Below are 72089 nucleotides of genomic sequence, written 5' to 3'. Positions count from 1 at the left end.
GATCACAACATAATCGAGGTTCAGACATGTATGTGTGGAGCCACAGACCGACAAAATGAGATCAGTCACGAAGGAGCCTTCACCAAATTCAACTTCAATAACAAGAACATAAAGTGGGACCAAGTAAATCAAGTCCCAGACGATATAAGCTGGGAAGATAGACTAAGCAACACAGACCCCAACTTATGCCTAGAACAGATTAACTCGGTGGCACTCTATGTATGCTCAAGGCTTGTTCCTTTAATTAAAGAAGTAGATGTAAAATAGAAAGAGGCAGGCGCTCCATTTAGAGGCGACAGAAAATAATAACAGAGCGGCTAAAAGAGGCCAATATATCTGAAATGCGTAGGGAGACATTGGTCAGAGAAATAGCAAACATCGAACTTAAGCTAAAGGAATCTTATAGGAGTCAGGAATCGCAGGAAGAACTAGAAGCAATAAATGAAATCGAAAGAAACCCAAAGTATTTCTTTTCTTATGCCAAATCAAAGTAGAGAACAATGTCCAGTATTGGGCCCCTACTTAAACAAGATGGGTCCTACACAGATGACAGCAAGGAAATGAGTGAGCTACTAAAGCCCCAATATGACTCAGTTTTTAGCAAGCTGCTAACCAGACTGAGAGTCGAAGATCAAAATTATTTTTTTATGAGAGAGCCACAGAATTTGGTTAACACAAGCCTATCTGATATTATCCTGATGCCAAATGACTTCAAACAGGGGATAAATGCCCATGCACTCTGCCCCAGGGCCAGACTCATGGAACTCTGTGTTCATCAACAACTGCAAGAAGCCCCTATCATGAGCTTTTACTATCCTATTGAGAGGGAGCATTGACATGGGGGTCATCCCACAGTTACTAAAAACAACAGACATAGCCCCACTCCACAAAGGTGGCAGTAAAGCAATAGCAAAGAAATACAGACCGATAGCACTAACATCCCATATCATAAAATATCTTTGAAAGGGTCCTAAAAAGCAAGATCGCCACCCATCTAGATACCCATCAATTACACAGCCCAGGGCAACATGGGTTTAGATCAGGTCGCTCCTGTCTGACTAGGCTACTGGATCACTACGACAAGGTCCTAGATGCACTAGAAGACAAAAAGAATGCAATGTAATATATACAGACTTTGCCAAAGTGCCAAAGCCTTCAACAAGTGTGACCATGGCTTAATAATGCACAAAATGCGTGCTAAAGGACTAACAGGAAAAGTTGGTAGATGGATCTATAATTTCATTATAAACAGAACACAAAGAGTAGTAGTCAACAGACTAAAGTCCGAGGCAGCTACAGTGAAAAACTCTGTTCCACAAGGCACAGTACTTGCTCCCATCTTGTTTCTCATCCTCACTTCTGACATAGACAAGGATGTCAGCCACAGCACCGTGTCTTCCTTTGCAAATGACACCCTGTTGCGGCCCCCTGCCAAACTAGCGGTTAAATAGTTAACCTGCCGGCCGGCAGTACCACTGGGTACGTCATCAAACCCAATGTGGGGACTGCTGAGCCGGCCTTAGATCAGTAAGTTTCTGAGTGCCTCACGGTGCACCTAAGCAGTAGGTACCTGACCACCTAAGGGTACAGTCTACTGGCTTTAGTAACAGTATGTACCTGAGTGCCTCAGGATACGCACCTATGCAGTAGGTACCTGAACACCTAAGGGTACAGTCTACTGGCTTTAGAAACATTAAGTACCTGAACTCCTCAGGGTACACATCTACGCAGTAGGTACCTGACCACCTAATCATACCTATCTACTGGCGTTAGAAGAACCGCTCACCGCAGCTCACTGAGTCTGTTGGCCTCAGTTACTTGACGGCCACATTCAGTGAGCTTGCAGCATGGTGTTCGGCTAGCGGTGTGTCAACCGGCTTTGGAGAGGATTTACTGGACTACCGGTGATGTCTGTGGACTCACCGTCTACGCTGATCAACTGTGGGCCGGAGTCATCGGATGCTGTTTAGTGGGACATTACATGAAGACAAGGTTGGAGTGTTACACTGAACTGGGCCAGGACCGTAGTGTGACACTTAGGGACGTATGATGGAGTGGAACACTGAGATATGCACAGGACCGTAGTGGAACACTGAGATGAAAAGGGTGTCGTGGGACACTGAAGATGGCCTGGTTGTAGTGTACACTGAATAGTGTCATGTGACTGGCTCGACCGGATAAGTGTCGTGAGAAGCAGTTGATTGTAATTTATTATTATACAAATGTTATTTATAATTTATTATTTTAGCATAGATATATATATATATATATATATATAGTGACACAGTAGTGTCAAGAAAGTTGTACCCTGTGTAGGGTTATGAATTATTTATTATTTTAGTAAATTGCTAATTATAATTTATTATAGTAACATGTACATATTATCATATGTTAGTTCCAATACCTCTAGACCAAAGATAGTTGATTTTTATAGATTAAAGATTAATTTATTTTAATGTGTGTATTTATGTATCCCGAACTCTTTATTACAAAAGGAATAAATCTTACCATTTATATTTAAAAATTACTTTTTTGTAATATATGGGGGCCTGTCCAGGAGGATAATGATTATCAAGAATGATTTCTGGATGATCATATCCGGGATGACGGTTCGGGATACATATTACATTGATCTTTGTGTGTCGGTCCTTTTGTGGTGGGGGTGTTGCGGCCCCCTGCCAAACTAGCGGTTAAATAGGTAACCTGCCGGCCGGCAGTACCACTGGTTACGTCATCAAACCCAATGTGGGGACTGCTGAGCCGGCCTTAGATCAGTAAGTTCCTGAGAGCCTCACAGTGCACCTAAGCAGTAGGTACCTGACCACCTAAGGGTACAGTCTACTGGCTTTAGTAACAGTATGTACCTGAGCGCCTCAGGATACGCACCTAAGCAGTAGGTACCTGAACACCTAAGGGTACAGTCTACTGGCTTTAGAAACATTAAGTACCTGAACTCCTCAGGGTACACATCTACGCAGTAGGTACCTGACCACCTAATCGTACCTATCTACTGGCGTTAGAAGAACCACTCACCGCAGCTCACCGAGTCTGTTGGCCTCAGTTACTTGACGGCTGCATTCAGTGAGCTTGCAGCATGGTGTTCGGCTAGCGGTGTGTCAACCGGCTTTGGAGAGGATTTACTGGACTACCGGTGATGTCTGTGGACTCACCGTCTACGCTGATCAACTGTGGGCCGGAGTCATCGGATGCTGTTTAGTGGGACATTACATGAAGACAAGGTTGGAGTGTTACACTGAACTGGGCCAGGACCGTAGTGTGACACTTAGGGACGTATGATGGAGTGGAACACTGAGATATGCACAGGACCGTAGTGGAACACTGAGATGAAAAGGGTGTCGTGGGACACTGAAGATGGCCTGGTTGTAGTGTACACTGAATAGTGTCATGTGACTGGCTCGACCGGATAAGTGTCGTGAGAAGCAGTTGATTGTAATTTATTATTATACAAATGTTATTTATAATTTATTATTTTAGCATAGATATATATATATACATATATAGTGACACAGTAGTGTCAAGAAAGTTGTACCCTGTGTAGGGTTATGAATTATTTATTATTTTAGTAAATTGCTAATTGTAATTTATTATAGTAACATGTACATATTATCATATGTTAGTTCCAATACCTCTAGACCAAAGATAGTTGATTTTTATAGATTAAAGATTAATTTATTTTAATGTGTGTATTTATGTATCCCGAACTCTTTATTACAAAAGGAGTAAATCTTACCATTTATATTTAAAAATTACTTTTTTGTAATACACCCGAACCTGCATGACAGTGTCTTCCATTGCAGACACTGCAAGGCTCCAGGTGGACATCAACCAAATCTTTCAGTGGGCTGCAGAAAACAATATGAAGTTCAACGATGAGAAATTTTAATTACTCAGATATGGTAAACATGAGGAAATTAAAACTTCATCAGAGTACAAAACAAATTCCTTTCACAAAATAGAGCAAAAAACAAACATCAAAGACCTGGGAGTGATCATGTCGGAGGATCTCACCTTAAAGGGCCATAACATTGTGGCAATCGCATCTGCTAGAAAAATGACAGGATGGATAATGAGAACCTTCAAAACTAGGGATGCAAAGCCCATTATGATACTCTTCAGGTCGCTTGTTCTATCTAGGCTGGAATATTGCTGCACACTAACAGCACCTTTCAAGGCAGTTGAAATTGCTGACCTAGAAAATGCACAGAGAACCTTCATGGCACGCATAACGGAGATAAAACACCTCAATTACTGGGAGTGCTTGAAGTTCCTGAACCTGTACTCCCTGGAATGCCGGCGGGAGTGATACATGATTATATACACCTGGAAAATACTAGAGAGACTAGTACTGAACTTGCACACAAAAATCACTCACAACGAAACCTAAAGACTCGGCAGGCGATGCAACATCCCCCCAATGAAAAGCAGGGGTGTCACTAGCACGTTAAGAGACAATACAGTAAGTGTCAGGGGCCCGAGACTGTTCAACTGCCTCCCAGCATACATAAGGGGGATTACCAATAGACCCCTGGTTGTCTTCAAGCTGGCACTGGACAAGCACCTAAAGTCGGTACCTGACCAGCAGGGCTGTGGCTCGTACTTTGGATTGCATGCAGCCAGCAGTAACAGCCTGGTTGATCAGGCTCTGATCCACCAGGAGGCCTGGTCACAGACTGGGCCCCGGGGCGTTGACCCCTGGAACTCTCTCCAGGTAAACTCCAGGTAAGACAAAGTAAATATTCTAAAGCTAAAATATAGCACCTGAATTATTTTAACAAATGTAAATATATGAACTAAGGTAGTTCTTTACAGCTAAAATAAAGGAGACAATATAAACGTGACTAAAATAATTTGTGGTAAACAAATAAAGTGATGATCAAATAAAGGAGCTAGGGAATATAATGTAATAGTGAACTTAATACAATTTAGCACCTGAGAATAACACCTTGATTATTTTAACAATTGTGAATATATGAACTAAGGTAGTTTTATAAAGCTAAAATAAAGGAGAAAATATATAAGGGACTAAATTAAGTAATGGTAAACAAAGTTAAATGGACAGATAGTCACTACGACATAATATTGATTTGAGAGTAAGATATGATTTGCAATATATAATAAGTTGAGCAATTAATTGCACTATAAAAAGTAAAATAAAATATGAGGTAGTTGGTACTAACTAGCAAAAGATAGTTTTGGGACTCACACAATAATATAATTGGAATATATGCTAATTGCACACACTTACTCTTTGTGTTCTTTTTATCAGGAAGTTGTAGATCCATCTACCAACTTTTCCCGTTATTCCTTTATCCCGCATTTTGTGTGCTATTACACCATGGTCACACTTGTCCAAAGCTTTTACAAAGTCTTTGTATACTACATCTATATTTTGTTTATCCTCTACAGCATCCAGGACCTTGTCATAGTGGTCCAGTAGCTGGGACAGGCAGGAGCGACCTGCTCTAAACCCATGTTGTCTTGGGTTGTGTAACTGATGGGTATCTAGGTGGTTGACGATCTTGCTTCTTAGAACCCTCTCAATGATTTTTATATGGGATGTTAATGCTATCGGTCTGTAGTTTTTGCAGTTGCTTTACTGCTACCTTTGTGGAGTGGGGCTATGTCGGTTGTTTTTAGTGTGTGTGGGATGACCCCTGTGTCCATGCTCCCTCTCCATAAAATGCTGAAGGCACGTGATAGGGACTTCTTGCAGTTCTTGATGAACACGGAGTTCCACGAGTCTGGGCCTGGGGCAGAGTGCATGGACATGTCATTAACTGCCTCTTCAAAATCTTGTGGAGTTATAATAATATCCGAGAGTTTTGGGATGACAAAATTTTGGGTTTTGTTCATAAAAAATTCATTTGGATTGTCGACCCTTAGAGTGGGCAGTGGATCGCTGAACACTGAGTCATATTGGGACTTTAGTATCTCACTCATTTCCTGGCTATCATCTGTGTATGTCCCATCCTGCCTAAGGGCCCAAAACTGGATGTTGTTTTTCCCTTAGATTTGGCATAAGAAAAGAAATATTTATTTTTTTCAATTTCTTTTATGGCTTTCAGTTCTTCCTGTGATTCTTGTCTCTTATAAGACTCCTTCAGCTTAATTTTGATATTTGCATTTTCATTGACTAGTGCTTCCCTTCATATTTCAAATATATTAACCCCAATCAGCAGCTCTGTGACTCTTCGCCTTCATCTCTATAGGGAACATTTCCTTCTAGTTTACATCTTCTCTTTCTTTTTCTCAATGGATGTGTCCTGAGCAGATCTCAATTATTATTATTATTATTATGATAAAAAAGAAGCACTAAGCCACAAGGGCTATAGAGTGCTGCAGGGTAGGGAAGGAAGCGAGGGTATCGGGCGGCAGAAGGGGGAGGGATGATTAGTAGGTTACAGAAAACAGCGGGGCAGGGAATAGTGCAGGGATAGAGGGTAGCAAGAAATTGAGGTAGAAAGGGCTGAAGGTATCATCAGAGTTTGTGGAGTAAGTCAGTTGTTGTCAAAAAGTCAATGAGAGAGTCGGGATGAAAGGTTGGTCCATCAGCAAGAAGGGAAGGTAAAGAGAGAGCAGCAGAGCGAAGATGACGTTGGAGGTAAATTCTGCGTGCTCGTTGATAAAGTGGGCAGTCTAACAGAATGTAGATGACCGATAATTGAACCTGATAATTCTCAGTGAGAGGAGCAGGGCGCCTCTCCATAAGATATCCATGAGCAAGACGAGCATGGCCAATGCGAAGGTGGGAGAGATTAGTCTCCCAACCTCGACACTGGTGACAAGAAGATGGCCAATAACCTATACTCGGTTTAATCGAACAAAGTTTGTTAGTGAGCAGAGCAGACAACATTGTTGCCAACGGGTGTGAAGGTGGGTAGCTATTACAGCAAAATAGTCCGGAAATGGAACACCTCTATATGAAATTGGTAGGTCATGTACTGCTGACCATGCAGCAGTGTCTGCCTGTTCATTGCCCTGTATGTCAACATGACCAGGGACCCAACAAAAAACAATATCTTTATGCCTGGTAGAGATACGGCATAGCCAAAGTTGGATATGGAGAACTAGAGGGTGAGGTGTATCAAATTTCTGTATAGCCTGTAGAGCACTAAGGAAGTCTGAGACAACCACAAATGATGACACAGGCATAGATGCAGTACGAACAAGTGCTGCAAGAATGGCATACAATTCAGCAGTAAAAATGCTAGCCGAAGATAGTAAATGCCTTCGCACGACACTGTCCGGAAACACTGCTGTGAATCCGATGCCATCAGAAGATTTAGAGCCATCTGTGTACATGGCAATGGCATGAGAATAAGAGTGGAAGTGGTCAAGAAAAAGAGAGCGAGAAGCCACTGTAGGCAGTTGGGCTTTCCAGCAAGGAGTGAGAAAGAACAGATCTGAACAGCTGGAACTTCCCAGGGAGGTAGGGAAAAGTGAGATGCAACATGAACATATAAAGGCGGTAATTGAAGGGAAGACAAGAGCGAATGTAGGCGAAGAGAAGAGAGATGGAGCAAACAGGGGTGGCAAACAAATAATGTCTACTAATATCAGTGACCATTCTATAAATTGAAGGATTGTGGAGATCATGACAGCGCATGTAGTAGCGAAGGCAATGGGCATCATGGCGATCAGACAAGGATGGAACATTCGCTTTTGCATAGAGGCTCTCAAAGGGGCAAGAGCAAAAAGCACCAAGGCATAAATGTAATCCTTGGTGATGGATGAGGTTAAGGCTAGAGAGAGTAGCAGGAGAAGCCGCTGAATAGATCTGGTCACCATAATCAAGTTTCGATAAAATGAGGGCTGAATGTAGGCGAAGGAGAGTTAGACAATCAGCTCCCCATGAAAGATGAGCAAGGGTTTTAAGAAGGTTCAGCCGGCTGAGACAAGTTGCCTTTAGAGAGGTAATGTGGGGTTTCCAGGATAACCTACAGTCAAAGAGAAGGCCTAGAAACCTGGCTGTATCAAGTTCAGGGATACGAGAGCCATAGAGGTACAAAGGATGATCGGAGATGACAGAGCATCTAGTGAAAGTAATTTGGCGAGTTTTGGTACTGGAAAATTTAAACCAATGCATGGTGGCCCAATTGGAAACACGGACAACTGCATGCTGGAGAGAAACAGTAATGAGGTGACAGTGCCTGCACAAGCAATAGCGAAGTTATCTACATAGAGTGATGACCAAATATTGGATGGAAGAACAGAAGCCAAATCATTTATAGCAAGGAGAAAAAGTGTTGTGCTCAGAACACATCCCTGAGGGACACCTTCAGCTTGGACAAAGTCCGGGGAGAGCATATTATTGACTCGAACACAGAAATGTCTGTCAGTTAAAAAGTTCTTAAGGAAAGATGGAAGATTGCCTCGGAGGCCTAAGGAGTGGGCTTGGGCCAAAATATTATACCTCCAAGTTGTGTCATATGGCTTCTCAAGGTCAAAAGATATGGCAATACCTGAGTGATTATTCGCAAAGGCATTACGAACATACGTATCCATGCATAGTAAGAGGTCTATGGTAGAACGGCCCTTACGAAAGCCATATTGACTAGTGGAGAGACTGTTGTGTGTCTCTAAATACCACATTAAACGTCGATTTACCAGATGTTCCATCACTTTGCAAACTGCACTGGTAAGAGCAATGGGACGATAGTGGGAGGCATCATGTCTCGTAGTACCCGGCTTGTGGAAAGGGAGAACAATGGCAGATTTCCACAGCTGGGAAGAACTCCTTGTGCCCAAATAAGATTGAAGAGGTGTAAGAGGACTATAAGGGCTGACTGATGTAAATGTAATATACGAATATGAATGTCGTCAGGCCCAGCTGCCGATGATCGGCAAGCTGAGTGTGTTGCCTCCAGTTCCTGAAGTGTAAAAGGCACATTATACTGTTCTTCTCTGAGAGAAGAAAAGTCCAAGGGTACTAACTCTGGCAGACTTTGAGGAAAGAAACGAGGGGCATAGATGGGGCCCCTGGAAAATATGGACCAGATGAGTGCCAATTTCAATGGCAATGTCAAGAGGGTTTGTTACATCAATACCGGCGACCCGTAGAACAGGAGCCGGGTCAGGAGAGTATATACCACTCAATTTCCTCACTTTTTTCCAGACTGCACTCATAAAGGAAGCAGAGGTGATGGTAGAAACATAATCTCACCAGCAAGTGCGTTTAGCGTCACGGATGACACGGCGAGCGATCGCATGCTTCTGCTTAAAATCAAGAAGTCTCTCATCGGTTCTATTGTACCAGTACCTGCCCCATGCAGCACGTTTCAAACATACTGCAGGAGCACAAGTTGGAGACCACCAAGGCATGCATTTCTGAGAATGCCTGCCTGAGGTTTGGGGTATAGAATGAGAAGCTGCGGTGAAAACTGATGTCGAGAAGAGGTGTAGGAGCTCATCAATGGAGGATGAAGAAGGAACCTCACTAAAAGCAGTGAGTTGTGAGCAAAGGTACCAATTTGCCCAATCAAATTGCCAGCGAGGGCTACAGAAAGGTGGTGAATGTGAAGAAGTAAGAATCATTGGAAAATGATCGCTGTCATGTAAGTCCGGTAGAACAGACCAGGTGAAGTCTTGTGCAGTGGAGGAAGAGCAGACTGATAGATCGATGCAAGAGAGAGTATGACTACGAGGATCAAAATGGGTGGGAGTACCCGTATTTAAAACATAGAGGGGGTGAGAGGCAAGAAAAGCCTCGCGTTTAGCTTCACGGATGACACGGCGAGCGATCGCACGCTTCTCCTTAAAATCAAGAAGTCTCTCAGCAGTTCTATTGTACCGGTACCTGCCCCATGCAGTGCGTTTCAAACATACTGCACGAGCACAAGCAGGAGACCACCAAGGCACTCAGTTCTGAGAATGCCTGCCTGAGGTTTGGGGTATAGAATGAGAAGCTGTGGTATAAACTGACGTCGAGAAGAGGTTTAGGAGCTCATCAATGGAGGATGAAGAAGGAACCTCACTAAAAGCAGTGAGTTGCGAGTAAAGATCCCAATTTGCCCGATAAAATTGCCAGCGAGGGCTACGGAAAGGTGGTGAATAGGAAGGAGAAGTAAGAATGATTGGAAAATGATCGCTGTCATGTAAGTCCGGTAGAACAGACCAGGTGAAGCCTAGTGCAGTGGAGGAAGAGCAGACTGATAGATCGATGCAAGAGAGTATGAGTACGAGGACCAAAATGGGTGGGAGTACCCGCATTTAAAACATGGAGGGGGTGAGAGGTGAGAAAAGCCTCCAACTGGATGCCACGTGAGTCACAATGAGACCCCCCCCCCCAGAGGAAATGGTGGGCGTTAAAATCACCAAGTAACAGAAGTGGTGGTGGTAAGGATGAAACAAGAAAGGCAAAGTCTGGGATAGAAAATGCTCGAGAAGGAGAGAGATATAAAGAACATATTGTAAACCACTTATTCAAGTGGATACAGGCTGCAGTGTAATGCAGCGAGGTATGGACAAATAGTTGACAGTACGGAATATCATTGCGTAGAAGAAGGGCACTTTCATTAAAGGTCCCATCTGAGAAAAGATCCAAATTATTATTATTATTATAATCAAAAAGAAGCGCTAAGCCACAAGGGCTATACAGCGCTGCAGGGTAGGGAAGGAAGCAAGGGAATTGGATGGCAGGAGGGAGGGGGGATGATCAGCAGGTTACAGAAAACAGCGGGGCAGGGGATAGTACGGGGGTAGAGGGTAGCAAGAGATACAAGTAGAAAGGGCTGAAAGTATCAGAATTTGTGAAGTAAGTCAGTCGTTGTCAAAAAGTCAATAAGAGAGTCCGGATGAAAGGTGGGTCCATCAGCGAGAAGGGAAGGTAAAGAGAGAGCAGCGGGGCGAAGACGACGACAGAGGTAAATTCTGCGTGCTCGTTGATAAAGTGGGCAGTCCAACAGAATGTGGCTGACTGATAATGGAGCTTGGCAATTCTCACAGAGAGGAGCAAGACGCCTCTCCATGAGATATCCATGAGTAAGACGAGTATGGCCAATGCGAAGACGGGAGAGAGTAGTCTCCCAACCTCGACACTGGTGATAAGAAGACGGCCAGTAACCTATACTCGGTTTAATAGACTGAAGTTTGTTGCCGAGCATAGTAGACCAACGTTGTTGCCAACGGGTGTGAAGGTGGGAAGATATTACAGCAAAATAGTCCGTACATGGAATACCTCTGTAAGAAACTGGTAGGTCATGTACTGCTGACCGCGCAGCAGTGTCTGCCTGTTCATTGCCCTGTACGTCAACATGACCAGGGACCCAACAAAAAACAATATCTTTATGCTTAGTAAAGATGCGGCGTAGCCAAAGTTGGATACGGAGGACTAAGGGGTGAGGTGTATCAAATTTTTGTATAGCCTGTAAAGCACTAAGGGAGTCTGAGACAACCACAAATGATGACACAGGCATAGATGCAATACGGATAAGTGCTGTAAGGATGGCATATAATTCAGCAGTAAAAATACTAGCTGAAGATAGTAAATGCCCTTGTACGACGCTGTCCGGAAACACTGCTGCGAATCCTACGCCGTCAGAAGACTTAGAGCCATCTGTGTACACAGCAATGGCATGAGAATGAGAGTGAAAGTGGTCAAGAAAAAGAGAGCGGGAAGCGACCGTAGACAGTTGGGCTTTCGAGCAAGGGAGGGAGAAAGAACAGACTCGAACAGCTGGGACCTCCCAGGGGGGTAGGGAAAAGTGAGATGCTACATGTACATAGAAAGGTGGTAGTTGAAGAGAAGACAAGAGCGAATGAAGGCGAAGAGAGAAGGGACGGAGTAAGCAGGGGCGGCGAACAAATAAAGAATGTCTACTAATATCAGTGACCATTCTATAAATGGAAGGATTGCGGAGATCATGAGAGCGTACATAGTAGCGCAGGCAATGGGCATCACGGCGATCGGATAAGGATGGAACGTTCGCTTCTGCATAGAGGCTTTCGACAGGGGAAGAGCGAAAAGCACCAAGGCATAAACGTAATCCTTGGTGATGAATGGGGTTAAGGCTAGAGAGAGTAGCAGGAGATGCCGCTGAATAGATCTGGTCACCATAATCAAGTTTCGATAAAATAAGGGTGGAATGTAGGTGAAGGAGGGTTCGACGATCAGCTCCCCACGAAAGATGAGCAAGGGTTTTAAGAAGGTTCAGCCGGCTGTGACAAGTTGCCTTCAGAGAGGTAATGTGAGGTTTCCAGGATAACCTACGATCAAAGAGGAGGCCCAGAAACTTGACTGTATCACGTTCAGGGATACGTGAGCCATAGAGGTACAAAGGATGATCAGAGATGACAGAGCGTCTAGTGAAAGTGATTTGGTGGGTTTTAGTGCTGGAAAATTTAAACCCATGTGTGGTGGCCCAATTGGAAACACGGTCGACTGCATGCTGGAGAGAAACTGTAAGGAGGTGACAGTCAGCGCCTGCACAGGCAATAGCGAAGTCATCAACATAGAGTGATGACCAAATATTTGATGGAAGACTAGAGGCCAAATCATTAATAGCAAGGAGAAAAAGTGTTGTGCTCAGAACACATCCCTGGGGGACACCTTCAGCTTGGACAAAGTCCGGGGAGAGCACATTATTAACCCGAACACGGAAATGCCTGTCAGTTAAAAAGTTCTTAAGGAAGGATGGTAGATTGCCTCGAAGGCCTAAGGAGTGGGCTTGGGCTAAAATATTATACCTCCAAGTTGTGTCATATGCCTTCTCAAGGTCAAAAAATATGGCAATAACTGAGTGGTTATTCGCAAAGGCATTACGAACATACGTATCCAAGCGCAGTAAGGGGTCTATGGTAGAACGTCCCTTACGAAAGCCATATTGACGAGTGGAGAGACTGTTGTGTGTCTCTAAATACCACACTAAACGTCTATTTACTAGACGTTCCATTACTTTACAAACTGCACTGGTAAGAGCAATGGGACGATAGTGGGAGGTTTCATGTCCCGTAGTGCCTGGTTTGCGGAAAGGGAGAACAATGGCGGATTTCCACAGCTGTGGAAGAACTCCTTGTGACCAAATAAGATTGTAAAGGTGTAATAGGACTGCAAGGGCTGACTGATGTAAATGTTGTAGCATACGAATATGAATGTCGTCGGGCCCAGCTGCCGATGATCGACAAGCTGAGAGTGTTGCCTCCAGTTCTTGAAGTGTAAAAGGCACATTATACTGTTCTTCTCTGAGAGAAGAAAAGTCCAAGGGTGCTAACTCTCTGGCAGACTTTGAGGAAAGAAATGAGGGGCATAGATGGAGTCCCTGAGAAATACGGACCAGATGATTGCCAATTTCATTGGCAACATCTAGTGGGTTTGCTATATCAACACCGGCAACCCGCAGAACAGGAGCCGGGTCAGGAGAATATTTACCACTCAGTTTTCGTACTTTTTTCCAGACTGCACTCATAGAGGAAGCAGAGGTGATGGTGGAGACATAATCTCGCCAGCAAGTGCGTTTAGCGTCACGGATGACACGGCGAGCGATCGCACGCTTCTGTTTAAAATCAAGGAGTCGCTCTGTGGTTCTATTGTACCGGTACCTGCCCCATGCAGCGCGTTTCAAACGTACTGCACGAGCACAAGCAGGAGACCACCAAGGCACGCATTTCTGAGAATGCCTGCCCGAAGTTTGGGGTATAGAATGAGAAGCTGCGGTGAAAACGGAGGACGAGAAGAGGTGTAAAAGCTCATCGATGGAGGACGAAGAAGGAACCTCTTTAAAAACAGTCAGGTGTGAGTAAAGGTTCCAATTTGCCCGATTAAATTGCCAGCGTGGGGTGCGAAGAGGTGGCGAATATGAAGGGGAAGTAAGAATGATTGGGAAATGATCACTGTCATGTAAGTCCGGGAGAACAGACCAAGTAAAGTCTAATGCGGCGGAGGAAGAGCAAACTGAGAGATCGATGCAAGAGAGAGTATGAGTCCGAGGATCAAAATGGGTGTGAGTACCTGTATTTAAAACATGGAGGGGGTGGGTGGCAAGAAAAGCCTCTAACTGAATTCCACGGGAATCACAGTGAGACCCTCCCCAGAGGAAATGGTGGGCATTAAAATCACCAAGTAACAGAATCGGTGGCGGTAATGACGAAACAAGGAAGGCAAAATCCGGAATAGATAATGCCCGAGAAGGAGAGAGATATAAAGAACAGAGCGTATACCACCTATGTAAGTGGATACGGGCTGCTGTGTAATGCAGCGAAGTATGAACAAATAGCTGATGGTACGGAATATCAGTGCGGAGAAGAAGGGCACTTTCATTAAAGGTCCCATCAGGAAAAGGATCTGAAGAATACAATAAATTATAGCCTGAGATGTGAGAAATAACAGCAGAGTGTAATTTTGGTTCCTGTAAGCAAACACCAACAGGGGCAAACTGGGAGAGTAACATCTGAAGCTCACCCCGATTACCCCTGAGGCCGCGTATATTCCACTGTAAAAAGGCCATGATTGGCAATGATAAAGATACTTGAAATCCGCAGGTAAGGGTTCCTACGGACTAGAAGGGTTAGAAAAGTCCACATGCGGAGGCAGTGGAAAATGTTCAAGCAGCGAAGGAACGGTGCGTTGTGAAGAAATTAGTTGCGCAGATGGAGCAGAGGAGAGAGGAAGAGCGGAAGGTGGATCAGTGTCCATTGATGGTTTGGTCTCTGCAATATATTCAGAGATTGCTTCAAGTGTTTCGGAATTCAGAGATGTCGTATGGGAGACAATATTGGGAATGGTAGGGGGAGGATGAGTAAAGATTGGAACTGTATTGGACTGTACCAAGGTAGGGGGGGGCGAAAGGGTGGAGGGAACTGGAGAAGCGTGGCAGGGGACAGAAGAGACAGGAACCTGGGAGGTGGCAGAAGAGGAAGAAACTTGGGAGGGAACAGGGGAGGAAGGTACATTACGAGGAGGAGGGTGAACCTCTGCACTTGTAACTGAGCCAGTGAGAGGGGAAGAACTAGGGACAGAGACAGGGAGGGTAAAATGAGGAGGTGGAAGATGGGTAGGAGGTGTTACCGGACCTTTTTTTGACTTTTGAGAAGTAGAGGGACGATTGGGAAGAGGTGTCGTACGAGGTCTCGTCGATACTGAGGCTTGTAAGAGAGAACTCGAAGAAGCGAGATTAGACTGAGGCGTTGAAGTAGGGACGTCTGAGCCGAGGACAGCAAAAGGATTAGATACAGGAGTGATTATGGGAGAGGTAACCACAGAGGTGGGTGTAGAAGATGGGATACCAGAAGTGGGGGGACGTTTTGAAACACGGGAATAAGAAACACGTGGGAGTCTCCCTTGGAGGCGGAGATGAGAAACTGCCATGGCATAAGGGAGACCTTCTGTCTCTTTGAGGTAACGGATTTCCCGCTCGTTTAAATAGACCTGACAACGGCGAGAGTACGAAGGGTGAGCCTCATGACAGTTAAGGCAAGAGGGAGATCGATTGCAAGACGTATTAGAATGGTCACCGGCACCACAGACTGGGCATTCGGCGATAGATCTGCAATATTTCGCTGGATGGCCAAATCGCCAGCAATTTCTACACTGTTGTGGTGTAGGGATCACCTTTCGAACTTGTAACCGATGTCCTGCTATATAAACGGAGGATGGGAGTTCTCGGCTGTCAAAAGTTAAACGAGCCACATTGCTAGGGTATCGTCTCCGCCCACGGGCAGGAAGAATGTAAGTGTCTACCTTGAGGATTGGGAGATCTTGGAGTTCCAGCTGTTCTAGAATGTCGGTGCCACATGTCTGGAAATTTTGTTGAACTATGGTATGGGGCAGAATAACGGTACCACTACAAGAATTGAGGGAATGATGTTTTTCAAGGGTGACAGGAACAGTATCTATATGGGTAAGACGAGAGAGCTCACGAGCCTGGGTAGCATTCTGTACGGTAATGATGCGCGTACCGCTCTTAAGAGCATGAAAAGAAATATCTTTACCAACATGGCGTAGGAGTGCCTTGCCAATACTATGGTCAGAAAGATAGGCAGTAGAGGAAGTTGGTCGTAAAGTGAAGAATTTAGTCCACTGTTCAGTCTGAAACTGAGCGTGGAAAGGTAGTGAAGGACGTGTCGATCGTTTCTGAGAAGAACGAGAAGGTGAAGGTGGAGAAGTATCATCAGCAGGTAATTGTCGTTGACGTTTAGGCGTGGGACCAGAGTTGGTCCGACGTGGAACGGGTCGGCGATTTGAAAATTGCCGCACCGTAGAGGGAGAGGCCGGAAGCATAGTCAGAGGAGAGCGAAGGTCTGATAAATCGAAGGAGTCAGTCGAGGCCTCAGTACCTGAAGCGGGTGAGGAAACAGCACCGGCAATAGGTACAGAGGCATGAGGAATGTCTGAAGAGTGGTCCAAAGACGAGGCGGGGTCAGAACGGGGTGCGGTATCAAGAAGGGGCCCGGGGGTACCAGGTTCATGGACTAGGGCTGCCATGGTTAGGTTACTTCTTTCTTTTTGTTTTTAAGAAAAAAAAAGAAAGAAAAGAAAATAAAAATAAAAAAAAGAAAAAAAAAGGGGGGACCGGGGAGGGATAGTTCCTAGGAGGGATGAAAGGGCCAGAAATCTCCCTCCGCGCCCAAGAGGACTCGACACCGCTAGTAGCGCAGATGCAGCATGGAACCCGTGCCATACCCTACCCTTCATGCCAGTAAACCAGCAATCTGGGATAGCAACCTCACATCTGCCGAGCTACCTCGGTGGACAAAAGAGAGGGCGGCCGGATATCCGCCACAAAGCATACCTCCTTCAGCCACCACCCCCGGAATCCGAAAGGTGGCTTCCAGAGCTACACCCGTCGCCCAAAAGACACCCAAAGCTACTCCGGGATACCGGAGAGGGATCGGGACATCCCTAGGCAATCCAGATTCCACGGCAAACTACGCCACCGCCAAGAAACCTCAACGGAATGGGATGGACCCCGGTGTCCTTTCTCCTACCTAGGAACTAGCGCGCCTGTGGGAGAAATCCCAAAGGACAAAAAGAGGAAGGGCAAAAGGGAGGAGTGGGGAGGAGGAGGAGGAAAGGAAAAAGGGGAGGATGGGGAGGATGGGATAGGGGAGGGGAGATTGGGGGGTAATTAGGTTCGGTCTGAGGAAGAAGACCGATAGGTCTAATTCCTCAGACCAAGAGCCTCTTCACCACGCCAAGGAGCCCCCCTTGAAGAGGGAAAAGATCCAAAGAATACAATAAATTATAGCCTGAGATAGGTTGGAAAACAGCCGAGTGTAATTTTGGTTCTTGTAAGCAAGCACCAACAGGGGAAAACCCGGAAAGCAACATCTGAAGCTCACCCCGATTACCCCTGAGGCGGCGGATATTCCACTGTAAATAGGCCATGATTGGCGATGAAGAAAATACCAGGAATCCGTAGGGAAAGGCACCTACGGACTAGAGGGGTTAGAAAAGTCAACGTGTGGTGGCATTGGAAGACGTTCAAGCAGCGAAGGAACGGAGCGTTGCGAAGAATGGGGTTGTGAAGATGGAGGAGAGGGAAGAGAAGGAACAGGAAGTGAATCAGTGTCCATTGAAGGTTTAGTCTCTGCAATATATTCTGAAATGGCTTCAAGTGTTCCTGAATTCAAAGATGTATGGGAGACCATATTGGAGATAGAAGGGGGAGGGTGAGTAAAGATTGGGACAGTAATGGACTGTACCAAAGTAGAGGGGGAGGAAAGAGTGTAAGGGACTGGAGATGAAGTGTGGGGGGGACAGAAGAGGCAGAAACCTGGGAGGTGGCAGAAGAGGGAGAAACTTGGGAGGGGACTGGGGTGGAAGGCATAGTACGAGGGGGAGGGTGAATCTCCACACTTGTAATAGAGCCAGAGAGAGGGGAAGAACTAGGCCCAGAGACTGGAAAGGTAAAGTGTGGAGGTGGAAGAAGGGAAGGAAGGGGCAAAGAAGATTTGAGCAATGTGGATTTTTTGGACTTCTGAGAGGTAGAGGGGCGATTGGTATTAGGTGTCGCACGAGGTCTTGTCGATACTGGGGCTTGTGAGGAAGGACACAAAGATGTGAGAACAGACTGAGTTGTAGTCGGGACGTCAGAGCCAAGGACAGCAAAAGGATTAGATGCCGGAGTGGCTATGGGAGGGGTAACAACAGTGGAGGCTGCAGAAAATGGGACCCCAGAAGTGGGGGGTATGTTTTGAAACACGAGAATAAGAAACACGGGGTAGTCTCCCTTGGAGGCGGAGATGAGTAACTGCCATAGCATAAGGGAGACCTTCTGCCTCTTTGAGGCAACGGATTTCACATTCATTTAAGTAGACCTGGCAAAGGCGGGAGTACGAAGGGCGAGCTTCATTACAATTAAGGCAAGATGGAGGTTGACTGCAAGATGTATTAGAATGGTCGTCGGCACCACAGACTGGGCATTCGGCCATAGATCTGCAATATTTCGCTGGGTGACCAAAACGCCAGCAATTTTTACACTGTTGCGGTGTAGTTATCACCTTTCGAACTTGTAACCGATGTCCCGCGACATATACAGAGGACGGGAGTTCTCGGCTGTCAAAAGTTAAACGAGCTACATTGCAAGGGTAACGTCTCCGCCCATGGGCAGGAAGGACATAAGTGTCTACTGTGAGGATTGGGAGATCCTGGAGTTCCAGCTGTTCAAGAATGTCATTGCCACATGACTGGAAATTCTGTTGGACTATGGTATGGGGCAGAATGACAGTACCACTACAAGAATTGAGAGAAAGATGTTTTTCAATAGTGATAGGAGTAGTATCTATATGCGAAAGGAGAGAAAGATCATGAGCTTGGGTAGCATTCTGGACAGTGACGATGCGCGTACCGCTCTTGAGAGCATGAAATGAAATATCTCTACCAACATGACGCAGGAGCGCTTTGCCAATACTATGGTCAGAAAGGTAGGCAGAAGAAGTCGGTCTTAAAGTAAAGAATTTAGTCCATTGTGTGGTCCGAAACTGAGCGTGGAGAGGGAGTGCATGACGTGTCGGTCTTTTCCGAGTAGAATGGGAAGGTAATGAAGGAGCATCATCAGGAGATTGACGTTGGCATTTAGGAGTAGGATCGGGGTTGGTCCAGCGTGAAATGGGCGGGCGATTCGAAAATTGCCGTACCGTAGAGGGAGAAGCCGGAAGCATAGTCAAAAGAGAGCGGAGTTCAGACAAATCAAAGGAGTCAGTCGAAGTCCCGGTACCTGAAGCGGATGAGGAAACAGCACCAGCAAGAGGTACAGGGGGATGAGGAGTGTCCGAAGAGTGGTCTAAAAACAAGGCAGGGTCAGAATGGGGTGCGGTATCAAGAAGGGGCCCAGGGGTAGTGGGTTCATGGATTGGGTTCTCCATGGTTAGGTTACTCCTTTGCTTTTTGTTTTTAAGAAAAAAAAAGAAAGAAGAAAAGAAAAGAAAAAAAAAAGGGGGGGGGGAGCAGGGAGGAATAGTTCCCAGGAGGAATGAAAGGGCCGGAAATCTCCCTCTGCTCCCAAGAGGACCTCAGCACCGCTAGTAGCGCAGATGCAGCATGGAACCTGTGCCATACCCTACCCTTCATGCCAGTAAACCAGCAATCCGGGATAGCAACCTCACATCTGCCGAGCTACCTTGGTGGACAAAAGAGAGGGCGGCCGGATATCCGCCACAAAGCATACCTCCTTTGGCCACCATCCCCAGAATCTGAAAGGTGGCATCCAGAGATACACCCGTCACCCGAAAGACACCCAAAGCCACACTTCGGGATACCGGAGAGGAATCGGGACATCCCCAGGCGATGCAGATTCCACGGCAAGCTATGCCACCACCGAGAACCTCAACGGAATGGGATGGACCCCGATACCCTTTCCCCTACTTAGAGCCATCTGTGTACACAGCAATGGCATGAGAATGAGAGTGAAAGTGGTCAAGGAAATGAGAGCGGGAAGCGACCGTAGACAGTTAGGCTTTCGAGCAAGGGAGAGAGAAAGAACAGACTCGAACAGCTGGAACTTCCCAGGGGGGTAGAGAAAAGTGAGATGCTACATGTACATAGAAAGGTGGTAACTGAAGAGAAGACAAGAGCGAATGAACGCGAAGAGAGAAGGGACAGAGTAAACAGGGGCGGCGAACAAATAAAGAATGTCTACTAATATCCGTGACCATTCTATAAATGGAAGGATTGCGATCATGAGAGCGTACATAGTAGCGAAGCCAATGGGCATCACGGCGATCGGATAAGGATGGAACGTTTGCTTCTGCATAGAGGCTCTCGACAGGGGAAGAACGAAAAGCACCAAGGCATAAACGTAATCCTTGGTGATGAATGGGGTTAAGGCTAGAGAGAGTAGCAGGAGATACCGCTGAATAGATCTGGTCACCATAATCAAGTTTCGATAAGATAAGGGTGGAATGTAGGCGAAGGAGGGTTCGACGATCAGCTCCCCATGAAAGATGAGCAAGGGTTTTAACCCTTTGACTGTTTCCGACGTATAAATACGTCTTACGAGCCAATGTTTCTGACGTATTTATACACATAAATTCTAGCAGCTTCAAATCAAGCAGGAGAAAGCTGGTAGGCCCACATGTGAGAGAATGGGTCTCCATGGTCAGTGTGCACCATATAAAAAAAATCGGGGAGCCAGTGGTGCATTGTGGGAATGCCATTTCAATTGTCCATTTTCAGCATGTCTAGCTGTAAGAAATATGTGATTCCCCAGCAAATCTGGGACTCTTCTCTTCCCAAGTGATGCTCTAACACAGATGGAAGTGTCAGTGAAGATCCATTTCATGATTTGGAGGAGTTTGAGACCAAAAGCAATGGAGGAGGAGGAGGGGGAGGAGGGGAGGAAGAGGAGGAGGAGGGGAGGAGGAGGAGGAGGAAGAAGAAGAAGAAGAAGATGTAATAATATTGTTCCCTTGAAGCAAGAAAAAAAAAAGTCCACCCCATGACAGTGACAAGATAAGGGGAGATAACATCTGATAAGAGCTGACTTTGATGAGCGTAAACGAGGGTAGAGCTGATAAGGAAATATTACATGACCATCGCCCTCCCTTTGTTTTTGCTGGTACACAAACATTTCTGTCTGTCTATTTGTCTGTCTGTCAAGCTCCCTGTCTGTCCATCTAGCTCTCTGTCTCAGAGAGAGCCACAAGACTGTGTCATCACTTTTACTCACATCTTCAAGCAGAGTATAGCACTTTGTCTGGATTTCTTGGGTTATCCTAGGTAATTTACACTATGTATACTTGTATTTATGTGTACCTGTGAGACAGAGATAGGCAGACAGATAGAAAGAGAGACAGATTGAAAGATATAGAATGAGGGAGAAAGATAATTAGATAGAATGGAGGAGGGGAAGCAGCATCCGACCCCATTGTTTTGACAGGCAGGAGGGGGAGTGAGTAATGAGACAATATGTCACTTTGACAGCTGCCGACTTCTGACTCAAAACAATTATAAGCCACACACTGGCACACAAGACAAGGAGGAGGAGAAGGAGGAGAAGGAGGAGGAGGAGAAGGAGGAGGAGAAGGAGGAGAAGGAGGAGGATAAGGAGGAGGAGGAGGAGGAGGAGGAGAAGGAGGAGGAGGAGGAGGAGGAGGAGGAGGAGGAGGAGGAGGAGGAGGAGAAGGAGAAGGAGAAGGAGAAGGAGAAGGAGGAGGAGAAGAGGAGGAGAAGGAGAGGAGGAGAAAGGAGGAGGAGGAGGAGGAGGAGGAGTAGGAGGAGGAGGAGGAGGAGGAGGAGGAGGAGGAGGAGAAGGAGGAGAAGGAGGAGGAGAAGAAGGAGGAGGAGAAGGAGGAGGAGAAGGAGGAGGAGGAGGAGGAGGAGAAAGAGGAGGAGGAGAAGGAGGAGGAGAAGAAGGAGGAGGAGGAGAAGGAGGAGGATGATTGTTTGTTTGTTTTTGTAAACAAGTTTTGTAAACAATATATTGATAATTATGTTTGTGTGCTTATTGTGTTGTATACAACGAGTGTATATATGTACATTGCACCTTACTTTGGTCTCATAGGCCACATAAGTTATGTGAAAAAATAAAATAGTGAAAAAAACAAAAAAACCTTCAATTACAAGTAAACTAAAGTTTACCAGGTGAGCGGCAGTCGCCGCTGTTGCCATACCCGGCTCATTTTCTGCAAACGGCTCTATATCTCGGTAAGTACCTAAGTACCGATGGCAAAAATTTTTTTTTTGGACTAAAACACTCAGAAAAATAATCTTAACATTTTCATAAGAAAAAATAATTTTTTTTTTTTTGAATATTTGGCGACATAGAATGACAGTTTCAGAGAGGGGCCTGAAACAGTCAAAGGGTTAAGGAGGTTCAGCCGGCTGTGGCAAGTTGTCTTCAGAGAGGTAATGTGAGGTTTCCAGGATAACCTACGATCAAAGAGGAGGCCCAGAAACTTGACTGTATCACGTTCAGGGATACGGGAGCCATAGAGATACAAAGGATGTTCGGAGATGACAGAGCGTGTAGTGAAAGTAATTTGGTGGGTTTTAGTGCTGGAAAATTTAAACCCACGTGTGGTGGCCCAATTGGAAACACGGTCGACTGCATGCTGGAGAGAAACTGTAATAAGGTGACAGTCAGCGCCTGCACAGGCAATAGCGAAGTCATCAACATAGAGTGATGACCAAATATTTGATGGAAGACTAGAAGCCAAATCATTAATAGCAAGGAGAAAAAGTGTTGTGCTCAGAACACATCCCTGGGGGACACCTTCAGCTTGGATAAAGTCCGGGGAGAGCACATTATTAACCCGAACACGGAAATGCCTGTCAGTTAAAAAGTTCTTAAGGAAGGATGGTAGATTGCCTCGAAGGCCTAAGGAGTGGGCTTGGGCTAAAATATTATACCTCCAAGTTGTGTCATATGCCTTCTCAAGGTCAAAAAATATGGCAATAACTGAGTGGTTATTCGCAAAGGCATTACGAACATACGTATCAAAGTGTAGTAAGGGGTCTATGGTAGAACGTCCCTTACAAAAGCCATATTGATGAGTGGAGAGATTGTTGTGTGTCTCTAAATACCACACTAAACGTCTATCTACTAGGCGTTCCATCACTTTGCAAACTGCAATGGTAAGAGCAATGGGACGATAGTGGGAGGTTTCATGTCCCGTAGTGCCTGGTTTGCGAAAAGAGAGAACAATGGCGGATTTCCACAGCTGTGGAAGAACTCCTTGTGACCAAATAAGATTGTAAAGGCGTAATAGGACTGCAAGGGCTGACTGATGTAAATGTTGTAGCATAAGAATATGAATGTCGTCGGGCCCAGCTGCCGATGATCGGCAAGCTGAGAGTGTTGCCTCCAGTTCTTGAAGTGTAAAAGGCACATTATACTGTTCTTCTCTGAGAGAAGAAAAGTCCAAGGGTGCTAACTCTCTGGCAGACTTTGAGGAAAGAAATGAGGGGCATAGATGGAGTCCCTGAGAAATACGGACCAGATGATTGCCAATTTCATTGGCAACATCTAGTGGGTTTGCTATATCAACACTGGCAACCCGCAGAACAGGAGCCGGGTCAGGAGAATATTTACCACTCAGTTTTCGTATTTTTTTCCAGACTGCACTCATAGAGGAAGAAGAGGTGATGGTGGAGACATAATCTCGCCAGCAAGTGCGTTTAGCTTCACGGATGACACGGCGAGCGATCGCACGCTTCTGCTTAAATTCAAGAAGTCTCTCTGTGGTTCTATTGTACCAGTACCTACCCCATGCAGCGCGTTTCAAATGTACTGCATGAGCACAAGCAGGAGACCACCAAGGCACGCATTTCTGAGAATGCCTGCCCGAAGTTTGGGGTATAGAATGAGAAGCTGCGGTTAAAACGGAGGATGAGAAGAGGTGTAAAAGCTCATCGATGGAGGACGAAGAAGGAACCTCTCTAAAAACAGTTAGGTGTGAGTAAAGGTTCCAATTTGCCTGATCAAATTGCCAGCGTGGGATGCGAATAGGTGGTGAATATGAAGGGGAAGTAAGAATGATTGGGAAATGATCGCTGTCATGTAAGTCCGGAAGAATAGACCAAGTGAAGTCTAATGCGGCGGAGGAAGAGCAGACTGAGAGATCGATGCAAGAGAGAGTGTGAGTCCGAGGATCAAAATGGGTGCGAGTACCTGTATTTAAAACATGGAGGGGGTGGATGGCAAGAAAAGCCTCTAAGTGAATGCCACGGGAATCACAGTGAGACCCCCCCCAGAGGAAATGGTGGGCATTAAAATCAACAAGTAACAGAATCGGTGGTGGTAATGACGAAACAAGAAAGGCAATATCCGGAATAGATAATGCCCGAGAAGGAGAGAGATATAAAGAACAGAGCGTATGCCACCTATGCAAGTGGATACGGGCTGCTGTGTAATGCAGCGAAGTACGAACAAATAGCTGATGGTACGGAATATCAGTGCGTAGAAGAAGGGCACTTTCATTAAAGGTCCCATCAGGAAAAGGATCTGAAGAATACAATAAATTATAGCCTGAGATGGGAGAGATAACAGCAGAGTGTAATTTTGGTTCCTGTAAGCAAACACCAACAGGGGAAAACTGGGAAAGTAACATCTGAAGCTCACCCCGATTACCCCTGAGGCCGCGTATATTTCACTGTAAATAGGCCATGATTGGCAATGATAAAGATACCTGAAATCCGCAGGTAAGGGTTCCTACGGACTAGAGGGGTTAGAAAAGTCCACATGCGGAGGCAGTGGAAAACGTTCAAGCAGCGAAGGAACAGTGCGCTGTGAAGAAAGGAGTTGCGCAGATGGAGTAGAGGAGAGAGAAGGAGCGGAGGGTGGATCAGTGTCCATTGATGGTTTGGTCTCTGCAACATATTCAGAGATTGCTTCAAGTGTTTCAGAATTCAGAGACGTCGTATGGGAGACAATATTGGAAATGGTAGGGGGAGGATGAGTAAAGATTGGAACTGTAATGGACTGTACCAAGGTAGGGGGGGACGGAAGGGTGGAGGGAACTGGAGAAGCGTGGAAGGGGACAGAAGAGGTAGAAACCTGGGAGGTGGCCGAAGAGGAAGAAACTTGGGAGGGAACAGGGGAGGAAGGTACAGTACGAGGAGGAGGGTGAACCTCTACACTTGTAACAGAGCCAGTGAGAGGGGGAGAACCAGGTACAGAGACAGGGAAGGGAAAATGAGGAGGTGGAAGATGGGTAGGAGGTGTTAACGGACCTTTTTTTGACTTTTGAAAAGTAGAGGGACGATTGGGAGGAGGTGTCATACGAGATCTCATCGCTACTGAGGCTTGTGAGAGAGAACACGAAGAAGCAAGATCAGACTGAGACGTTGAAGTAGGGACGTCTGAGCCGAGGACAGCAAAAGAATTAGCTACAGGAGTGACTATGGGAGAGGTAACCACAGAGGTGGGTGCAGAAGATGGGATACCAGAAGTGGGGGGACGTTTTGAAACACGGGAATAAGAAACACGAGGTAGTCTCCCTTGGAGGTGGAGATGAGAAACTGCCATGGCATAAGGGAGACCTTCTGCCTCTTTGAGGTAATGGATTTCCCGCTCGTTTAAGTAGACTTGACAACGGCGAGAGTACGAAGGGTGAGCCTCATGACAATTAAGGCAAGAGGGAGGTCGATTGCAAGACGTATTAGAATGGTCATCGGCACCACAGACTGGGCATTCGGCGATAGATCTGCAATATTTTGCTGGATGGCCAAATCGGCAGCAATTTCTACACTGTTGCGGTGTAGGGATCACCTTTCGATCTTGTAACCGATGTCCTGCTACATAAACTGAGGATGGGAGTTCACGGCTGTCAAAAGTTAAACGAGCCACATTGCTAGGGTATCGTCTCCACCTGCGGGCAGGAAGAACGTAAGTGTCTACCTTGAGGATTGGGAGATCTTGGAGTTCTAGCTGTTCAAGAATGTCAGTGCCACATGTCTGGAAATTTTGTTGAACTATGGTATGGGGCAGAATGATGGTACCACTACAAGAATTGAGGGAATGATGCTTTTCAATAGTTACAGGAACAGTATCGATATGGGAAAGACGAGAAAGCTCATGAGCCTGGGTAGCATTCTGTACGGTGATGATGCGCGTACCGCTCTTAAGAGAATGAAAAGAAATATCTTTACCAACATGGCATAGGAGTGCCTTGCCAATACTGTGGTCAGAAAGATAGGTAGTAGAGGAAGTCAGTCGTAAAGTGAAGAATTTAGTCCATTGTGCAGTCTGAAACTGAGCGTGGAAAGGTAGTGAAGGACGTGTCGATCTTTTCTGAGAAGAACGAGAAGGTGGAGAAGTATCATCAGCAGGTAATTGTCGTTGTCGTTTAGGCGTGGGACCAGAGTTGGTCCGACGTGGAACGGGCCGGCGATTCGAAAATTGCCGCACCGTAGAGGGAGAGGCCGGAAGCATAGTCAGAGGAGAGCAAAGGTCAGATAAATCAAAGGAGTCAGTTGAGGCCTCAGTACCTGAAGCGGGTGAGGAAACAGCACCGGCAAGAGGTACAGAGGCATGAGGAGTGTCCGAAGAGTGGTCCAAAGACGAGACGAGGTCAGAACGGGGTGCGGTATCAAGAAGGGGCCCGGGGGTAGCAGGTTCATGGACTAGGGCTGCCATGGTTAGGTTACTTCTTTCTTTTTGTTTTTAAGAAAAAAAAAGAAAGAAGAAAAGAAAATAAAAATAAAAAAAAAGAATAAAAAAAGGGGGAACCAGGGAGGGATAGTTCCTAGGAGGAATGAAAGGGCCAGAAATCTCCCTCCACGCCCAAGAGGACCTCAGCACCACAAGTAGCGCAGATGCAGCATGGAACCCATGCCATACCCTACCCATCATGCCAGTAAACCGGGAATCCGGGATAGCAACCTCACATCTGCCGAGCTACCTCGGTGGACAAAAGAGAGGGCGGCCGGAAATCCACCACAAAGCATACCTCCTTCGGCCACCACCCCCGGAATCCGAAAGGTGGCTTCCAGAGATACACCCGTCGCCCGAGAGACACCTAAAGCCACCCTCCGGGATACCGGACAGGGATCAGGACATCCCCAGGCAATCCAGATTCCACGGCAAACTACGCCACCGCCAAGAACCTCAACGGAATGGGATGGACCCCGGTACCCTTTCCCCTATCTAGGAACTAGTGTGCCTGTGGAAAAAAAAAAAAAAAAGGCCAAAAAGGAAGGGCAAAAGGGAGGGGTGGGGAGGAGGAGGAGTAAAGGAAAAAGGGGAGGATGGGGAGGATGGGATAGGAAACGGGGGATTAGGGGGTAATTAGGTTCGGTCTGAGGAAGTAGACCGACAGGTCTAATTCCTCAGACCAAGAGCCTCTTCACCACGCCAAGGAGCCCCCCTTGAAGAGGTTCACATGAAATGATTTTAGGGAAATCTTATAGACAACTTTGTGGTGTTTAAGATTTATTTCCTCAGAAAACCTTTAACACAATGTTCATTAACCCATTCACTGTCGAGACCCCTGCTCACAAGCTTGCTCTCAGTGTTGAAGAATTTAAAAAAAAATATTTTTCTTATGAAACAATATAAGAATCTTTCCCCGATGTTAATGAAACCAAAAGTTCAGAATTTGATGGAAAACTTACAGAATTATGCTCCTGCAAAGTTAGCGGTCTTGGTAATATTTCCGCATCGGTGACTTCATAGATATTTCGCTAGCACTTGTTTTGTTCAATGGACTGAGTACATGAAACCGTCCATTTACCTATTTCAACTACCCCATAAAGTGATCAAAAAATGGCAATTTGGCCAATTTCATACAAAATTCAAAAAAACTCAATTTCAAAATATGGTCCAGTGTATGCTCAGTTGGGTTTATATATCGCGTAGTGGGAAACCACTACTTTGAAGCCCGGTTGATAGTTCCAGTATTGGCATCTCACGCAGTCACCTGACCAACCTGATGTCAGGCTACTATGCATTGGTATAGTCAGTTCATAGCACTGACTCTGATTGGGTTCTCAACCCAGAGCGTATAGTCCCTTGAGCGCTCTAATTCAGTGCTGCTGTTTTAACATTGTTGTTCATCTATAAAGTTCAAAACCTTCTTGCAAGAGAAGATTAATTATTGGAGAGATTACTAGCTTGAGCAATCCCTAGAGAGTGATTTCCGAAAGTAACTAAATACGTAGATTGTCTAGCCACACAAGTTTGTTATTATTGGTAAATTATTTATGGTGTGGGGTTTTTATAATTTATAAGAACTCGAACATAGAATTATGTTCTTCGCTGTATAGTACCACATCCCTGAGAATAGGGGATTGCAATTTTAACTTGCTTCCTGGATACCAAGAGACTTGATATATGTATTAAATAAAAACTGGAAGGAACATAAGGAGCCATTATTTCCCCATTGTTACAACATAAGGCTAGTTGTAACTAGGCCTACCAGCTATCTCCTACAAGACTGGAAGCCGCTAGAATTTTAGCATAGTATTTCGGGACCAACGTTGGCTTCAAAGCCATAATATTACAGGACTGACAGTGTAAGGGTTAATACCTGAAGGTTATCAAAGCTAATTTTTAGAATCACCACCCGAAGACCAGACCTCTTGATCTATTAGGCTACTGGTGCTGGCTACATACAGTTCAATGTGGGGCACTATAACCCAGGGGCTTGGGAGCTAACTTGAGATATTTATCAAGCTCCATCTTGAAGAGAGCTGGTGGCCTGTTGTTTCTCTCTTGTATGAACTCTAAAGTGTTTTGTTAAAGAACCTTTTTGGGAAAATGCCTTTAAGCACTCTGAACACTGATAAGGTTTCTCTCCTGTATGAATTCTCAAGTGTTTTGTTAAAGCACTTTTATGGGAAAATGACTTCAGACACTCTAAACATTGATATGGTTTCTCTCCAGTATGAACCTTCAGGTGCTTTGTTAGATATGATTTGTCTGAGAAACACTTTAGACACTCAGAACACTTATATGGTTTCTCTCCTGTATGAACTCTCAAGTGTTTTGTTAGATCACTTTTATGGGAAAATACCTTTAGACATTCTGAACACTGATAAGGTTTCTCTCCTGTATGAACTCTCAAGTGGCGGATTAGATGTGATTTACTCGAAAAAGCTTTTAGACACTCTGAACACTGATATGGTTTTTCTCCTGTATGAACTCTCAGGTGCCTTATTAGATCTTTTTTTATTGAAAAGGCCTTCAGACACTCTGAGCACTGGTGAGGTCTCTCTCCTGTATGAACCCTCATGTGCTGTGTTAGGCTTGATCTGTCTGACAAAACCTTTAGACACTCTGAACACTGATATGGTTTTTCTCCTGTATGAACTCTCAGGTGTTGTATTAGATTTGATTTTTCTGAAAAGACTTTTAGACATTCGGAACAATGAAATGGCTTCTTTCTAATACGAACTCTCATGTGCATTAGATTTGATTTTTTTGAAAAGGTCTTTAGACACTCCGAACACTGATAAGGTTCCACTCCTGTATGTTCCCTGAAGTGGGTTATTAGTCGAGATTTGCTTAAAAACGTCCTTAGACACTCTGAACACTGATACGGTTTCACTCTTGTATGAACTCTTAAATGACTATTAAGTTGTGACTTGCTGGAAAAGGTCTTTAAACACTCTGAACAATGATAAGGCCTCTCTCCTGTATGAACTCTCAAGTGAGTGATTAGATTCGATTTTCTTGAAAAGCTTTTTTGACACACTATACATTGATGAGGTCTATCTCCTATATGAACTCTCAGATGTTTCATTAGATTTTTCTTTTTTGCAAAGGTTTTTAGACACTCTGAGCACTGATAAGGTCTCTCTTCTGTCTGAGCTTTCAAGAGAGAAACTCGTTGTGATTCTTCAGGAAATTTTTTAATACACTCTTGATTTAGTTTCTGTTCTGTGTGAACACTCATGTTTGTTTTATATATTTATTAAATAGTGACCAAAAGACGCACAATGTACATCAGGTGAAAAACGCCAGAAGGCAAAGACGGAACCAACTTTTTTTTTTTCAAGATTATAAGAAAAAAAATGTTAAAAGAAATAATGATAAAGACAAAATAAGTAATTTTGAAGAAATGGGCAAGATAATAAATACAATGTTCTCAGAATGCATTTAGATAATGCGACAAGTGGAATATTGCAAATTTAAACCCCAAATAGTCAGGTTAAGAATAAGCTAATGGATGCTAAAAAAAAAAGGCAACAAAAATTATAGGCCTTCAAATACTGCCCAAGTGAACTAAGGTATTCATGAAAAATTAAATACAACATGACACCATAACTGTGTTTACTGAATCTACAAACAAATAATAACAAAGGTCTAGTTTATAGAGAAGGAAAAGCAGGATAATGAAACTGATGATAAACATGCAACAATAAGTCTTCAATTCATAACCCTCATGTTAATTTCTATAAATCACATTCTATAATTTACATTACATAATACAGATTGTGTATATCAATTTCCATTATGTTTCACAAGGCACATTCTGATGTGTTGTAATAATGTCTCTCATTATGACATCTTTGAGACACTTTCTAACAACATAGTCTCTCCTATGAGACTTCTCCTGGATTCTATAGTGATTTCTGTTCAGTATTTTTGCACAAAGATGTAGATCCTCATAGAGTAAATCCTACTTCAAATTTCACTTTGTACAAAAAATTTGCTCTACCAAAGGTAAAATGCATCGATTAATTATCAAGATAAATAGTCTCATAAAATTCTGTGTGAGAGCAAGAATGGAATCCTCAAACAATTTAAAAATGATAATTAAATGCCCTTTTCTGGGTGTAAATTTTGACTTATGACATCAAGATTGACTTAGAGAGAAAAGCTTATACAATGGGTATAAAATTGTGCATTTATTCAATGTTTTAATTATAGCAGTTAAGTTATTCATGTACTTTATATATCGGCAATTCTTCCATAATTGCCATCAGTGAGGTATAACAGTGACACACATACTCAGCAGGTGTCTGGATTCTCCCAGGTAAAGCTGCCCTTTATACAACTCAAGTTTTCGACAGTGTTAGTAAATTCTGACACGTAATTTGAGCTACTAACTTGAATTTTGGATATAGTGCAGATAAGAGTGGCCCGGTGGTCTGGTGGCTAAAGCTCCCGCTTCACACACGGAGGGCCCGGGTTCGATTCCCGGCGGGTGGAAATTCCGACACGTTTCCTTACACCTGTTGTCCTGTTCACCTAGCAGCAAATAGGTACCTGGGTGTTAGTCGACTGGTGTGGGTCGCATCCTGGGGGACAAGATTAAGGACCCCAATGGAAATAAGTTAGACAGTCCTCGATGACGCACTGACTTTCTTGGGTTATCCTGGGTGGCTAACCCTCCGGGGTTAAAAATCCGAACAAAATCTTATCTTATCTTATCTTATCTTATAGGAAACAATATTCACAGATTCTCACTACAGTTTAAAAAAATTTAAGCAAGAATGTCTTGAATGACTTGTTTGTCCATCTTTGAAATTAATTTATAACTTGTTTTCCTGGCTAAAACAAAACATAATACTATTAATTTATTCATTAATGTTACTTCCTTAGTGCAGAAAAATTTTCATTTTTTCAACTTTTTTTCCCTAATTTTACTTTTCAATAAATATGCATAAAATATTCAGAATGCACTACTGGAACAATACCAACACACACACAAAAAAAAAAGTCAGACCTAGTAAAAAAATTTCATCCCTAAAAATTACACAATCCAACTCAAGAAACTAATAATTTTTGTATATAATGCATAACTTGACTTGGATAAGTAGCAGTGTTACACTTACTTGCTGGGGCTAAAGCAATATGTGACACTAATATAATCTGGCCAGTCTGTATAACCTTCTTTCCTGGTGTCTGATTTGTCAAAGCTGGTAGTCCATGTGAGATATTACTGATGCATTCCTGTTATACTTTCTTGTCAAGATTTAGCTTTAGTGTATGTTCCACCAGCACCAAAATGATTCCCAAAAGGATATTGGAAAATAAAGCATTTATAATATTAAAATTCTTAAAGAAATTTGTGGAAAATTATCTTGATGCTTGAGATGAGATTTTTGCAGATGTTTGAGATGGGATTTTTGTAGATGCTTGAGATGGGATTTTTGTAGATGCTTGAGATGAGATTTTTGCAGATGCTTGAGATGAGATTTTTGTAGATGCTTGAGATGGGATTTTTGCAGATGTTTGAGATGGGATTTTTGCAGATGCTTGAGATAGGATTTTTGCATGTGCATTATTTAAGATAAAAGTACTGTTGCAATGGGTGATGATGATGTGCATCAATATTTCAGTGTGTGAAGTAAAGGTACAGCCACAGGCTATAAAGGGCAATACATGTATTAGATGAGTTTTAAAATGCAATACACTGACACTCAGTAATTCTGACAATGAAGTGTGTATTATGTCCCATACTGGTGAAATATATATCTGCAGTATTTCTGCCACTTAAATGAGTTTTTATATCCCTGGATGCTGACATGTCTAATTCTTCTGGTAAAAGGATGAGCTGAAAAACAAAGGAACCACAGATTAGCTGGGCTTGATTTGAAGTTTATTCCAAAATCTTTAATTATTGCTAAACTATTTCTTGCAAAGACAATCATATTTTCAGTAAACCACAGACACCCCCCAACTTACGAACAAGTTACGTTCCAGAAGGCTGTTTGTATCTTGAATTGTTCATAAGTCATAATTTTGCCATTTTTCTATTACAATTTATTATTGTTTTTAACATTATCATCATTATTATTATTGTTCTCTCTCTGCACTGTTGTTCATTGAAAACTTAAAGACAATACTGTACAGTACAGTGGACCCCCGCTTAACGATCACCTCCCAATGCAACCAATTATGTAAGTGTATTTATGTATGTGCGTTTGTATACCTATGTTTGGGGGTCTGAAATGGACTAATCTACTTCATAATATTCCTTATGGGAACAAATTCGGTCAGTGCTGGCACCTGAACATACTTCTGGAATGAAAAAATATCGTTAACCGGGGGTCCACTGTATCAGTAATGTATGGTTCTTAATACTAAAATATATTTTAATAATAAATACTGTAATAAAAAACTTCTTACCTTTTAAACTGGTACAATAAACTTGAGGTGATGGAAGAGAGGAAGATCACAGGTTGTGTGAGGCTACTGGGGGAGAGGGTTGTCAACCTCATACACTTTGTCATCAAATGCTTCATCATTTGATGATGCAGAAGGTGTGCAACTTAAAATTCGGATTTGCGGAAGCAATGCAAATGAAACTTTAACACCACAGTCTGTTCGTATGTCCGAATGTTCGTAACTGAAATGTTCATAAGTAGGGTAGCATCTGTGCTAGAATAGGTTGCACACCACTGAATCCTTCCATTAACCCTTTCAGGGTTTCGGCCGTACTAGTACGGCCGAATGATTGCTGAAGTTATGAATGAAAAGAAGTTGGATGTCCTGGCCCTAAGCGAAACAAAGCTGAAGGGGGTAGGGGAGTTTCGGTGGGGGGGAAATAAATGGGATTAAATCTGGAGTATCTGAGAGAGTTAGAGCAAAGGAAGGGGTAGCAGTAATGTTGAATGATCAGTTATGGAAGGAGAAAAGAGAATATGAATGTGTAAATTCAAGAATTATGTGGATTAAAGTAAAGGTTGGATGCGAGAAGTGGGTCATAATAAGCGTGTATGCACCTGGAGAAGAGAGGAATGCAGAGGACAGAGAGAGATTTTGGGAGATGTTAAGTGAATGTACAGGAGCCTTTGAACCAAGTGTGAGAGTAATTGTGGTAGGGGACCTGAATGCTAAAGTAGGAGAAACTTTTAGAGAGGGTGTGGTAGGTAAGTTTGGGGTGTCAGGTGTAAATGATAATGGGAGCCCTTTGATTGAACTTTGTATAGAAAGGGGTTTAGTTATAGGTAATACATATTTTAAGAAAAAGAGGATAAATAAGTATACAAGATATGATGTAGGGCAAAATGACAGTAGTTTGTTGGATTATGTATTGGTAGATTAAAGACTGTTGAGTAGACTTCAGGATGTACATGTTTATAGAGGGGCCACAGATATATCAGATCACTTTCTAGTTGTAGCTACACTGAGAGTAAAAGGTAGATGGGATACAAGGAGAATAGAAGCATCAGGGAAGAGAGAGGTAAAGGTTTATAAACTAAAAGAGGAGGCAGTTAGGGTAAGATATAAACAGCTATTGGAGGATAGATGGGCTAATGAGCGCATAGGCAATGGGGTCGAAGAGGTATGGGGTAGGTTTAAAAATGTAGTGTTAGAGTGTTCAGCAGAAGTTTGTGGTTACAGGAAAGTGGGTGCAGTAGGGAAGAGGAGCGATTGGTGGAATGATGATGTGAAGAGAGTAGTAAGGGAGAAAAAGTTAGCATATGAGAAGTTTTTACAAAGTAGAAGTGATGCAAGGAGGGAAGAGTATATGGAGAAAAAGAGAGAGGTTAAGAGAGTGGTGAAGCAATGAAAAAGAGAGCAAATGAGAGAGTGGGTGAGATGTTATCAACAAATTTTGTTGAAAATAAGAAAAAGTTTCGGAGTGAGATTAACAAGTTAAGAAAGCCTAGAGAACAAATGGATTTGCCAGTTAAAAATAGGAGAGGAGAGTTATTAAATGGAGAGTTAGAGGTATTGGGAAGATGGAGGGAATATTTTGAGGAATTGTTAAATGTTGATGAAGATAGGGAAGCTGTGATTTCGTGTATAGGGCAAGGAGGAACAACATCCTGTAGGAGTGAGGAAGAGCCAGTTGTGAGTGTGGGGGAAGTTCGTGAGGCAGTAGGTAAAATGAAAGGGGTTAAGGCAGCCGGGATTGATGGGATAAAGATAAAAATGTTAAAAGCAGGTGGGGATATAGTTTTGGAGTGGTTGGTGCAATTATTTAATAAATATATAGAAGAGGGTAAGGTACCTAGGGATTGGCAGAGAGCATGCATAGTTCCTTTGTATAAAGGCAAAGGGGATAAAAGAGAGTGCAAAAATTATAGGGGGATAAGTCTGTTGAGTATACCTGGCAAAGTGTATGGTAGAGTTATTATTGAAAGAATTAAGAGTAAGACGGAGAATAGGATAGTAGATGAACAAGGAGGCTTTAGGAAAGGTAGAGGGTGTGTGGACCAGGTGTTTACAGTGAAACATATAAGTGAACAGTATTTAGATAAGGCTATAGAGGTCTTTGTGGCATTTATGGATTTGGAAAAGGCGTATGACAGGGTGGATAGGGGGGCAATGTGGCAGATGTTGCAGGTGTATGGTGTAGGAGGTAGGTTACTGAAAGCAGTGAAGAGTTTTTATGAGGATAGTGAGGCTCAAGTTAGAGTATGTAGGAAAGAGGGAAATTATTTCCCAGTAAAAGTAGGCCTTAGACAAGGATGTGTGATGTCACCGTGGATGTTTAATATATTTATAGATGGGGTTGTAAGAGAAGTAAATGCGAGGGTCTTGGCAAGAGGCGTGGAGTTAAAAGATAAAGAATCACACAAAGTGGGAGTTGTCACAGTTGCTCTTTGCTGATGACACTGTGCTCTTGGGAGATTCTGAAGAGAAGTTGCAGAGATTGGTGGATGAATTTGGTAGGGTGTGCAAAAGAAGAAAATTGAAAGTGAATACAGGAAAGAGTAAGGTTATGAGGATAACAAAAATATTAGGTGATGAAAGATTGGATATCAGATTGGAGGGAGAGAGTATGGAGGAGGTGAATGTATTCAGATATTTGGGAGTGGACGTGTCAGCGGATGGGTCTATGAAAGATGAGGTGAATCATAGAATTGATGAGGGGAAAAGGGTGAGTGGTGCACTTAGGAGTCTGTGGAGAACTTTGTCCTTGGAGGCAAAGAGGGGAATGTATGAGAGTATAGTTTTACCAACACTCTTATATGGGTGTGAAGCATGGGTGATGAATGTTGCAGCGAGGAGAAGGCTGGAGGCAGTGGAGATGTCATGTCTGAGAGCAATGTGTGGTGTGAATATAATGCAGAGAATTCGTAGTTTGGAAGTTAGGAGGAGGTGCGGGATTACCAAAACTGTTGTCCAGAGGGCTGAGGAAGGGTTGTTGAGGTGGTTCGGACATGTAGAGAGAATGGAGCGAAACAGAATGACTTCAAGAGTGTATCAGTCTGTAGTGGAAGGAAGGCGGGGTAGGGGTCGGCCTAGGAAAGGTTGGAGGGAGGGGGTAAAGGAGGTTTTGTGTGCGAGGGGCTTGGACTTCCAGCAGGCATGCGTGAGCGTGTTTGATAGGAGTGAATGGAGACAAATGGTTTTTAATACTTGACGTGCTGTTGGAGTGTGAGCAAAGTAACATTTATGAAGGGGTTCAGGGAAACCGGCAGGCCGGACTTGAGTCCTGGAGATGGGAAGTACAGTGCCTGCACTCTGAAGGAGGGGTGTTAATGTTGCAGTTTAAAAACTGTAGTGTAAAGCACCCTTCTGGCAAGACAGTGATGGAGTGAATGATGATGAAAGTTTTTCTTTTTCGGGCCACCCTGCCTTGGTGGGAATCGGCCAGTGTGATAATAAAATAAAAAATAGTATGGCTTACGCACCAGGGTTTTTGACGTACTAGTACGCCTAAATTCTAGCGCCCTCAAATCTAGTGAGAGAAAGCTGGTAGGCCTACATATGAAAGAATGGGTCTATGTGGTCAGTGTGCGCAGTATAAAAAAAAATCCTGCAGCACACAGTGCATAATGATAAAAAAGTAACTGACCGTGTTTTTGGATTAAAACAGCGACTTTGCATTGTATTCTTGTATGGTATTTATTGTTGTATTCTAGTTTTCCTTGTCTCATTTTATAGAATGAAAGACATATTACAGAAATTGAGATGATTTTGACTGGTTTTACAATGAAATGTACCTTGAAATTGAGCTCAAAGTAGCAGAAATGCTCGATTTTTACCAAAGTTCAAAAGTAAACAAATCATGCTAAGTGTCCAATACACATCAATTGGTGAGTCTAATATTCTTTCACAAGTGTGCCGATATTATTTATACCATTTCTACACTAATGCAGTAGTCTGCATAACAGTAAATCTTCTATTATTTGTGAGAATAAGAATTCAAAGTGGAAAGCAAAAGAATGTAAGAGGGGCGTGGGGATGTGATTAATGAACAGAGAAAATGTTATTTTAGTGCCAGGAATGTCTTTCTTGTTTATTCTGGACCCTATTTGGAAATTGGCATCTTTTGAAATTTGTGTGCAATTGGCAAATTTGCTAAATTCTGACCACTGTACTGGATAGTTGAAATTGGTAAATAGGTGGTTTCTTGTACTCATTCGATAGAAAAAATGGAGTTCTAGTAAAAAAGTTATGATTTTTGTCAACTAGTACACTGGAATTGGCCTAAAATAGGGCTCAAATTGGGCAAAATCGCCGATGCGTAAACATAGTCGAGACTGCTAACTTCGCGAGAGCATAATTCCATAAGTTTTCCATCAAATTTCATACTTTTGGTGTCATTATGATCGGGAAAAATTTCTCTATATTTTCATAAGAAAAATACTTTTTTTTTTTTTTAAATTTGGGCGACCCTGAGAACAAGTCTGGGAGAGGGACCGGGGACCCTGAAAGGGTTAAAGCAGGCACAAAATTGCCAAAATTTTACATTAATGCCAAAAATATTTTTGTTTTAAATATTAACATAACATTATTACAGCCTCTCCTCACTTAAAGATGGAGTTACATTCCTGAGACCAAGTCATTAAATGAATTCATCGCTAAGTGAGGAGCATACTATAATGGTAGTGAGTTTGTGTCAACCATCTTTGATATTGTTTTAATGTCACCTTTGCACCATTTATAACATTTCTGGTATATTTTTAAATGTTTATACAGCAGTTTACTGTATATTGAAATAAAGAGAATAGAGGAAATCAACTCTAATATACAATACAGTGGACCCCCGAGTTTCGTGATTAATCCGTTCCAGAGAGCCCGCCGAAGGTTGAAATTTACGAAACTCGAAACCATTTTCCCCATAAGAAATAATGGAAATAAAATTAATCTGTTCCAGACACCCAAAAATATTAAAATAAAATATTTTTTTTTCAAATTAAATAAAGATTTACATAATGAAAACAATCAGAAATCAAGTACATGCATTTAAGAAAATAATAATAACATTACACTTACCTTTACTGAAGACTTCTGCGTGGATGGAAGACGGGAGGAGGGGATAGGAGGAAGGTGTACACTATTGTTTGAAAGGAGAATCTCCTTCCATTAGGACTTTAGGTAGCAAGTCCTTATCTGGGGTTACTTCCCTTCTTCTTTTAATGCCACTGGGAACAACTTGAGAGTCACTGGATCCCTGTCACACAAAATATCTGACCAGAGAGGTCTTTTTCTGGCGTTTCTTTAAGATTTCCCTGAAGTGGGACAGAACACTGCCATTGTACATGTTGCAGATATGGCTTGTTTCAGCTTGGTCAGGGTGATACTTTTCAACAAAACTTTGCAACTCATTCCACATTCCACACATGTCCTAAATCACTGAAGAAGACACCTCATCCACTCCCTCTTCCTCCTCCTCTGAAGCAAGTTCCTCGGCTGTGGTCTGATGCTGTTCCAGTTGAAGCTCTTGCAGTTCGCCAGTGGTTAGCTCTTCCCTGTGGTCCTCCACCAACTCTTCCATATCCCCGTCACTCACTTTATTTACCAAAGGCCTTGCACTAGCTTTCCTTGGGTACATGATGACTTATTCAGCAGTTGCAAGCACAAAAAACAATGGATTATTATGAAACGTATTATATGAACCTGCGGGGTGATGGTCACGTGTTGGTAAACAATGGCACACTGAGCGTGAATGGCATGGGAGACTGGCTTGGTGTGTGCGGTGACAGGCGGACTGGTACCGGACGGTCGCTGAAACACGAGTTTTTTCACGAAACTCGAGGCAAAATTTTTCAAAAAAAACTCGCCAAAGGTAGAATTTCACGAAAGTCGAGGCTGCCGAAACTCGGGGGTCCACTGTATTTAGGTATGAATACTGGTCAGAGAGCCCATCGTAAGTCGTAAGGTATCAGCTGCTCTAGACATTGTTTCACTAGCACTGTTTCCAGATTTGTCAGGGTCCTCTTCAGTGAAAAAGTCTAACTGTAAATCAGTAAGTCAGTCTGTAAATCAGCCAGTAAATCAGCCAAGTTAGCCAGTCAAGTCAGTAAGTCAGTCAAGTCATTAAGTCAGTCAAGTCAGTCAGTTATTCATCACACAAACTCATATCACCTACCATCCCACTTACGACCTGCTCGACATACGTCCACCCGACTTACGACCATACGTCTGGCAGCAGGCTGGGCCGGCTGATGCATTCTGCTGTACGATATTCGACCGCTACTCCAGGCAACGTGCCATGCAGGCAGCATCACTCTGAGTTACCCTACCCTGTCAGCAGCATCATACTGTATTAACTGTACTAACTGGACAGTAAATTTCACCATGGCCCCTAAGAGGAAGTCTGAATCTTGCACTAGAGATTGTGGCAAGAAGGCAAGAAAGGCTCTTACTCTTGACCAGAAGATCAAAGTAATTAAGCAGTATGAGGATGGAAAAAATGTCAACAGCATTTCTCGGGACCTTCACCTCTCCCATTCCACTGTGTCAACAATACTTAAGGATAAAGAGCGCATCAAAGAAGCAGTGAAATCTTCGGCCCCTATGACATCAATAATTATCACAAAGAAACGTGAAGGCCCAATTGCCGAGATGGAGAAAATGCTCAGTGTTTGTTTAGAAAATTATCGGCAGAAAAAAGTGAATGTGATGCTCTCTGAAGTGCAAAGAAAAACAAAGTTTGTTTAACATGTTGAAACAACATGCTGGTGAGAGGTATAATCAAGAATTTATTGCAAGTTATGGGTGGTTTAGGAGATTTCGTCAGCGATACCAAATTCATTATGTAGTAGCAAAAGGTGAGGCAGCTAATTGTGACGAAGACGGTGCAAAAAACTTTGTTGCTCAGTTAGATAATTTAATAAAAGAAGAAGGGTATTTGCCAGAACAAATATTTAATGTTGATGAAACTGGCCTGTACTGGAAAAAAATGCCTAAAGGAACATATGTATCTAAGGAAGTGAAGAGTGTGCCAGGGCATAAGGTTATTAAGCAAAGGGTTTCACTGCTACTAGGGGGGAATATTGCTAGTTTCAAATTAAAACCCTTCTTAGTTTACATGGCCGAGAACCCCCGTGCTCTCAAAAATGTAAACAAACATACGCTCCCTGTGCACTATCGATACAATCATAAGGCATGGATGACAATAGACTTATTCGAGGATTGGTTTTTAAACTGTTTCATCCCAGCTGCACGCCAGTATTGCCAGGAAAAAGGAGTCCCTTTCAAAATTCTTTTAGTTTTAGACAATGCGCCTTCCCACCCTCCTCACTTGGACGATCTAGACTATAATGTACGAGTGGTGTTTATGCCCCCTAACACCCCCCCACTCATACAACCCATGGATCAGGGGGGTTATTTCAACATTTAAAGCACACTATCTGCACATATCTTTTGATCAAGCTATCAAGGCCATTGATTCAGCCCCAGAACTCTAAGAGATTTTTGGAAGGAGCATAATATTTATCAGAGTTAGTCACAGCTAAGTGTATGAACGGAGTCTGGAAGCAGTGTAATGCCCGGTTTCTTCAAGATTTTCATGGCTTCGACAGCGAAGAAGAGTTAAGTGTGGTGAAAGGTGTGATTTTAAAATTGGCTAACAAACTTGAACTTGAATGTGATGTGGATGAGATTGAAGAACTTTTGACAGAAGTTCAAGAGTTAATGAATGAAGAACTCCTGATAATAGAAGAATAAAGAAAAGCAGAAGAACAAAGACAGAGAGAAGATGAACAAAAAGAAGAGGAGCCAGAAAGGAAGTTCTCGGTGAATGAATTATCACAGTGTTTTTCATTAAAAAACCAAGGGCTACAAAAATTAGAGAATATGGACCCTAACATTGAAAGGTTTGTCAATACTGAGAGAATGGTACCAGGATGCAATGCGTTCATACAGACACATTTATGATGAAAAGAAAAAAAGAAAATTCAAAAAAATCTCTGTATGTTTATCAAGAAGAGTGCTTCCCCACCTCCTCCCACCCCAACCACTTCAGAGGAAGAAAGCATAGACGATCCCCAACCAAGCACTAGTGGGCTGTAAATGTGTCCCAATCCTTATTTGTATTTCATTTATACTCTATTTCAATATTTTGTTCTTTTCTGTTCATGCAGTTTCATTTATACTGTATTTCAATATTTTATACTTCTCTGTTCATTCAGTTTCTTACATTTGAAGTGAATTCATAAGAACATAAGAAAGGAGGAACACTGCAGCAGGCCTGTTGGCCCATACTAGGCAGGTCCTTCACAATCCATCCCACTAACAAAACATTTGCCCAACCCAATTTTCAATGCCACCCAAGAATTAAGCTCTGATAACTCTATCCACTCATATGCAAGTCCCACTCAAGTCCAACTCCTCTCACTCATGTATTTTTTTTTTTTATTATTATCACACTGGCCGATTCCCACCAAGGCAGGGTGGCCCGAAAAAGAAAAACTTTCACCATCATTCACTCCATCACTGTCTTGCCAGAAGGGTGTTTTACACTACAGTTTTTAAACTGCAACATTAACACCCCTCCTTCAGAGTGCAGGCACTGTACTTCCCATCTCCAGGACTCAAGTCCGGCCTGCCGGTTTCCCTGAACCCCTTCATAAATGTTACTTTGCTCACACTCCAACAGCACGTCAAGTATTAAAAACCATTCGTCTCCATTCACTCCTATCAAACACGCTCACGCATGCCTGCTGGAAGTCCAAGCCCCTCGCACACAAAACCTCCTTTACCCCCTCCCTCCAACCTTTCCTAGGCCGACCCCTACCCCGCCTTCCTTCCACTACAGACTGATACACTCTTGAAGTCATTCTGTTTCGCTCCATTCTCTCTACATGTCCGAACCACCTCAACAACCCTTCCTCAGCCCTCTGGACAACAGTTTTGGTAATCCCGCACCTCCTCCTAACTTCCAAACTACGAATTCTCTGCATTATATTCAGTCCACACATTGCCCTCAGACATGACATCTCCACTGCCTCCAGCCTTCTCCTCGCTGCAACATTCATCACCCATGCTTCACACCCATATAAGAGTGTTGATAAAACTATACTCTCATACATTCCCCTCTTTGCCTCCAAGGACAAAGTTCTTTGTCTCCACAGACTTCTAAGTGCACCACCAAGGACAAACTTCTTTGTCTCCACAGACTCCTAAGTGCACCACTCACCCTTTCCCCCTCATCAATTCTATGATTCACCTCATCTTTCATAGACCCATCCACTGACACGTCCACTCCCAAATATCTGAATACATTCACCTCCTCCATACTCTCTCCCTCCAATCTGATATCCAATCTTTCATCACCTAATCTTTTTGTTATCCTCATAACCTTACTCTTTCCTGTATTCACTTTTAATTTTCTTCTTTTGCACACCCTACCAAATTCATCCACCAATCTCTGCAACTTCTCTTCAGAATCTCCCAAGAGCACAGTGTCATCAGCAAAGAGCAACTGTGACAACTCCCACTTTATGTGTGATTCTTTATCTTTTAACTCCACGCCTCTTGTCAAGACCCTCGCATTTACTTCTCTTACAACCCCATCAATAAATAAATTAAACAACCACGGTGACATCACACATCCTTGTCTAAGGCCTACTTTTACTGGGAAATAATTTCCCTCTTTCCTATGTACTCTAACTTGAGCCTCACTATCCTCGTAAAAACTCTTCACTGCTTTCAGTAACCTACCTCCTACACCATACACCTGCAACATCTGCCACATTGCCCCCCTATCCACCCTGTCATACGCCTTTTCCAAATCCATAAATGCTACAAAGACCTCATGTATTTACCCAACCTAAATTTGAAATTACCCAAAGTTTTAGCCTCAATAACCCAACTAGGTAGACTGTTCCACTCATCAACTACCCTATTTCCAAACCAATACTTTCCTATATCCTTTCTAAATCTAAACTTGTCTAATTTGAATCAATTACTGCGGGCTCTCTCTTGGAGAGGTATCCTCAAGACCTTATTAATATCCCCTTTATTAATACCCATCTTCCACTTATACACTTCGATCATGTCTCCCCTCATTCTTCGTCTGACAAGCGAATGTAATTTAAGGGTCTTCAATCTTTCTTCATAAATAAGATTTCTAATGCAATGTATTAATTTAGTCATTCTACGCTGAATGTTTTCTAATGAATTTATGTCCATTTTGTAATATGGAGACTAGAACTGAGCTGCATAATCTAGGTGAGGCCTTACTAATGATGTATAAAGCTGTAACATAACCTCTGAACTTCTGTTGCTTACACTTCTTGATATAAATCCCAGTAATCTGTTTGCCTTATTACATACGCTTAGGCATTGCTGTCTTGGTTAAAGGTTACTGCTTATCATAACCCCCAAATCCTTTTTGCAATCTGTATGGCTAAGTTCCACATTATTTAACTTACAAGTGCTAGGGTTATGGCCACTCCTGAGCTGCAGAACCTTGCATTTATCTACACTGAACTGCATTTGTCACTTTTCTGACCAGGTATTGAGTTTGTCTAAATCCTCCTGAAGTTCCCTGATATCTATGTTTGAATCAATTATCCTACCTATCTTTGTGTCATCGGCGAATTTGCTCATTTCACTAGTAATTCCCTCATCAAGATCATTGATATATATTATAAACAACAACGAGCCCAAGACTGATCCCTGTGGAACGCCACTTGTTAGAGATCCCCACTCGGATTTAACCCCATTTATGGACACTGCTTCCTACCTGTGAGCCATGACTCGAGCCATGAGAGCACTTTTTCCCCAATGCCATGAGCTGCCACTTTCTTTAACAGTCTCTGGTACGGTACTCTATCAAAAGCCTTACTAACATCTATGTAAATAATATCTAATATTTTATCCTGATCAACAGCCTCAAAAGCTTTTCTGAAGAAAGTTAATAAATTAGTATCATAAATCAGATTATGCTTATCCAGATGGCTTCTTATAATCTCAGCTATAACTGACTCTAGTAATTTGCCTACAATTGAGGTCAGGCTTATTGGGCGGTAATTTGACGGTAACAACTTCTCCCGCTTTAAAAATAGGAATTACATTAGCCATCTTCCACATATCAGACACTACACCTGTTTGAAGAGATAAATTAAAAATATTAGTTAATGGTTCACAGAGTTCCATTTTGCATTCCTTGAGAACCCTTGAAAAAACCTCATCTGGTCCTGGTGACTTATTTTGCTTCAGTCGGTCTATTTGTTTCATAACCATTTCACTAGTGACTGTGATGTTACATAATTTATTTTTTTCAGGCCCACTATAAACATTAATTACTGGGATATTGTTAGTGTCTTCCTGTGTAAAAAGTGAGAGAAAATAATTATTTAAAATCGAACACATTTCGTAAGAACTCCATAGTTATTTTTAAGGGGACCTATCTTAATCTCTAACTTTTGTTCTATAGACCTGGAAAAACATTTTGGGTTAGTTTTCGAATCCCTAGCAACTTTAATTTCATAGTCTCGTTTAGCTTTTTTTTATCCCCTTTTTAACCCTTCCAGGGTCGCCAGGCCCTCTCCGAGACTTGTTCTCAGGGTTGCAAAATTTTCAAAAAAATAAATTTCTTTTTCTTATGAAAAGACAGAGAATCTTTTCCCAATCATAATGACACCAAAAGTATGAAATTTGATGGAAAACTTACGGAATTATGCTCTCGCAAAGTTAGCAGTCTCGGCAATGTTTACGCATCGGCGATTTTGCCCACTTTGAGCCCTATTCTCGGCCAATTCCAGTGTACTAGTCGACCAAAATCATAACTATTTCGCTAGAACTCCATTTTTTCTATCGAATGAGTACAAGAAACCACCCATTTACCTATTTCAACTGTCCAATAAAGTGGTCAGAATATATCAATTTTGCCAATTTCACACAAATTTCAAAAGATGCCAATTTCCAAATAGGGTCCAGAATAAACAAGAAAGACATTCCTGGCACTAAAATAACATTTCCTCTGTTCATTAGTCACATCCCCACGCCCCTCTTACATTCTTTTGCTTTCCACTTTGAATTTTTATTCTCACAAAAAATAGAAGATTTACTGTTATGCAGACTACTGCATTAGTGTAGAAGTGGTATAAATAATATCGGCACACTTGTGAAAGAATATTAGACTCACCAGTTGATGTGTATTGAACGCGTAGCATGATTTGGTTACTTTTGAACTTTGGTAAAAATCAAACATTTCTACTACTTAGAGCTCAATTTCAAGGTACTTTTCATTGTAAAACTAGTCAAAATCATCTCAATTTCTGTAATATGTCTTCCATTCTATAAAATGAGACCAGGAAAACTAGAATACAACAATAAATACCATACAAAAATATAGTGCAAAGTCGCTGTTTTAATCCAAAAACACGGTCAAAGTTTTTTTTTCTCATTACGCACTGTGTGCTTCAGGATTTTTTTTATACTGCGGACACTGACCACAAAGACCCATTCTTTCATATGTAGGCCTACCAGCTTTCTCTCACTAGATTTGAGGGCGCTAGAATTTAGGCATACTAGTACGTCAAAAACCCTGGTAAGCCGTACTAGTACGTCCGAAACCCTGAAAGGGTTAATGACAATATACTGATTCATAAGACGACCCTCACCTATAAATTCCTTTCTTCTGACCTAAAAGATATTTGAGCCTATTATTCATCCATTTTGGATCATTTCTATTTGATCTAATTTCTTTATACGGGATAAATGTTCTTTGCGTAGCATGTATAGTGTTCAGAAAACTGTCATATTGATAGCTCTCTTCGTTACCCCAGTCGACAAATGATAAGTGTTCTCTAAGCCCATCGTAATCTGCTAAGCAAAAATCTGGGACTGTTACTTAGTTATCCCTACTATCATACTTCCATTCAATGGTAAATGTAATTGATTTGTGGTCGCTAGCACCAAGTTCCTCTGAAATTTCTAAATTATTAACAAGGGATTTCTTGTTTGCCAGAACTAAGTCAAGCAGGTTATTTTCTTTTGTAGGTTCTGCCACAAACTGCTTCAAAAAGCAGTTCTGAACTACTTCTAAAAAGTCATTAAATTCTAAATTCCCAATTAGAAAATTCCAAACAATATTACATTATCGTGCCTTGTGGCCTTAACAGTTTCCTCCCAGAGTAGTCTTCCTCAGTCTCTATCCAAGTTTGGGGGATGGTATATCACGCCTAAAATAAATTTTTCATGCTCCTCTGAAAATTCTACCCAAACAGACTCAGTATGTGTTTCAGACTTTATACCCATTTTTATGCAACAATTGAAATGATCATGGACATAAAGTGCCACCCCACCCCCCTTCCCAATACTTCTGTCTACTTGGAACAATTTAAAACTCTGAATGTGACATTCAGCAGGCATGTCCCTATTTTTCACATTAAAACAATGTCTCAGTTATGGCAAAAACATCAATGCTACTCGCACTCGCAACTGATCTCAATTCGTCCATCTTTTTTCTCTCACTACGACTATTAGTATATATTTTCAGAAACCCTCCCTTCTCTTTTTTTCTTCCTGCTAATTTCTGGTCCTCCACTATGCCTGTTACTCTCCTTATCACCTAATGCCATTGGCTTTCCTATGTTCACCAATAACTCTTCCTCATTCTGCCTATAACTGGTTTCCTTAAAACTCACACTATCACTACACTCAGAATACATTGATTTTCCATGAAAACCCATACCACTATATATTTCTAGTTTAAAGACCTAACAGCTCCCTCCACTTACAGTGTTTGTCCAGCCAGCAGTTGACACCAATTGCCCTGGACAGCCATTCATTTCCAACTCCTCTCCTGGGCAAAATGCCACATATCACAGGGTTCCCACCCTTCTTCATAATTATCTCTATTGCTGTGCTATACCTGCTAATCAGGTCTTCACTCCTACGCCTGCCAACATCATTGCCTCCCGCACTGAGGCAGATAATAGGATTGCTCCCATTACCCTTCATAATATCGTCCAGACAGCTAACAATATCCCCCATCCCAGCTCCAGGAAAACATACCCTCTGCCTCCTCTTCCTGTCCCTAAGACAAAATGCCCTATTCATAAATTTCACTTGACTGTCCCCAACTAAAACAACGTTCTTACCTTCACTGGTGGAGTTCATAGTGACGTTTTCGATGGTCTTCGTTGGGGTTTCATGGGAAGTCAACTCATCCTCCTCTGCCAATGATTCCTTGGTACTCATTTTGACATTTCCAGTAGACAACACACATTCGTGTGGTAGCACCAAAAAAAATGGGTTGGAAGTCTCCACAGCAGTCTTCTGGATCTTCGTTGTTTCTGCCACTCCAACAGTCTTCTTGATTTTCAGCTTTGTTCCATGCTGGCCAGCCACTGGCCAGGTTCCTCTCTTGACCTGAGGACTCACAACAGGAGGATTACTTCGAATTCTCTTGCTTTCCTCTGTCAATTGCCATATCTCAAGCTTAGCAACCCTAAGCTGCTCTTTTAGCTGCTGGTGTCAACATAGTTGCTGATCCCTGTGTTATATAGCATAGCTTATAGTATCATTCATGTGCTTTAGATAGGAGATCCCTTTTAGGCCTGTGACTGTTGTGTGACGTCACAGGATGCGCATGTGCCCGTTCGTACCTCTGCCCCGGTCTCAGACGGCGTATAGGCCTCGACAGGCGTAGACAGGCAGAGGCTGGGCTCCACGTTCATCATCACAGTCTGACAATATATATGTTACCATCCAACAAGTGTGTCTACCTTCAACCCTCGATATCTCCATTAAGAACCCCTACGATACTGGTAGAGTTGCTCAAGAGAGGACATCTTGTGCAGATTCACGGACAACACACTGCACAGATCTTCACAGAGCTAAGTACAGGTCACCACATTGTTTTGTGTGCAAATGTTCTCAGAAATAAACAAATGTTTGTGTTGTACATAGTGTTTCTCCTAAACCTTACAGTATAAAATACAGTACTAACAGCATAAAAAGTAAAGTAAAAAAGGAGATACTAAAATGAAACAATAAAAGAAAATCATTACAATAAGTGTGATACATGTATTCAGTGGTAAAGTTCGACTTACGTCCATTTTTATTTACGACTGGTTGGTCGGAACCAAGCTCGGTTGTAAGTCGGATGGTACCTGTATTTACCTCATTCTAAAATTTTTATTTGTACAAACTGATGCTTCATTAAGGCCATAGGCTATACAACCAGCTCCCTACTCGAATAAAGCTCAGCACTCGACCAAACAAATACGACCTGCCAGAACTTCGCTGTAAACTACGTATTTCATGTTACTTCACATTAATTTTTTTTTTTTGTATTATTTGCATAAATAAGTCACCATGGAGCCTACGAAGATTAGTGATAACAGCCAACCAAGCAGAAAATTGGTTGGGAAGAACTTGTTCAATACTCAAACGGAGCGGCACTCGAACAGTCTTCTGGAATAAATTAAGGTTGCATACCAAGGTTCCACTGTACAGTGAACCTGTGTTTCAGTGGCCGCGACTTTCGTGAAATCCGACTTTTTGCAACTTTTCGGCAAGATACAGTGAACCCTCGCCTAACGCTATTAATCAATTCCTGAGAGCTCAACATTAGGCGAAATTATCGTTAGGCGAATTAATGTTCCCCATAAGAAATAATGGAAATCAAATTAATCCGTTCCTGACACCCCAAAGTATTAACAAAAGAAAAATTTTTACCACATGAAATATTAATTTTAATACACACAAAGACATGCACAGTTACATGACACTTACCTTTATTGAAGATCTGGTGATGATTGATGGGATGGGAGGAGGGAAGAGTGTTGATGGTGTTAGTGTTTAGAAGGGGACTCCCCTTCCATTAGGACTTGAGGTGGCAAGTCCTTTTCTGGGGTTACTTCCCTTCTTCTTTTAATGCCACTAGGACCAGCTTGAGAGTCACTGGACCTCTGTCACACAACATATCTGTCTATAGAGGCCTGTACCTTCCGTTCCTTTATGACATTCCTAAAGTGTTTCACAACATTGCCAGTGTAATAGTCACTAGCACGGCTTGCAATAGCTGTGTGAGGGTGATTTTCATCTAAAAAGGTTTGCACTTTAAGCCACATTGCACACAATTCCTTAATCTTTGAAGTAGGCAACTTCCTCAATTTCTCTATCCCCTCCTCCGAAGCAGTTTCCTCAGGTGTGGCCTCTTGCTGTTGAAGATGATCTAGCAGCTCATCAGTGGTTAGTTCTTCATTGTCCTCCTCCACCAACTCTTCCACATCCTCCCCACTAACCTCCAACCCCAAGGACTTCCCCAATGCCACAATGGATTCCTCAACTGGCATAGGATTCCCAGGGTTAGCCTCAAACCCTTCAAAATCCCTTTTGTCTACACATTCTGGCCACAGTTTCTTCCAAGCAGAGTTCAAGGTCCTCTTAGTCACTTCCTCCCAAGCCTTACCTATAATGTTTACACAATTGAGGATGCTAAAGTGATCTCTCCAAAACTCATTTAGAGTCAACTGAGTTTCTGAGGTCACTACAAAGCACCTTTCAAACATAGCTTTTGCGTACAGTTTCTTGAAGTTGGAAATGACCTGCTGGTCCATGGGCTGCAGGAGAGTGGTATTAGGAGGCAAAAACTTTACCTTAATGAAGCTCATGTCCCTAGAACGTTGCTCTGCCACGTCTGAAGGATGACCAGGAGCATTGTCTAATACCAGGAGGCACTTAAGGTATAATTTCTATTCAATTAGGCAATTTTTCACAGTGGGGGCAAATGCATGGTGTAACCAGTCATAGAAAAAGTCCCTAGTAACCCATGCCTTACTGTTTGCCCTCCACAGCACACACAAATTAGCCTTGAGGACATTGTTTTTCCTGAACACTCTGGGAGTTTCAGAGTGATACACCAATAAAGGCTTCACTTTGCAATCACCACTAGCATTGGCACACATCAACAGAGTATGCCTGTCTTTCATAGGCTTATGTCCTGGGAGTGCCTTTTCCTCCTGAGTAATGTACATCCTGTTTGGCATTTTCTTCTAAAGCAGGCCTGTTTCGTCACAATTAAACACTTGTTCAGGTTTCAGTCCTTCACTGTCTATGTACTCCTTGAATTCCTGCACATATTTTTCAGCCGCGTTGTGGTCCGAACTGGCAGCCTCACCATGCCTTATCACACTATGTATGCCACTACGATTCTTAAATCTCTCAAACCAACCTTTGCTGGCCTTAAATTCACTCACATCATCACTAGTTGCAGGCATTTTTCTAATTAAATCGTCATGCAACTCCCTAGCCTTTTCACATATGATCGCTTGAGAGATGCTATCTCCTGCTATCTGTTTTTCGTTTATCCACACCAATAACAGTCTATCAACATCTTCTATCACTTGCGATTTCTGTTTCGAAAACAAAGTTGCACCTTTGGCAAGAACAGCTTCCTTGATTGCCGTTTTCTTGGCCACAATACAGTGGACCCCCGCATAACGATGGCATCGCATAGCGATTTTTCCGCATAACGATTACTTTTATCGCAAAATTTTTGCCGCGCATACCGATTAAAAACCCGCATACCGATTTTCGTCCGAGACGCGTCCAATGTGCCCTCAGCCAGCCTCACATGTGCCGCTCCCTCCCATTGTTTACCAGCCAGCCTCCGCGGTAACATCCAAGCATACACTCGGAATATTTCGTATTATTACAGTATTTTCGGTGCTGTTTTTGGAAAATAAGTGACCTTGGGCCCCAAGAAAGCTTCTAGTGCCAACCCTGTGGTAAAAAGGGTGAGAATTAGTATGGAAATTAAGAAAGATTTTGAAGGGTTTGGGGCTAACCCTGAGAAGCCTATGCCAGTTGTGGAATCCATTGTGCCTACTTCAAAGATTAAGGAAATGTGTGCAGAGTGGGTTGAACTGCAAACCTTTATAGATGAAAATCACCCTGACACAGCTGTTGCAAGCCGTGCTTGTGACTATTTCAATGACAATGTTATGGCCCATTTTAGGAAAGTCTTGAAGGAACGGGAGGTACAGAGCTCTATGGACAGATTTGTTGTGCGACAGAGGTCCAGTGACTCTCAAGCTGGTCCTAGTGGCATTAAAAGAAGAAGGGAAGTAACCCCAGAAAAGGACTTGCTACCTCAAGTCCTAATGGAAGGGGATTCCCCTTCTAAACAGTAAGAAGATAATGCTCTCCCCTCCTCCCATCCCATCAATCATCACCAGATCTTCAATAAAAGTAAGTGTCATGTAATTGTGCATGCCTTTTTCAGTTTGTGTGTATTAAAATTAACATTTCATGTGGTAAAAAAAAATTTTTTTCATACTTTTGGGCGTCTTGCACGGATTAATTTTATTTCCATTATTTCTTATGGGGAAAATTCATTCGCATAACGATTATTTCGCATAACGATGAGCCCTCTTGCACGGATTAAAATCGTTAACCGGGGGTCCACTGTAGTAGCGATGGTTGATTGGGGTTTTGTGTACAACCTGGCCAGCTTGGAGACACACACTCCACTTTCATACTTAGCAATGATCTCTTTCTTCATATCCATAGTAATTCTCACTCTTTTTGCTGTAGGGTTGGTACTAGAAGCTTTCTTGGGGCCCATGGTGACTTATTTTGCAGGTGCAATCACTAAAAAGGCTGTGATAATATGAAATGTTCCGATTGTATGCTTGGAAGCGACCGCGGTGGTTGGCTTGTAAACACTGGCACCCACGGAACAAGTGAAGTGGGCTCAGGCCGCACGTGGACGTGTCTTGAACGAACTGCGTTGAGCGAGTTTTTTAGTGTTAGCCGAGGCAAAATTTTTGCGTTAAAATGTATCGCTAGGCGGATTTAACGTTATGCGATGCGTTCGTTAGGAGAGGTTCCACTGTATAGCCTCGAGGTTTGTGACTGGCCTCGTGATTTGGCGATCGTCTGGTAAGCGTCCAGCATCAGCGTGCACACAAAGCCAGTCTCCCACACCATTCGCACTCAGTGTGCCATTGTTTATCAGTGAGTGACCATCATCCCATGCATTCATACGATACACTTAATAATATTCCATTCTTTTTTGTGCTTCCAACTGCTAAATAACTCACCATGGGCCCAAAGAAAGCTAGTGCCAGTCCTTTGGCAAAGAAAATGAGAAACATGATCGAATTAAAGATAGAAATCATTGAAAAATATGAAATTGGAGTGCATGTTTCAGAGCTTGCTAAGATGTATGGCAAACCCCATTCACCCATCACTTCGATCGTGGTGAAGGGAAAGGAAATCAAGGAAGATGTTGTTGCAAAGGGGGTAGATATGCTGACAAAAAAGAAAAAGAGATCGCAATCCTCAAAGAAGTGGAGAGGTTATTGTTGGTGTGGATTACCCAAAAACAGCTAGCAGGAGATAGTGTTATGCAGTCAATAATTTGTGAAAAGGCAAGGCAGTTGCATAACAATCTCGTAAAGTGCCGATGTTTGTGATTTTAAGGCCAGCAAATGCTGGTTTGAGAGATTTAAGAAGAGTCGTGGCCACTACAGAGCTGGAAGACCTTCATATGCAACAGCAATAGACCACAGCTCAGGAAATTGCTTTAGAGGAGGAGGAAGAGAGATGGAGGAAGGTGCCTTCTTCAAAGATTAAGGACATTTGTGCAATGTGGACAAAAGTGCAAACATTTATGGATGAACTTCACCCTAACAAAGCTGTTGCAGGCTTTATTGGCAACGTGTACAATGACAATGGTGTGTCACATTTTAGAGATGTTTTAACCCTTTCAGGGTCCGTCCCGTAGATCTACGGCTTTACGTTCAGGGTCCAAACCGTAGATCTACGCCATGAGCTCAGCTCACTCTGATAAACTGTGAGTGGTACATTTGGGCCTAGATATGAGAGAATACATCTATGTGGTATGTGTTCACCACATAAAACAGATCCTGCCGCACACTGTGTATGAGAGAAAAAAAATGAAATCATGATTTTTCGATTAAAACAGCAACTTTGCAGTGTTTTTTCGTATGTTTTTTATAGTTGTATTTGCGATTTCTTGGTCTCATTTGATAGAATGGAAGACATATTACAGAAATAGAGATGATTTTGATTGGTTTTAGCACTGGAAATGGCTTGAAACAGAGCTCAAAGTAGCAGAAATGTTAAATTTTTGCCGATATTCAAGAGTAAACAAACGACCTCATACGTCTAATACACGTCAGCTGGTGGGTCTAATATACATTCACAAATATGGTGATGATATTTATACAATTATTACAGTATTACATAACAGTAAATCTTCTATTTTTTGGTGTGAATAAAAATTCATTATGTGAATAAAAAATCAAAATGGAATTTATTTGTAAAGCCTCAAAACATAACTAATGAACAGAGGAAATGTTAGTTTAGTGCCAGGAATGCCTACATTGTTCATTCTGGACCCTATTTTGAAATTGGAATATTTTGAACTTTGTGTTAAATTGGCCAAATTAACAATTTCCGATCACTTTATTTTGTAGTTGAAACAGTTGACTTGGCGATTTCTTGTGCTCAATCGATAGAATAGAAGTAATACTAGTGAAATAGCTAAGAATTTGGTTGATTGGAATAATGTAATTGGCCTAAAATGGGAGTCAAAGTCGGCAAAATCGCCGATTCGTAAATATCGCTGACACATCAAAATTCGCGAGAGCATAATTTCGTCAATTTTCCACCAAATTTCGTACTTTTTGTTTTATTACCTTCACAAAAAGATTCTCTACGATTTCATAAGAAAAAATAACAAATTTTTTTTTTGAAAATTCTTGGACACTGGTGCGTGACTCCAGATTTGGGCCTTGGACCCTGAAAGGGTTAAAGAAACACCAGAAAAAGAGCTCTCTGTGCAGATATTTTGTGCGACAGGGGTCCAGTGACTCTCAAGCTGGTCCCAGTGCCATTAAAAAACAATGAAGGGAAGTAACCCCAGAAAAGGACTTGGTACCTGAAGTCTTTATGGAAGAGGATTCCCCTTCCAAACAGTAGTGTACCTTCATCCTCTTCCCTCCTCCTGTCTTCCATCCACCCAGAAGTCTTCAATAAAGGTAAGTGTAATGTTATTATTATTTTATATATGAATGTACAGTGAAACCCCAGGTTTCAGCTGCCCTGGGAATCGGCCGCTTCGGGTTTCGCCCCCCCTTTTTCGGCCAAATTTTGTCCCGCGCTTTGGCCATTGCCCCGGGTTTCGGCGGACGTGCCAGACCTGTCCACCTGCCCGTGTTTGTGTGCTTGCCTGTGCAGGCGTCGTCAGCCAGTCTAACATTGTTTATCCTTGAGTGAACAGTACCATGCGCTCTCATCCTGCCAGTCAGGCAGCCAGCCAGTCAGTCAGCCAGCCAGCTAGACATCTAGCTAGCCAACCAAGCAGCTAGCCATCCAGCCAGTCAGCTAGGCAGCCAGTCAGCTAGTCAGCTAGCCAGCCAGCCAGCCAGCCAGCCAGCCACTGTGACTGAAAAGTGCACAAACTGGAATGAGCTGCAAACAAGCCATATCTGCAACATGTTTAGTGACAAAACCTTGTCCTGCTTCAGGGAAATCTTAAAAAGATGCCAGAAACAGAGCACTCTTGACAGTTATTTTGTGAGACTTGGGTTCAGTGACTCTCAAGCTGGTCCTAGTGGCCTTAAAAGACAAAGAAGGGAAGTAACCCCAGATAAGGACTTGTTACCTAAAGTCTTTATGAAAGAGGATTCCCCTTCCAAACAATAAGTCCTCCCTCTTTCTTCCTCCCTATCTTCCAGATGCCATCAAGTCTCTTCAATAAAGGTAAGTAAATGTTATTTTAAATTTTTAAATTTTAATTTATCTATATAATATATATGCACTCATCTGTGTTGCGTGAATGTAAAACTATAGTTATTATTTAAAAAATGTATTTTTGTGAATATTTCTGTGGGTCTGGAACGGATTAATTTTATTTACATTATTTCTTATGGGAAATACTTTTTTGCCTTTTGGCTGTTTTGTGTTTAGGCCTAGCTCCTGGAACGGATTATGGCCAAAACCCGGGGTTTCACTGTACTTGATTTCTCATTGTTTTCTGTATGCAAATCTTCATTTAATTTTGAAAAAAAATTTTTTTTAATGGTTTTGGGTGTCTGGAATGGATTAATTGTATTTCCATTATTTCTTATGGGAAAAATGGTTTCGCCATTCATAAAATTCAATTTTCAGCAGACTCTCTGGAATGGATTAATCACGAAAAACAAAGGTCCACTGTATCTCTATTTTCTTCATTAATTCTAAGACTTAAATGCTTATACCTTTTACTGCCACTGGGTGCTATGATTGCTTGGCAGATACAAGATATGGCAATTAAAAGATTAAAACACAATTCTGTCCTAAGACAGAATGGAACTGGACACACATTCATGAATGCTGGTATGGGGGTGGCAAGGGATGGTGGTAGGTCTCCCCCACTGACCCACAACAAGGCTGTAGCTTGAGTTACTTGGATACCTGGAGAGGGTTTCAGGGGTCAACACCCCACAGCCCAGAATGTGACCGGGCCGCAAATGGAACTGTTAATTTTATGAAGTGTTGTATAAAACTGTGCCACAATTTTTCAATAGGGCAATAACCAAAACATGGCAAATACAGTGGACCCCGAGTTTCATGATTAATCTGTTCCAGAGAGTCTGTTGAATGGCAAAAACCATTTTCCCCATAAGAAATAATGGAAATCCAATTAATCCGTTTCAGACGCCCAAAAGTATTAACCCTTTCAGGATCGACAGGCCCTCTCCCAGAATTGTTCTCAGGGTCGCCAAAATTTAAAAAAAAAAAATTATTTTTTATGAAAAAAGTTTTTTTTTTAAATATTATAGGCTAAACAAAAATTTTTACCATCAATACTTACCGAGATGTGGAGGCGTGAGGTTGACAGAAAATGACCGGCATGCGGCAACATCGCCGAATGCTGGTCACCCGGTTTTACTTTATTTAGTTTTTTGGTATTATTTTCTATTATTTAGTTTTTTGGTATTATTTTCTATTATTTTTTATTTTTTTTCAAGTAACTTTTATGGCCTGTGAGACCAATATGAGCAGTATTTTGTAAGTTTTTTCTCTTTATTTACTACACAATAACTCCACAAACACTGTTGTCCTTATAATGTTTATAATTGTTGTTTACACAAACGATATGAAATGTTGTTTATTACTATTTTTCTATATTTTATATACACATATAGTCACAGGGAATGTTTCTAGAAGTTCTGCAGCCTGTGGAAGTCTTTGAAACATGGTGTCATGCACAGTGGTGTTTTACACTCCTCACACATAAAACAAGTGTCTCTGCGTTGTTGTGGGCATTTTTTGTATGTGCACAGACGTAACACCTCTTCTGAGCCTTTTTCTTGAAAGCAGTAGCAGGCAGTATTACCAGGAAGCGATCACCATGCTTCAGACGAGAAGGTAGTTGTTGATAATTTAGTGGGCAGTTTTCTATTGCAGGTGTTGCTCCTTGGTACTTGAATACTATTTGTCTGACGACAGACAAACAGAATTCGCCATATGGTGGTTTGTTTCTGGTCCTCATCTTATACATATTATAAGCATTGAGCACAGAAATGTCCAGAAGATGGAAAAAGAGTTTTATGTACCACTTATAATTCTTGCGAACACAATCAGCAAACCCTATCTGCATGTCACAGTTGTCCACTGAGCGCATATTGAGGGTGTAATCAATCACAGCTGCAGGTTTTAAAATGGGTTCATTGCTGTCTCTATGCTACCTGCCAGTGCTTGTCATTTCATTAGAGTGAACTGATGACAACTGTGTGACATCTCGTTTGTCATGCCACCGAAATGCCATGATGTCATTGGCAGCAAACGCCTGCATCTGGCCTCTATGAGTGCCAGCGTCAAACCTATGCATATGTTTACGATTTGCACGCACTGTGCCACACACCTGTCATGTTCACTCACAAAAAATCACTGAGTGAGGGGCTGTGTACCAGTTATCAGTATATAATACAGTACAGGAGGGCCCCACTTATACGGCGGGTTAGGTTCCAGGCAACCGCCGTAAAGCGGAAACCGCCGTAAAGTGGAACACCTTTTTTTTCCACTTACAAATGCATACGAACACTAGATAACAAGTTTACACTAACATATATTATGTTAGCAATAGAACCAGGCATCAAAAAACAATAAAAAAGTACAATACACACACAGTGCACTCATTACTTACCTTAAAATATTTATAGTCTTAATCTAGGGTGAGACAAGTAGTATTTATTGTAAGAAATCAAGTGTGGTATGTATGGTGTCAGCCAGGCTACCATACCAGGCCACCCCACCCACACATACTATTCTATGATATTTAAGCATCCCAGAGCGATAAAATGTATATACAGTTCACTCATTACTTACCTTAAAATATTTGTTGTCTTAATATAGGGTCAGGAGTAAGTAAATGAGATAAAACGAATAAATGAGAGAGAGAAAGAATGAGTACATGAGAGGGGACAGGCGCAGAGTTATGTAAACAAACCAGGCGAACGTAAGTTTTGTAAACAAACGAAGTGTACACGTCTGGTTTGTGTACAAGTTACATTGTGTACAGGTTGTCTCTACATTGATATGGTAGAATAAATAAAGAAGAACACTCCCATTCTCATGTAACATCATTTTGAGAAGAAATGATGCTCTGAGTGAAGGCAATGGAAGTAAGTCACTCTGACTTTTTTGGGTTATCCTAGGTTCTCTACACATATGTTGTTATGTATTTATGTTATGTATCGTGTTTATTATATAATTTTGAAAAAAAATATCACGGATGGATTAATGAAAATGTGTATATTAACGTAATATACAACATTTAATGATACACCGAGCTCAGACAGCGTAAACAAACTGAACAGGTTGTGGACGATCACTCGGTCAGGCGAAATAGACGGTATTAATACGTGTCCAGTTTTAGTTCATTCATGTACATTTGTAAGAGTTTGTGAAACTTTTACCTTATAATATTTTTATTATTATTATAATAATTAAATCACGAAACAAATACTCTTACACTGTGTACAAGTTAGTACAGAATTATAGCTATAAAGTGAAGGCATACGAAAGGAATATTTTTCTACAGTTATCCCTAGTAACAGGTGACGGGCTAGAGAAAACGTAATTCTTCCGACACTTCTAGAAACCGTTTGGTAAACATCTCGTATATATTTGTATAAATTTTTATACTGTGGGTGCATGTATCATGTTTGTGTGTTACATAATGTGTTTCTTATATAATTTTGAAAAAAATATCATAGATTAAGGGAAATGTCTATATTAACGTAATATGCGACATTAATGCGCCCAAGAGATTATTATTATTACTATTATTATTACTATTATTATTATTATTATTATTATTATTGCATCAAGAGTAGAGAGACTCTTAGTGATTTTAATGTGTACCTACATGCCAGCACAGTGTGTAAGTTTATTTAGGTACAGGTGTACACAAGTTTAATTATCAAGTACAATACATATAAAATATAAAATAACTTTAAAACACTTGAAATTTTGGAAAGTTTCCAGACATAATAAGGAGATGTGCTCAGGGAGAATGTAAACAAACTCGGTGGGCCGCTGTGACCGTATTAGAAAGACAGGTGGGGGGAGCCGTATAGCGAGTTTTGGTCATAATTTGAAATGTCTGTATTAGCGGAACACCGTAAAGCGAAACGCCGTAAAGCGGGGCCCTCCTGTATATGTCCCTTACCAAGGTATGGTTCTATCATTGTTCTAACCACATTACCAGAGATGCCCAATAACTTCCTGGTATTTTGCAATGTATAACTTCAGGTGTACACAGTAATATCCAATACCAGACCACTGTAGCAGTCACAAAGCACAAACAACTTTATACCAAAGCGTTTCCTCTTGCTTGGTATGTACTGCTTGAAAGAGAGTCTTCCTTTGAACAGAATGAAAGACTCTTCAATTACAAGCTTCCTGAAGGGATAAAAATATATACTGAATTTCTCTTTCAGATACACAAACACATTCCTAATCTTATATAACCTGTCACTTCTGTCAGGCCTGGTTTTGTCTGAGAAGTGAAGCATACGTAATAGTAGCACAAATTGAATCACTGGCATTATATCACTGAAACCTGGGGTTGCAATGAGGCGGTCGGTTGACCAGTATGATTTCACTCTGTGCTTATACACATGTGGCATAAGCATTACTGTGGCAAACAAAATATACATCTCAGCCACAGTTGTCTCCTTCCACTTGTGTACACGTGATTTTGGTGAAAGTATTGTGTTTGCCAATGTGTACTCGTAGTATCTGTTGCTTTCCCTGACAATACTTTCCATCAGGGGTTCGTCAAAGAATAACTCGAAACATTCCAGTTCACTGGCCGTGTTCCCCAGTGTACAACATGGCCGTATTCCACTTTGGCTTTCATCAAACTGGTGGGGATTTGGAACAAAATTGGCAGCTTCCTGCCAATCCCAGGTGCGGTCTGCTGGTGGGTACTGGACATTGACAGGTGGTTGTGGTTGTGGAGTTTGTGGTTGTGGAGGTTGTGGTTGTGGAGTTTGTGGTTGTGGAGGTTGTAGCTGTGGAGGTTGTGGTTGTGGAGGTTGTGGTTGTGGAGGCTGGTGTGGTGGGTGGGTGGGGGATGGTGGCCTTTGTTGTAGATCAGTTGAGGCAGTGGCATGGGTGGCAGCGTGGGTGGCAGCGTGGGTGGCAGCATGGCCCACTGCTGGTGCCTCATGGCTGGCACCACCACTAATACCACCATGCACATTTTCCATCCCTATTGCAACACTATCATCTTCATTTTCACTGTCTGTTCCTGTTATACAGCCACGGGATGTACTCCGAGATGTACTCCTTCCCCTTGGAATAGCATATGGCACACTACCAGAGCACATATATCGTAGTATATACTAACGCTTCACTGGAGAATATTCCACTTCACTATCACTACTGGAACTGGTTTCAAGAGCTTGTTGTTCATATTCATTATCATCACCAATGCTCACATCTGAGTCCGGGATTTGGGAAAATAGGAGTTTCCTCTTTGATTCTGTTACAACTGAACATGAACAAGACGGCCCAGCAGCAGAGGTGGAAGGCTGAGGGTCGTCTGGGTTTTCCTCACTATTGCTGGTATTATGATCATTAATTTCAGTCACAATCTCACCAAAACCTTGAAACTCATCTTCACTGGCACTTTCATCTGTATTAGAACTGTCACTGGGAAACAAAAGTGTCCCAATTCACCGAGGAGTGAGGAGCTTCTTACCGCTAGGCATGGTGAACAAGGTCTACTAAAATGGCATTCCCACAATGCGCCACTGGGTCCCAGATTTTTTTTCTACCGCGCACACCGACCACACACACACCCATTCTCTCACATCTAGGCCTACCAGCCTTTTCCCGTGAGATTTGAAGGCGCTAGAATTTATGCGTACTAGGACGTCAAAAACCCTGGCGCATAAGCTGTACTAGTACATCAGAAACCTTTAAAGGGTTAACAAAAAATATTTTTTTAAAGATTAAATAGACTTGCATACAGAAAACAATGACAAATAAATATAAAGCACTAATAAAATGGATAAATGAACATTTAACATCACACTTACCTTTATTGAAGACTCATGTTGGTGTATGGCAGACAGGTAGTAGGCGAGAGGAAGGAGAGTTAAATATGCTTCAATATGACGCTGATATCATCTCTACGGCTTATTTACCTATCACAATTCATCTAATATAAAAAACAATATTAATAACATAGAAACATGATATATACTCTAGAATTAATAAAATATGTCATAATGTGAGGAGCAAGTGGTGGTGTTGCTGTTGTTGGGTTTATAAGGGCCACCGAGACAAGCCGTACATATTAGTGGTAATGAGGCGGCAGCAGAAGCCACCACCACTATTTACACTGAAACAATGTACGTAATTTATAAATAAGAAATATTTACATTTTAATTTATAAATAAGAAATATGTACACTGACCTTGGAGGAGATATTAGTTTAATTAGTTTGATGGAGAAGATGCTGGCAGAGGTTTAGGGTGGAAGATGGCAGGGCGGCATATGTTCAGTAGCCCTATGCACCAACAACATTGGAGAGTTACTTTCGTGTTGTTTTTCTATCGCTTAATTGCTTAACTTATTTGCTACACTGCTAACGCTACACTTTATTGCTGGCTGGCACTACAGCCTTTATCGATACCTGCTGCTTTAGTATTGTACATATCGTAGAATCACTGAAGAAGGCACATTCTCCCCTCTCTCTTCCTCCTCCTCCACTTTGGTACGAGTTTTTTCTTGAATTCTTTTGTGTTTCTTTCCTTCTTTACCATAGGCCTGGCACTAGGAGCTTTAGTTGGGCCCATGGTGGCCTATTTAGCAGTTGCAAGCACAAAAAACAATAGATTATTATGAAATATATCGTATGAATCCGTGGGGTGATGGCCACTCACCCACAAATCATGCCACACTAACTCTGAATGTTGTGTGGGAGCCTTTGTGTATGCCTGGCTGCTCCCGGCTGCACGGACACAACCCGAACAACGGATGAATCGCAAGGCAAATCATGAACTGCGGGGCTATATTTCGACGAAAAAAGTTGCCGAAAGTCGGATTTCACTTAAGTCGCAGCCACTTAAAATTGGGGGTCCACTGTAAATCCGTGTAATGTAACGGTCTACTCTAGAATATCTTTTCAACACTTGAGAGCTAGTTTTTTGGTAATCATTAATTTATGGACATTTATAAGTTCATAATTCACTCTTTTATTTATTGACACAGGATCTGGACCTAATACTGAAAAGGTTCTGTTGTCAGCAAAGAGCACAGGTTTCAGATGCTGGGTGGCATATGGCAGGTCAATGATATAGACAGTGGCATCTCATCCATAGGAGCTGCAGAGCTGCAGTCCCCTCAGATGCTCACTGCCAGATGTATAACTTCGTCAATCTTACGCTAAAATAATTTGCAACTGATAAATATATTACAGGAAAAATCTGTTGTATGTTGTTCTCAATGTATTTATAAGCGAATTTTTTATTTTTTGTTGAAACAAGATAAAAAAATATTAAAAATAGAAGTTTGATGCGGTATGATAGTATGTGTATAGGTATTACTAGCGCTACGAACCACCACTGGATATAAATGAGAAAAAGAAGAGAGCCCAGAATGCTGCTGTTGGGTACACCTAGGTTTATGGTTAAGATACTAGATAAGTTGAAAATTAGACACATGTGCAACATATGGGTATCTTTATTGCAGATGTTTCACCAACAAGTGGCTTTACCAATACAAATTCAAGGACAATATTTGGAAGACAGTAGAACTATATACAAAAGATGAGGTTATCAGTCCTTCAACCTTGGAGTTGGTGAAAAGCACTGTAGACATTAAGAATTTGAAGTATAGGCAAGATTAGATGCTCTTCACCAACTCCTAGGCTGAGGGACTGATTACCTCATCTTCTGTATATAGTTCTACTGTCTTCCAATTATGTCCTTGAATTTGTATTGATAAAGTCACTGGTTGGTGAAACATCTACAATAAAGATACCGAGATGTTGTACATGTCTAATTATCATCTTGTCAGTATTGTATGCCATTCATGTACAACTAGATGAGCTATTGTATTTAAGATACATGTTGCTTGTTAAAGAGGAAGGATCTGAAATATCTGTGACTGTGTCCTTTAAGTCATAGTGGGTAAGATTGAGGCATTCGACACCACTGTGGCCAGAGATGTCAAAAGCCTTTTGTTGATTAAAAAAGTCCAGTAGGATAATCATTTCTTTCAAGTGCTGAATAAACAGAGCCAAGCATTCTTATTATTGCATCATTAGTACTTTTTTTTTTTTTTGGTCAGAACCCAAACTGACAAAGAGTGTCGTGGGGTTCTACTATCTAATACTATTCTTGATAAATTTAAATTTCATAAACTTAAACCCATTATTGTGAGTCCTGTGTTAGTTAAATATTTTCCACACACTATTTATATCCCCATTATTCCTGCTTTCCAACTCTTCACTTCAATTGTACCTCCTTTAGTACAATGTCTTTACAAAGAGTGCAAGGTCAGTGTTTTCAGCCTAATTTCATAGGAAAGGTTTCTAATGCGTGTAATAAGTTTCATCATCTTTCTCTATATATTTTCAAGAGCATTTATGACCATCCTGTAATATGAAGACCAGAATTGATCAGCACAGTCTAAATGAGATCTAACCAAAGACATACAAGGTTATCAAAAAAAAGGCACAATACTGTGACTGGAATGATACACAAATAACCCGCACATAGAAGACAAGAGCTTATGACGATGTTTCGGTCCGACTTGGACCATTTACAAAGTCACACTGTGACTTTGTAAATGGTCCAAGTCGGACCGAAACATCGTCATAAGCTCCTCTCTTCTATGTGCGGGTTATTTGTGTAACATACAAGGTTTAAGTATAAAGCTGAACTTCCATCATTTATACTTCATGTGAAGGAGAGAATTCCACTAGCTTTATAACAAGCACTTATGCATTGTTGTCTTAGCATTAAATCAGTGCTAACAAACTCTTACAGAGGTATACCTACCGTCCGACTTACAACCTGCTCGACTTACGACCACTCGACTTACGACTGTGTTTTTTATGCCAAATATTTGGGAAATAAACAACTATTTGTGTTGTACACAGTGCTTATCCTAAACCTTACAGTATAAAATACAGTACTAACAACATAAAAAGTAAAGTAAAACATGAAATACCAAAATAAAACAATAAAATAAAGTCATTACAAAAATGTTTTGTTGATATTCAGAAGTAAAGTTTGACTTGCGACCATTTCAACTTATGACCGGTTTCTCGGAACCAAACTCGGTTGTAAGTCGGATGGTAGGTGTATATATCTGAAAGAACCCTTAGGATTTGTCTCTGATTATCTCACAACCTAAATTTCATTTTCTCTTTTAGATTTCCCTTGTTCCCCCCCCTTTTTTTTTTTTTTTGCTTCTCTCTTAAACTGAATATGTTGCTCAGTCAAGTGACCTTCAACATTCACCATTTAGGGTGATTCACGTTTGAGTTAAATTTTCTATTAGGAACAAGTGCAGCTTGTACAATGCTTGTAAATGTCATATTGAGTCACCAGCCAGCAGACCTCCCTCATGATAGACACTAGTCAAGTTAGACCAAACTATACTAACCCAAAGCAAGATGGTACTCAAAAATTGCTGAAATAAACTTTTTCATAAATAAAATAAATCCATAAAATAACGAAACTAATTGATTTGTAATAACTTTCTCCGAGTTTTAACTAAATTAAAAAAAAAGTTCCCAGACTCTAGATTTCTTGTCATATTGTTGCAATCTTTAAACATAGATTTGGTGGGTATAAGAGTGTGAGTTGAACCACCCTAGCATGGGCCAGTAGGCCTGCTGCTGTGTTCCTTCTGGTGTAAACATTGAAGTCTCAACTCCTGTGTCAACTCCTGTATCAACTCCCGTGTCAAATCCCATGTCAACTCCCATGTCAACTCCCATGTCAACTCCCATGCCAACTCCTGTATCAGCTCCTGTATCAACTCCCATGTCAATTCCCAAGTCAACTCACGTATCAACTCCCATGTCAACTTCCATGTCAACTCCTGTGTCAACTCCCGTGTCAACTCCTGTGTCAACTCCCATGCCAACCCCCGTGTCAACTTCCGTGTCAACTCCCATGCCAACCCCCGTGTCAACCCCCGTGTCAACTCCCGTGTCAACTCCCGTGTCAACTCCCGTGTCAACTCCCGTGTCAACTCCCGTGTCAACTCCCGTGTCAACCCCCGTGTCAACTCCCGTGTCAACTCCCGTGTCAACTCCCATATCAACTCCCATATCAACTCCCGTGTCAACTCCCGTGTCAACTCCCGTGTCAACTCCCGTGTCAACTCCCGTGTCAACTCCCATATCAACTCCCGTGTCAATTCCCGTGTCAACTCCCATGTCAACTCCCGTGTCAACTCCCGTGTCAACTTCCGTGTCAACTCCCATGCCAACCCCCGTGTCAACTTCCGTGTCAACTCCCATGCCAACCCCCGTGTCAACTCCCATGCCAACCCCCGTGTCAACCCCCGTGTCAACTCCCGTGTCAACTCCCGTGTCAACTCCCGTGTCAACTCCCGTGTCAACTCCCGTGTCAACTCCCGTGTCAACTCCCGTGTCAACTCCCGTGTCAACTCCCGTGTCAACTCCCGTGTCAACTCCCGTGGAAATATAAACACAAATGCAGTATAATGATAAGATAAGATAAGATAAGATTTTGTTCGGATTTTTAACCCCGGAGGGTTAGCCACCCAGGATAACCCAAGAAAGTCAGTGCGTCATCGAGGACTGTCTAACTTATTTCCATTGGGGTCCTTAATCTTGTCCCCCAGGATGCGACCCACACCAGTCGACTAACACCCAGGTACCTATTTGCTGCTAGGTGAACAGGACAACAGGTGTAAGGAAACGTGTCGGAATTTCCACCCGCCGGGAATCGAACCCGGGCCCTCCGTGTGTGAAGCGGGAGCTTTAGCCACCAGACCACCGGGCTTTTTCAAGCCCACTGCGTGGGTGAAATGTTGTCAATAAAGGATCACATTATACTGCATTTGTGTTTATATTTCCATTGTATCGGTATTTTATACCATTTATTTCCATCGTCAACTCCCGTATCAACTCCCGTGTCAACTCCCGTATCAACTCCCGTGTCAACTCCCGTATCAACTCCCGTGTCAACTCCCATATCAACTCCCGTGTCAACTCCCGTGTCAACTCCCGTGTCAACTCATCACAGGTATATCACAGGTTAGGTAACCAGGAGAGTCAAGTTACACACGTGAAGGAGCTACAATATATTCCTCAACTTTCCACTCCACATTGCATATTGTATCGATTAAAATTCTTATGCCACCATTACTACTTACCTCAGTGATCAGTATATCACGAATATAACATAAAAACTGTTAATTTAGTGGTGGTATCCGTGGAAACAAGCGAGATGTCAGCAGACAACAATTATTGTTGTTGGGGTTGTGAAGGGCCACCGGGACTTACGCTTTATTGAGCTCTACTCTCGGAGTCCACAGATTAAAAGATATTATCCATATCTAAGAAGAAATGAGGAAACAAAGTTTCCTTCTGACTGAAAAACAGGAACTTTAAATTGCTAATTTGAAAGAGGAGGGCCCTAGGCCTAAACAGCAGCAGACAGGAGACTTACTTCCTGAGTAAGAGTCTCCAAGAACATGTCAAGAACACTGCCAATGTAATACAGCACCTGTTGTTGCTTTGTTGTTGCTAAGATAACTTTAGATTTGTTGTGATTTTAAACCTGTAGGATTAACCACTAAGGATAACCTAAGAGAGTCAGAGCATCATCGATGATTATCAATCTTATTTCCATTGAGGTCCTTCAGTCATGGTATTCCATGATTCAGTAAGTAGGCCAGGATGAATGACAGCTTGATCTGCTGAATGTCGAAGACAGATTAAAGCAACTGAAGTTAAATCACGTTAATAAAATTGCTCACAAGCAGTGTCCAGAATGTCTCGCTGCCAAGTTAGTCAAGGTTGGGAAACACAAGCCTATCCGATGTTATCCTGACGCCAAATGACTTCGAACAGGCGATAAATGACATGCCCATGCACTCTGCCCCAGGGCCAGACTCATGGAACTCCGTGTTCATCATGAACTGCAAGAAGCCACTATCACGAGCCTTTTCCATCCTATGGAGAGGGAGCATGGACACGGGGGTCGTCCCACAGTTACTAAAAACAACAGACATAGCCCCACTCCACAAAGGGGGCAGTAAAGCAACAGCAAAGAACTACAGACCGATAGCACTAACATCCCATATCATAAAAATCTTTGAAAGGGTCCTAAGAAGCAAGATCACCACCCATCTAGAAACCCATCAGTTACACAACCCAGGGCAACATGGGTTTAGAACAGGTCGCTCCTGTCTGTCTCAACTATTGGATCACTATGACAAGGTCCTAGATGCACTAGAAGACAAAAAGAATGCAGATGTAATATATACAGACTTTGCAAAAGCCTTCGACAAGTGTGACCATGGCGTAATAGCGCACAAAATGCGTGCTAAAGGAATAACAGGAAAAGTCGGTCGATGGATCTATAATTTCCTCACTAACAGAACACAGAGAGTAGTCGTCAACAGAGTAAAGTCCAAGGCAGCTACGGTGAAAAGCTCTGTTCCACAAGGCACAGTACTCGCTCCCATCTTGTTCATCATCCTCATATCCGACATAGACAAGGATGTCAGCCACAGCACCGTGTTTACCTTTGCAGATGACACCCGAATCTGCATGACAGTGTCCTCCATTGCAGACACTGCAAGGCTCCAGGCGGACATCAACCAAATCTTTCAATGGGCTGCAGAAAACAATGTGAAATTCAACGATGAGAAATTTCAATTACTCAGATATGGCAAACACGAGGAAATTAAATCGTCATCAGAGTACAAAACAAATTCTGGCCACAAAATAGAGCGAAACACCAACGTCAAAGACCTGGGAGTGATCATGTCGGAGGATCTCACCTTCAAGGACCATAACATTGTATCAATCGCATCTGCTAGAAAAATGACAGGATGGATAATGAGAACCTTCAAAACTAGGGAGGCAAAGCCCATGATGACACTCTTCAGGTCACTTGTTCTATCTAGGCTGGAATATTGCTGCACACTAACAGCACCTTTCAAGGCAGGTGAAATTGCTGACCTAGAAAATGTACAGAGAACCTTCACAGCGCGCATAACGGAGATAAAACACCTCAATTACTGGGAGTGCTTGAGGTTCCTAAACCTGTATTCGCTGGAACACAGGTGGGAGAGATACATGATTATATACACCTGGAAAATCCTAGAGGGACTAGTACCGAACTTGCACACGAAAATCACTCACTACGAAAGCAAAAGACTTGGCAGACGATGCAACATCCCCCCAATGAAAAGCAGGGGTGTCACTAGCACGTTAAGAGACCATACAATAAGTGTCAGGGGCCCGAGACTGTTCAACTGCCTCCCAGCATACATGAGGGGGATTACCAACAGACCCCTGGCAGTCTTCAAGCTGGCACTGGACAAGCACCTAAAGTCGGTTCCTGACCAGCCGGGCTGTGGCTCGTACGTTGGTTTGCGTGCAGCCAGCAGTAACAGCCTGGTTGATCAGGCTATGATCCACCAGGAGGCCTGGTCACAGACCGGGCCGCGGGGGCGTTGATCCCCAGAACTCTCTCCAGGTAAACTCCAGGTAAAACAAGTATAATACCACGGGAAGGGAACACCATTTCGTAGTATCTCAAGTCGGAAGTCTAGCTTCAATTACCTTTCATTGTACAACAATAAAGGAATGGAACAGCTGGCCGGCAAATGTCAAAGCGTATCAGTGCATGAACCAGTTCAGGAAGAGAGCTGAAAGATACCTAGTGAATGAAGATACAGACAGGGAGGTTTGTGATTGCTTGTATTACTAACATTCCTTTACCTATTACTGTATGCTAATCCTCCCTTTATGGTTAATGTAAATAACTCAATTTACCTTATTCCTAGTATATCTCCTTTTATTATAACTGATTCTCACACAGCAGAGTTACTTAGCTGTTTGAACTTTAAAGTTCAAATAATAAGATATTACAAGGACTTCAGTGAAAGTAATTTAATATGTTTATTATGCACCACATACCCATCCTATGGGCGGTAGTCAAAAGATTACAGGGTACATAATGGGTACAGGGGCTGGGCCCCAAAGTTTTGATAGCTTGACCGGAAGTGAGGCTTGCAACCACTGTCCATCTTCAAGGGAAAGATTCAATACACTCTCTAGCATGGTCTTAAGGAGTCATATTCCTTGAGTTTTAGACTGCTGAAGGCTGGGGAGCATCTCAGAAAGTTGGTAAGTTTTTGGGATTGACAGGCACTTAGGTAGAAGGCATCATGTGTATCGATGTCTTTCATCCTGCCTTATATCGTCCTGAAGTCTGAGATTTTTTTTTCTAGGATCAGATCGATGGCACTAGACCCAAGAGGAGCACCAAGGAGAGTGCTGTTGGCTGGATCAATGGCTCGTGCTCCTGGTAAAACAGCACTAATATTTTGGATCACCTGTCGACTGGTAGAAACTATTTCACATTTCGTGGGGTTTAAAGATAGGCCCAGGCTCTCTCCCCATATTTTTAATTTTTCTGATGTCCTCTAGGAGAGATTCTGTTGTGCCAACTAGGGTACCATAATCCAAAAACAAGATATTCAGCTCAATGGAGAGTGCTTCTGTGACTTCCTAGATGACCAAACAAAATAGAAAGGGGGCGAGAGGGTCCCCCTGTTGCACACCCTCACATGAGTCAATTTCATGGTCCCCAAACAATAGTTTAGAAGTCACACCATAACACGATTCCTTGTCCTATAAAAACGAAACAGATCACGAATAAACAGCTTGGTTGCCCATGGCTAACCAGCAGCATTCTGAAATCCATTGATAAGAAACACCAATATGAAAAGCAATATAGACAGGGCTTAATACACAAAGATATTCTTAAACAATATTCAACAGTTCTCACCAAATTAATAAAGAAAGCCAAACAACTATACTACTGTTGTGATAGAAACACAGGCCTTATCTCTAGGCTTTATTGAACATAGAATCTTCATAGTACTTCTGCAACAACAAAATATAATGACTAGTACATCTAATAATGGCTTCTACAGGGATGGTGATGTCTTGCATATGTCAAGAGAAAAGTTATAACTACAGGCCACATATTTAAACTCACCATGTAATCTGCATCGCTGATAAATTGATAAAGTAGGAGAGAATCACACACCATGTGTTGGTGCCCATGACACACACCAAACTGTTGTTGTTGTTAAGGGCCCCTAGAGGTGGTGCAGTATTATCCTGCTGCTGCTCCCCACAGGACCAGTATCACTACAATCTCCCCCTTCTAAAATATCAGAGACAGTAATCTCCCAAACTGTTAGGTGGGCGACGTACACGTCCCGACCTTCGTAGCCCTTGAGCCCCTTCACCAGGTTCGATATTTTCCAGCGGGGTTTGATTAACTGCTGGAGCAGAATCCTCTATTTCCATAGGGGTAGTCTCAAGGGGCTTTCCAGGAGAAAACGAAGCATCTTTCACATCTATTGGTGTATCTTGAGATTCCACACTAATAGGGATTTCAACTGGGGCTAAATGTCTTGTAGATACTGTAGTCTCTTCACCATTTTGGTAGCGAATGTGGGCGTAATGTGGATTAGCTTGCAGGAGCTCTACCTCTTCCACTAAAGGATCCGTCTTGTTCATCCTACGGTGACTCTTCAGGAGAACGGTTCCAGGATGACATAACCAAGTGGGCACGGAGGCTCCCGTAGAGGAACGACGTGAATAGTTGAGGAGTCTTTCATGAGGGGTTGCATTAGTAGCTGTGCACAGCAGTGATCTAATAGAGTGAAGAGCATCAGGTACGACAGGTTGCCAGTGTTGAACAGGTAGATTGCGCGACTTTAATGTCATTGTAACTGCCTTCCATATAGTACCATTGAACTGCTCCACTTGACCATTGCCTTGAGGGTTGTAGCTTGTTGTTCTGCTGCAGGCAATACCTTTGCTAGCCAAAAACTCCTGAAGTTCGTTACTCATGAACGAGGATCCCCTGTCTGAATGGATATAAGCTGGCATACCAAAAATAGAGAACAACTGTGAAAGACAACTAATAACAGTTGAAGCAGCCATATTTGCACAGGGGAATACAAAGGGAAACCTTGAATATTCATCTACTATGTTAAGGAAATACCTATTCTGATTTGTGCTTGGTAGAGGTCCTTTGAAATCTATATTCAATCTTTCGAAAGGCTGGGTGGATTTTATGAGATGAGTCTTCTCTGGCTGATGAAAGTTTGGCTTGCACTCTGCACATACTCTGCATGCTCTGATCACTTGTCGCACATCTTCCACTGAGTAGGGCATGTTCTTTGATTTGACAAAATGGTACAGGCGTGTAACTCCTGGGTGACACAAAGCCTTGTGGAGAGCTGAGAGTGATTGCAAATCATGACATGCTGCTCCACAGTGGGACCTAGAGAATGCATCAGGTGAGATGTTCTCTTGACCCGGTCGGTACAGAATATCAAAGTCATAACACGATAGTTCCATCCTCCAGCGTAATATCTTGTCATTCTTTATCCTACTTTTGTGCCTCTTGTCGAACATATACATCACGGACCGTTGGTCAGTCCTAATGGTGAAATGTCTACCAGTTAAATAATGCCTCCAGTGGCGAACTGCTTCTATGATGGCCTGGGCTTCCTTTTCTACAGCAGCATAACATTTCTCTGATCCTTGAAAAGTTCTCGAAAAGAAGGCTACTGGTCGTCCTGCCTGAGATAAGACTGCAGCAATGGCAATGTCAGATGCATCCGTTTCCACTTCGAATGGTAGGGACTCATCAATGGCTTGAACTACTGAGTTTTCAATGTCCTGTTTGAGAGTATGGAAAGCGGCTTCTGCTTCCTTTGTCACAGGAAATGTGGTAGCACTCAATGGGCGGACTTTACTTGAATAGTTGTAGATCCATTGTGAGTAATAAGCAAAGAGACCAAGAGTTCTTCGGAGTGACTTTTTGTCTTGAGGCATTGGAAGTTCCCGTAGAGGTCGTAGTCGTTCAGGGTCTGGGAATATTGAACCTCCTTCCACTACATAACCAAGGATGCTAAGCCTTTTAGTTGAAAAAGTGCACTTTTCCTCATTGTAACTGATATTTTTCTTCTTGGCGGCTTCCAAAAACTTATCAAGGTTTGCATCATGTTCCTCCTGGGTCTTGCCACAAATGGTAACATTATCTAAATACGCGTAGGTTCCCATGAGTTGCTCTTCCTGAATGAGTGAATCCATAATTCGTTGGAAGCAGGCTACCCCATTGGTGACTCCAAAAGGGACTCTGGTAAACTGATACAGGCCATCACTAGCCTGAAACGCTGTGTATGGTTTATCTTCATTCCTTATAGGGACTTGATGATAGGCACTCTGCAGATCAATTGTGCTAAACACGTAGTACTGAGCAATTTTGTTCACTGTATCGTCAATTCGAGGTAGAGGGTACCCATCAAGAAGTG

General features: G+C 42.4%; 1 protein-coding gene across 2 annotated transcripts; it reads right to left on the bottom strand.

Moving 5' to 3' along the window:
• Positions 1–27315: 27315 nt before the first annotated feature.
• On the bottom strand, positions 27316–66016 carry LOC128690691 (zinc finger protein 84). Of its 2 annotated transcripts, XM_070092223.1 has the most exons (3): positions 65886–66001; positions 32973–33192; positions 27316–32397 (listed from the first exon to the last, which is right to left on the bottom strand). In XM_070092223.1, exon 3 carries the CDS (start codon positions 29788–29790, stop codon positions 28564–28566), a length of 1227 nt encoding a protein of 408 aa, XP_069948324.1. In that variant the 5' UTR covers positions 29791–32397; positions 32973–33192; positions 65886–66001; the 3' UTR covers positions 27316–28563. The 2 variants fall into 2 exon arrangements, with proteins under 2 accessions (XP_069948324.1, XP_069948323.1); XM_070092222.1 differs by lacking the exon at positions 32973–33192 and having other exon boundaries at positions 65886–66016.
• Between the last annotated feature and the right edge of the window lie 6073 nt (positions 66017–72089).

The sequence above is a fragment of the Cherax quadricarinatus genome, chromosome 38 (genome assembly GCF_038502225.1).
Source record: "Cherax quadricarinatus isolate ZL_2023a chromosome 38, ASM3850222v1, whole genome shotgun sequence".
Lineage (NCBI taxonomy): Eukaryota > Metazoa > Arthropoda > Malacostraca > Decapoda > Parastacidae > Cherax > Cherax quadricarinatus.
This window is presented reverse-complemented; position numbering and strand designations above follow the sequence as displayed.

Bases quoted from the DNA above. Each gene is read 5' to 3' on its own strand.
- LOC128690691 (XM_070092222.1), bottom strand. From the start codon at position 29,790: ATGAGTGTTCACACAGAACAGAAACTAAATCAAGAGTGTATTAAAAAA.